A 72,089-nucleotide genomic window follows, 5' to 3' on the forward strand; every position below is an offset into this window, starting at 1 on the left:
TTAGTTACAACAGTTAATATTGACAAATTTGTAAGGGAGTGATATGAAACCTTAGGACTTAGAACCTGTCTTAACTACGAGGGGTTAGGAGACCTGCATGGCAGACACTTTAGCCCACAGCTAGTGCCTGTGGTGCTGTTACTCTGAAGCTTGTGTTGCTGACTAGTGTTTGCTGGGGACAAAAATCGACCATGGCGCTAATCCAGTCTGGCAGAAAGCAGCCATTTTAGGACCCCATCTTTCCAGACCCACGACTTTGTAGGGAATGCAGGCCTTAAAGTGGCAGCACAAAGTTATTTGAAAGGGCTCAGTGGAAGAATTTTACTTTTACCGGCAATTAGCCGCCATTGTGTTGTCATCAATAGCATCAGTGGCTGCAAACAAGAGAAATTCCAAGTAAGAGTGCAAGGAGGCCAAACCTACGAGCAGGTGTTTGGGAATGTGAGACAGCTGGCAGCTGAAGCATGGTCAAATAGTGCCTGTGGCCTGATTTTAATTTGGCGCATTACAAATGCTGAAAGCCAATGCTTTGGCAGTAGTTGCTTTAAAATAAGATGTGATCGTACTGTACACCAGCAGGTGACACCACACTTGCAACAGGGAGCATAGCTAGCTGTTCATTCAAGCTGACTGCACAGGCAAGCATGTCCCCCAATTAAGGAGGCAAGTTATACCCAACAGCCCCCTCACTCCCTTGTATGCCTTTTAAAGGATAAGGCTGCTGTACCTAATGGACTGCTAAAATGGAGCTCAAGGCTGCCCCCCACTTCTTAAACTCAATGAGCAACCCACATCAACTGCAGGTCTTAGAACACTCTGCCTTGTAAGGCACCAAGTATGTTATTAGCACATAAATCAACCATCCTCTCCTGAGCACTGTAATTACTGTGGGCCATAGCTCTCTGTTAAGCAATGGGACTGGCCTGTGCTCCATTTAAGAGGCTCTTGATGGGAGACTTTTGAGCACCCCTGTTATGGGAGATGGAGTAGCAGGGTTATAGGACAGTGAGACAGAGTCTGTCACACTCACAAACCCTTGCTCCATAAAGCATTTTCCATAAAACCTGGGCCATACATTGATCCCAGCTAGGAAAGGGTAGCCAGGTATGGTCCAACATCAGGAGTCCGCTATAGCGCATGGGCCCAGCTTTCAAACCTCCTGAAATCACCACAGGGCCAGGTGCACAGCACCACTGCCTGTGTCACAGAGTATGTCTACACACCATTCCAAGCCTGAGCTCCAGCCCAAGTGGCAACTTCAGAGCTCTGGCTATACAGCTATTTTCAGAGGGCTTGCACAAGCCCTACATCTCTCACCCTGACCTGGGAGGTTTGCACCAAGCTGCTGTGTGGACATAGCAACAGTCAGGGACCATCCAGCTCTGTAGCAGGAGCAAGGGAAGCTGTTTCAATTAAAGAGTGTGCAAGACTACTGAGCCCCTACCCCCTCTCACATCCGCTTAGTTACTCTGAATAACTATGCTTGTGTTTCAGCTTCAGCTGTCACTGCTGTCAGTGGGAAATCAGGCAGCCTATAGTGCTGACCAAAACAGACATAGTTTTTATGCTCATGTTGGTTTACAATCCTGAAAGGGATGAAGGGGAACACAAATGATGAAACTTCAGTTTCAGCAGGATTATTAAGGCAACCTTTGCTTCGGGGGGGGGGGGTGTCTCGGGCACAGGTATTTTTCCTATGTTTCACTATGAACACTCAAGGGGAAATACAAGAACATAAGTAGGCAGGATCACTCCCTTGTGGTTTCATGCACCAGAACGGGTAGCAGCTGTGTAAGGCATCACCTTGCACTAGTGTTTGTGAGATTAACAAACAGTATCACAGCCCCTAGGTGCCCCCCCCCCCCCCCTGATTTAGCACTACCTCACTATGCACCTTCGATAACAAGTGAGGCTTGAAGTGTTTTTAGATTGTGCCCACACTGTCAGACTTTTGCAGAACTGTGTGATCAGCAAAAAGATAGTTCATTCTTATCTTTGCATGAAAACATTAAATAGGCCAGGCACCAGCTCTGTTTTTGCTAATAGGACTTCACAACTCTCAAAGATGCTGTTTAGAGGCAGTACAGGTTTGTATAAAAATCTGAATGACTGAAAATAAATGGACGCTATGGCAGTTCTTCACCAAAAAGGAAGAGTTTTTAAAACAATGTGGCATTTCATGTTTATTAGTGACTGGGAGATGTGATCTGTCAAGAGGTTTTTTTTCCCCCAACTGGCAGCCCTGCACATAATTGGGGAAGCCTAGGTTACCGCTTGCTTATGTACTGCACGGGCAGCAGGCAAAACCGGATCAGCAATTGGGTGGCTGCACAGGCTGGCAAGGACTGCCACTCACTCTAATGCTAACATGGTGAGCCATAGGTAAAAACATAGGCCTTGAACATTATAACACCCGTATGCATTTTTAGCACTCAAAGGGAACAACCATACTGGTTAAAGTTACCTTTACATCGGAATAGCCATTTGTACTGAGTTTTGTTTCTGGAATGGACTCTGGTTCAAAGAAAACATTTTGTGAGGCACAACTATTACATCAAAAACACAGACGCTATTGCAGTGCATTGGCTCCGCTGGTAGAGTAGCTACCACGCCAAACCTGGATCAAAGGATTTGGAACCATTTTCTCTCTGGTGAAAGCACAGAAGTGGTTTCTTTATATAGTGACAGATTTATTGGCGCTGTTTTCCAAGATATTATAACATATCCAGCTTTAAATTATCATGGTTCCTCTTGGCTATTCATAACATGGGTAGAGTTTGCAATACCAGAGGAAGATGGGCTGTAGGGTAATTCCTCTGAGAAGCTGGATCCTATCGCAGTGTGAGACAATTTCCTTGTGGAAAAGGCAACCCCTCCTTTCCGATACACCTTGCCCTTGCTGTCTAGGTCCTACGCTCTGCTTGGAAAAGCCCACTCGTTTGCAATGACCAAGCTACACCTTGAAACAGGAAAAGGTAAACCACAGCACAAGCTGAAGAGGACTCTTTGCCAGTCCCACGGTAGCACTGCAGAATCCCACTGGGAGACACTTAAACCCTTCAGCAGTTTCCACTGTGCATTACACCTGATGCCAAAGACTGCCATTGCTACAAGGAGTCGGATTTTTTTTCCCCAAACAGTTCACATTTATTATTAACAATAAAAAAATCTTTTAAAGACTGTTTCTTATTACCAACAGTGAGGTAATATGTTTACAAAACATTTACAGAATTTGATATGCAATTCATGAATATGGACAAGAGGGCAGGGACGGGACATTGGTAATACAGGGGAGAAAAGCCAACAGAATGGTCAGTGTGTTGGCAGAAAGGAAGAACAGCAATATCAATGAAAAAGAGGAGACCGAGGGTATTAAAATTGATCAAGTCTATTTCAAACTGCATAAGTAAGTCCTATTTGCCATAGTACTTCACTAAGAGGAAACTTTATCTTGTTTTTCTGGTGTATTAGCCCCTCAGCTGTTTGTGCTGTCCTGTGGTTTGAGTTTTTAAAGATGCATTAGACTTTGAGGAAACCCCCAAGTGCCACTAACTAAAAAAAAACCCAAGAGATCTTCAGCCTTGAAAAGTGGCTATAACTCAAAAAGGTCTACAAAGCCAGACACCTCAGGGCAGATGTGGACTGTTGAATGAAGCAGTTTCTTTACAGCTGTCAGCAAAATCGCCATCTGAGAGAGAGAGAAAGAGAGAGAGAAAGAGGGGACCATCTTCAAGGTAGAGCCCTTGAAAAACAGGCACAAATGTGACCACATGAGTTAACGGTATAGTGCCTTCTCTGGCATTAGCTCCTCTGTGTCTGAGAACACTGGCTCCTGTGGATCAAGTATCCAACTACCTCTCTTCAGAGGAAATCTCAGTAAGCAGGATTATAGGTAGTTTATACAAAGGGTAGGAAAACCAGCACAGTCCATATACAGTACATACACTGGGTGTGGACCTGTTTAACATCTGGGCAGTTTTTTGCCCCAGCACTAGTTTGCCAATATTCTTGGCAGCCAGTGTGAGCCCCACCTCTGCCTTTGATTTTAAAGCAAACTTTACCAACTGCAAGTCGAAGGTGCCTGATTGGGTATCAAGTGCATGAGGGTGTGTTTTTCAGCAGAGTTAATCTGATTTATTAATACTGAGCTTTGTTCGTCTTTGTTAGCAACACTGCATGCCGGCATTGGCTTGCAAGTGTTGTGCTTCACATGCTGCACGTCAGTTTGTTTTTTCCACAAACCGGGATGTACAAATGCTGGGCATTTTAAAATGTTTACTCAGAATTTCTCAGGGCTCAGCTTTCTTCCAACAGGGCAGCTTGTTATCTTAAGTAAATCCCTAACATGCAATACTCCAGCAAATGTTTCCCCATGAGCAAAAACAAGGCTATTGCAGCCCTTCTAAGATCCTATCCAGCTTGCTATTAAGGGCTGTAGCAATACAGCAACTTATTCTAGCTGGATGGAGAATTTAGTTTTCTAGCAGGGGAAAGGCTTTCGACCAGTGGTCTAAATAAGCAACTTGTGCTGGGTTCCAAGCTGTAATCTCTTGTACTGCAGTGTAATGCCAGGTGGCACATCAAATATTAATGTTCTGAATGCTGTGTTTTTAGCTCACTTATCAAAAAAGTGTTTACTCAACATTTACATCTTCTGTGTGCCTTGGGAGATTCAGTAGTTAATTGCTTTGAGGTAAAGAACCTGAACTGACATCAGGTGAGTCCCCAAGCACGCAGGACAGCTGGGGACCTATGTAATAGAGTGGAAAAAGATAACCCAGACAAGAACTTCACCACTGGTGATTGCAACAATGAAAGCAGTTTACATTATTTACCACCAATCGAAGCTGGAAAGTTCTGCTTTTTCCTAGTGTACCTGAGGCCAGAATTTGAGGCAGAGCAAGTGCAGGAAAGGTTAACTGCTGTAGCCACACTGCCTCCTGACTGATTTAAGGAGCAAGCCTAATTCTGCTGTGAGGAACATGTTCATCTACACTCCTAGCATAAAGCAAATCCCAGTAAAATGAGTGCTTGTGGAGTGTAGCAGGTAAGTGGAGTGGGTAAAAGGTGACTCCAGAATGAAGTGAGAAATAAACCAAGGACCCAATCTGGACCAGCCTTTGGGTCATGGTGAGGGAGAGCCTGCTCTCCTCCCCACCATCAGTGCTTAAAAAGTAAGTTCAAGGAAAAGGGCTACATTTATTTTTAGCCCCTAAGAGTATGCCTACGCAGGGATAAAAAAACCTCAACTAGCTCAGATCAGTGGACGTGGGCTTGAGTCCCAGAGCTCAGGCTCTAGCCCAGATGTCTACACAGCAATTTTTCAGCCCTGGAGAGAGAGTCTGGACCAGCCGTGGGGTTTTTAATCGACGTAAAGATGTATCCTAAATGGTCAGAGAAATCCTAAAGAGTTGGGACCCCCCCAACAATGTGCTCATGCAAAAGGTATTAGTGTTAATGGCTTGCCCGTAACTCTGCTGTAATGACTTTCCATGTGCACAGGCCAATAGCCAGGAACTGCTTTCCTTCGTCTCTTGAACAGCAGTGCAAGTGAGTGGCAGTGGCAGGAGAGCTTGCAGCAGCTGGACGAAGCCAGGGTATTCCATGATGTGGCGAGAAGGCAAGAGCTTGTGTTTGCTTTCTAAAGCACTATGGAATATATTTTTGGTAGGATTGTTTTTGCTTTTTATCACCTAACGGGCCATTTTTTAAAAAATAATTCTTAATCAACACATCGATTACTCTTTTTCTTCCAAGAAAGCCCTTGTATTTTACAGTTAGGATTCGTGCAAGCATGCTTACAAAAATCTATGGCTGAGATAGGGGCTAGGGTTAAAGTTAAAGAGACTAGCTATCAGAACAGAAACACTACGTTTAAAATTCAAACAGCTACTTTATCTATAAAAGGGTTTTGTTTTTTGCAAATGCCACTTGAATATGCTGTATTGCAGTCAGCTGCCACAGATGAGGATCCAGCCATGTCATCCATTTGCTTTTCATTTGCTGTGGCACTACCTGGAAATCATGGAGCTGGAGTGGGACTGGCTGGAAGAGGTTGTGGCAGCGCTGAGCTGGGAGAATCCACTGTGGCTTGATTCAAGGCTGGTCATAGATCCTCTGCAATAAGACAGAAGTTTTAGGCTTCAGAAGAGGAGATTGAAGTTCTGCTATGCATCTTTGTTTAAGTGCAATTTACTACGCAACTTGACTATACCAGCTAAACCTAAAGAACCTTAGTGTCAGCATGCAGAGGCTCTCGTGTGTAACAAGAAAAAATACTATCTGTGGGCAGCACAATTGGTTATGGAGAAATCTGTTGCACTTGAAAGTGAGACTTAGAAGTAGTCTCAGCTAAGCATAGTACTGGCACATCCTTTAGTTTTAACTTGCATTAACTTTTAAGTAAGAACCCAGCAAGTCTGCTAAATCAAGTAGTGTTTTTGTGATATGGGTTAAATCCACATTAGCAACTAAGATGAGACCAATTCACTTTCTCTTGTGGTCAGTGGCGGCTCCAGGCACCAGCGCTCCAAGCGAGTGCCTGGCATGGCAAGCTGCGGGGGGGGGGGGGGGGGGGGGGGGGGGGCGGGGGGGGCAGCCCGCGTCTCCGCCGACCCTAGCACAGCAGGCGTGCAGACTGCAGCGGCTTGCCTGCGGGAGGTCCGCCGGTCCCACGGCTTCGGCGTACCTGCTGCCAAATCCGCGGGACCAGCAGACCTCCCACAGGCAAGCCGCTGAAGGCTGCCTGACTGCCATGCTTGGGGCGGCAAAAAAGCTAGAGCCGCCCCTGCTTGTGGTGTAAGCTAGTTATTTTTCTGAGCTACCGTCTATTTAGTCTCATCGGGCTTTATTTACAATACGTAGATTCTTTAAGTACAGTACAAGTCCACACAGTGCCCTTTCTATCCAAGGCAACTATAGCAAAGTATTTTGATTTTTTTTTTTTTTTTTTTAGTGGACTTGGCTTCTGGTATTTGTACTATAAAGCAAAAAGTAAGCTGGACACAAAAAGGAATGCTTGACATTGAGACCTTCATGAGACATACCTGAAATCTTCTGATCCTATCACTTCTGTATAGTACATCACTTTGCACTTATGAGAGGAGACCTGTAGAGATGCCAGTACATCATCCACACGAGGCAGACTGGTTGTGGCACAGGCAGGCATGCTGTGAAATTTCCATTGAAGAATATAGAAGCCAGGCCATCTGGTCACATGAGACCCCTGGAAGCAGCAACAATGGAAATAAACTTGTTAATACAAAGTCAAGTATTTGCATGTTGGAATGAAATTCATTGTTCAGACAGCAGGAGACTGCCGGCATGCACTTCAAGTGTTTTCAAATGGTGACATTCCAGCTCCTCTGCCCATTAATGTTACTGGCCAGCCAGACTTTACTGATACAGGGGGCTACCAAAAGTTACATTAGAAAATTACAAACAGACCTTCTCACTTCTCTGCTGCTGGGGTGTTCAAAATAAAACACAAGGAACTTAAAATCAAGACCTCAGTCCTCACAGGGTAAATTACTTGGGACCATCATGATCATGTAGCCTGACCTCCTGCACATCACAGGCCACAGAACCTCACCCACCTTCTTCTGCAATAGGCCCATAGCCTCTGGCTCAGTTTCTGAAGTCCTCAAATCTTGATTTAAAGACTTCAACTTACAGAGATTCTACCATTTACCCTAGTTCAAATCAGCACGTGACCCATGTTGTAGAAGGCGACGAAATCCTCCCCCCTCCAGGCTTTCTTCCAATCTGACCTGTCCTTCCTGACCCCAAATATGGTGATTTGTTAGACACTGAGCAGGTGGGCAAGACCTACAAGCCAGACAACTGGAAAAAAATTTTCTGTAGTGATTCAGAGCCCTCCCCCTTGCCGTCCCTGGCTGCTGGAGATACTTGCTGCCAGCAGTCACAGATGGGCCATATGCCATTGTTGGCAGTCTCATCATACCATCCCCTCCATAACTCACCAAGCTCAGTCTTGAACAAGTTAGGTTTTGCCCCAACTACTCCCCTTGGAAGGCTGTTCCACAACTTCTGTCCTCTGATGGTTAAAACTAAAACTTTTAGATGGCCAGTTTACATTCATTTGTTCTTGTGCCAACATTGACCCTTAACTTAAATAACTCCTATCCCTCTCTGATGTATTTACAGGACAGCAATTGTATCTCCCCTCATCCTTCGTTTGGTTAAGCTAAACAAACTAAACTCCTTAAGTCTCCTCTCAGAAGGTAGATTTTTCCATTCCTTGAATCATCCTAGTAGCCCTTCTCTGAACCTGTTCCAGTTTGAATTCATCCTTCTTAAACATGGGAAACCAGAACTGCATGCAGTATTCCAGACGAGGTCTCACCAGTGCCTTGTATAATGGTACTAACACTTCCCTATCTCTACTAGAAATACCTCGCCTGATGTATCCAAATATTGGCAGCTCAAAGTCATCCTGTGATCAACCAATATGCCCAGGTCTTCTCCTCCTGTCACATCCGGCTTACAGCAAAAAAAAATTTGTTGTTAGTCTCTAAGTGCATGACCCTACACTTTGTATTATTAAATGTCATCCCATTTCTATTACTCCAATTTTCAAAGTTTTCCAAATCATCTTTTATGATATTCTGGTCCTCTGTACTGGCATTATCTCCCACCTTTGTCTCATCTGCAAATTTTATTTTAGTGAGCAGCTGTCTCAAAGCAGTGAAGCTAACCACACCCCTGCAAGTGTCCCCATCTTACATGCAAAACTGAAGCGCAGAAGTAGTTACGGCCAATATTTTCCAAATTTGGACAGCTGAAGTTAGGCAATTTTAATAAGAAGCCTGATTTTCAGAAGAAATCAACATCCATAGCTTCCAGTGAAAAGCAGCTGTGGGTGCACCATACCTCTGAAATTCAGGCCACTTTGCTTAGGTACATAAATATAGCATTAGCAGCCTGAAGTTTGGAAGTTTTGGCTTAAGTGTCACAGCCCAGGGCAGTCAGGAACAGAACCCCTGAGTCTCAATTTCCAGGTCCCATCTCTAATCAGAGAATACCTCAACCCCCCGAATGCAGACACACACTGCTTGGCTAGCTTCATGTCAGAAAGCAACACCATCAAGGCTGCCAGACTATGAATGTGTCTTACTGGCTGCTTTTGGATTGCGTGTATTCCTTCAGTCTTGCTTGTCAGCTTGGCATATGGGATCAGCTACTAGGGATTAAACAATAGCTACCCTTCCCTTCCCTCCCTACAACCTCATCAGAAGGATGCAAACAGACATGCCAGGCAGACGGACAATGAGCCCCGCTGCTGATGGTCTGCATTGCTACACTAAGGTATCTCCTGGAAGAAACATCAAATTTAGAAAGATAAAGCCTTGCTCTGACAGCTGAATTAATGATCTTACCTGCACACTCTCCCCTTCCTTGCAGATAAGTGGGGACTCCACCATACTGTAATCACGCCCTAACTGCCAGACTTTATCTATGAGCTGTACGTTGTTCCCCCCAGGAGATGTAATGCTGTGGGTGCCCAGAGAGTCCTTTTTAGGAGGCTGTGGCACTCGTTTGGAGTGATAGATGTTAAAAACAATGTCGCCTTTGCACACATCAAAATCCCATGTGATCACAGATGAGGCATCCACAATCTGAATGAAAATCTAGGGAGAGGAGAAGAGTTAGATTAGACAATAGCAATATGCTCAGTAAATGCTGAAATTCTTACCAGGAAAGAAAAGCTACTGTAGGTGAGATCTCGATTTGTTTTGATTATTAAGAATGCTCTAGAATAGATACAAATTCACTCATTTATCATATTACCTCCTTTGAGATAGGAACTGTGAGAGCTTTCATGAGCAGATAGAGCCTTTTTCTGTCTTATCTCTTTGTGGCCTTTATTGAAAGCCTTACTATTTTTTTTTCTAAAGGTATATACTCATAAGCAGAGAAAAACAGATATCCATGCTCCTCCTACAGCAACAGGACTTTTGGGGAATGGGCTAAAAGGTACCACCTTCCGTAACAAAAATACTGATACCATCAGAGCTCTCACATTTGCACTTGGTTAGGCAAGTCAAAGTGACTTGCAAAAGCTACAAAATGGGTTTGTTTATGGCTTTCTTGTTTGTTTATGGTGTACAGAAGGCCCCAAAATCATCTCCCCTCCTCCCATCACATTCTGAAAGCCTTCAAAAAAAGAATATGCAGGATAACAAGTGAAATGTCACTGAAAGAGGAAGTGACTTATTCAGACTATTTCCACATTGTTTTGATTAACTAGTATTTAACACAAATGCCTGAACAAACTGCTACCGGGAAAACTCCTCTGTTGAAGATAGAACTACCCATCTCCCTTTTATCAGAGTCTAAGAGATTGCATTCCACATGTCTGGGTCTTCCAAGAAAGATCTCTAGCAAAACAGGAAAAATCAGACTCTTACTCCTGATATTTCTAAGGTTAAGAGAGACTTTAAAACCTTTCTGGCTCATTTATACATATTAAATCCACAAGAGAAGGCACAAATAGCTGTTTTCTATTTGCAGGTCACATATTAAAAATATTAGTTCAGTTAGTGAAACTCATTGTGAAACTCATTGTGAAACTCAGTGCCTGGTTCTTTAAAGGTCTTGAAAGGAAATGGAGTAACTTGTTCAGTTCTGAGTTTTTAAAATCTGTATTAATGAAGGGGGAAAAAGTCATCCCATTCATTAAGTGGATAGAGCCAGCAGCATTTTTATAAGCTAATAATGATGGTTCACAGGCTCTGGTCAGGGAATGCAATAGAGTAGCCAGTCAGCCTACCTCTTCCACAAAAGGGATGAGGAGTCTTAAAAAATACTAACACTTCTTCACAAGCTACCCAGATCCTGATTTTGGGTTGCATTACTCATGGCTTCAAGGAGAGATCAAAAGAAGCTTTTGAATTCCGAGTGTTTAGGGAGACCCAAATATCTGCTCTAAACCGTTCTAATCTGCTTTCATTTTATACGAGCAAAGAAAGACACAGGGTGCTAGCCCAAGATGAAAAGAGGAGGAGTGAGGACTGCAGCTGTACCTCGTGTGGAGCTCCCTTGAAGACACTTGCAGACTGATAGATAGTTTCAGTCCACAGTTTTATGTCTTCATTTTCCAACTCTTCTGCAGTCCGGTACAGAGACTTTGGAACTAGCCCACCCTCGGGAACGTCACACTGGAGATTTAAAACAAAGCCATGAAAGCAACAATATGAATCTTCTCCTCCCCCATGCGTTTCAGAATTTAAACATCCTTGCAAAACCACATTCTCACACTGGCACCCCCAGAAATAACTCCAATTCTGCAAGGCATTCCTGGAGAACACGGAGAGCTGAGTAATATATTAGCGTGACCCAACCTGAACTTGGTCATGCAAACCATCTTACAGTTATCAAAGATATTCTTCAATAAATTCACTACTAAAATTGGTCTATTTTTAATTCTTTGCTCATCTGTAAGGATCATCATATCAGAAACAGGTAAAGACCTTATATATGCAACAGTGTGATATCGAAACCAGCTGTGCAGTTCGTTTATTTATACTCTTAAAGCACTCAGATTTCATCCAGAACTAACCAGAACAAAGAGGAGAATATTGCATTGTTGTCTGCAACAGACAGGAAGCATTCAGCATTTTAAATTTATCAGGTTCATAAATGACTTCCATAATTCTAAATTACATAGAGCAGGCTCCCTTCAGTGAAAGCTACTGCTACTGCAAGTAGCAGCCAGTTGAAAGTAAACACTCTGGTCCAAAATGCCTAGTATGCAAGTACACTGGAATCCATGGTCTTTAAATGGATGACAAAAGCAGCTCAACAGCATTTCCATGAAAAGACAGAGGAGTAAGTTAATAACCATTTACAGGGATTTATAAAGTAAACCTAAAAGGAAATGCTTTTACACAACCGATTTAGTCAAATTCCACGTTATTGTGATGACTTTGATAGAAAAACGTTGGGGGAGAGAGCACCTATTAAACAGCGCAATCCACATAAAGACAAATTCACTGGTGTGATATATCAGATGATATATTAAGAAAATCAAACCACATTTTTAGGAGAGACATTAGAGCTATGAATTTAAGTGATTCCCATAATTAAAAAGGAAAAACACTGTTTTATGAAGTAAGCAAGGACCGAGAACTGTTTGTTCAAGGTTCAATGCCTGGCTAAACTGGTAAGCTGCTGAGTTGCTATGTACGTGCCTCAGTTTCTCCAGCTATAAAATGGGAATAAATGCTTTCCTACCATATAGAATACCACAAGGCTTTAAGGACTATACATTGCTCTAAGATCCCAGGGGAAGTTGTTAAATTGAAAGGGTCTTGCTATTCCAATGGTGATTTGAAGGAGGGACAGGCAAGACAAGGATAGCAGGACTGGATTCACATTTCATAAGGCAAATTATGATTTGGAGAGATCTGGAAGCACGAAATTTGGTCTCATCCTTATGCTCCCCACTTCCCTCATGGAGCTGTGGCTCATCATTCAGTTCTGGTTTTCAAATACAGCCTCCAGAGATCTGAATTGGGGGCAGGGGATTGTGGGGAACAGAGAGGACTACGACAAAATGGTGTTCAGGTACCATAACTGAGGAGTTTAACTCTTTATAGGTGATCTGAAATAATTTTCTTAAAAATATGAAGCTAGAAAACCTAAATCATTAATATGTAGACAAATATTTTAATTTTAAAAGACTTCAAAAACAAATTCAGGCCTCTAGTGGTCGGTTTCTCTAGCAACAGTAGAGAATGTCACATATGATGGAGAAACTACTGGATGTGAGGTTCTCTGGTCTGTGTTACGCAGGAGGTGAGACCTTGTGATAATGGTCCCCTCTGGCCTTAACATATATGGAGCTATGAACCTAAACAGGGTGTGAGGAATACATTCCTGCCCTGGGATAAGTAGTATGTGACAGTGCTACTGGACTGAACTTGAGTCTTGACATGTAATGGGGGAAGAGAGTTTTTAAAATGCATTTATTTATAGGTGCAGGGTATCCTGTTAATGATTAGCAATCAGTTTTACAGAAATATTCTGTTTCTCTTTTGCAAATGCTGCTACTAAAAAGAATCATTCCAACCTCAGAGTCATACAGAAGAACCAGCATGAAAATGCTTTATAGCAGAGCAAGACCACACTTGGCAATCTTTGTTTTGGAGGTTGGGGGCAGAGGGGTGAGGCTTAATGTAAGAAGGAAACAATAAATCAATTGTTACATTAATAGTTTAAAAATTCCTACCATGCACTCCCCACTAAGGAAATCTGGGATAATTTCTTTATCAATGTAATCCAGTAGCCCTCCAGGTCCTTGGTAGTCATTTCCTGCATAAATAAGAAATTTCTTTCTGGTGTTGTCATCAATGAATGGACTAACCTATAAACAAAGAAAAACAGAATTGGTTAGATTCCCAGGTCCTCAAGTAACTTCAAAATAATTATATTATGTTTTATCCTCTGTTATGTAAAGTACATACAGTAAATGAGTGAAGTTATTCATTTGGCTACACAAACACATTTTTCCTTTTAGAAATTTTTGTTCTAATTCCATAAATAAAGCATCTTATAAAAATGGAGTTTCCAGGAGGCAACATTTCCTGTTTATAGCACAGTGAAGATGAGTTTTCAAGAGAGCATGTACATTTAAAGTGCATACCAGTATCCTGAGGTAAGTGCGCAGATACTAGAAGTACAAACGTACCAGTGTCCAGAGGACTGGAAATACTCTGGGTGCTCTCAGGATAAGAAGGCGACCCAATGTTTCAGGATAATTGGCTTCAACCACTTCAATGATTCTTAGTAATGCTTTGACACCAGGTCTCCATAAATGTCGCATATTCAAGCCCTCCAAATCCACCAGACAGGTCCAAGAGCTGTTAATTTTACAGAGTTTTTTAAAGAAACCAATTAGAATCATATTTCATTATTCCATACCACAGAATTTGATGGTCTGAGATGTGAGCACTCCGCTTTGTTTCACAGATCTATAAGTTTTGGTGGTTTTGCAGTTGCCACACTCTTCCTTCATTACACAGCCATAGTACTCCCTCCCACCTCATCTCTACAGTTTGTATTGCCCTAGATGCAGGAAATTGTAAGATCTTTGGAGCAGAAATTTTTTCTTAAGTATAAAGTGCCATGCATACCTATGACACTATGTATAACGATCACTCTGCTTATTCTCTGATATAAGGCAGGCATGTCACCAAAGGATAGACAACCATTTCAATCACCAATTAAAGGTTCCTATTAGCAAACAGAAGACACCATCATAGTGCCTAATAAATCACTGCTTTGGGGGAGCAGGGGAAAGAGTACTGGTTCTGCACTGGACGTTTAATATTCAGCATGCATGTTTCCTACCACAAGTGCATGTTTTAAAAGTGCCACTGCATTTTAAGTCTGCATTTCAGAATTTAGGATTCAATTCAGGAAAACATTCCCCATACAGGACAGCATTAAAACACATGTCAAGTCAGTAGGATTTAAGCATGTGTTTCAGTGCCTTCCTAAATCAGGCCCACACCAAGGGGTATGAATTCAGAACTCATCCTTGTATACTTATAGCTATGTTGTACTGATTCTAGGCCATTGGAATGACTCCCAAAGACGACATATGAATCAAAATGTTTTGTTTTTTAAATAAGTGAGTGTTATGTATTTCATTGCTGCCTCATCTTTGACCTTTACCATGTAAGCACCCTTGGGCAGCACAAGGCCATAGCAGTACACAGGAGACCCAAGTCGTATACTTGGCTTCTCACTCCTCTAGTCAGCTGAGACTGGGAATCCTTTAGAGTGAGAAGATGAGAAATGAGAGTGCCATGCACTGGTAATCCTTTGGAGGTTAAAGGGTGGAATCAATCAACTCTGAAGGGAGTTTAATGCTTTATGACAGAAGTCATTCCAAACCCTGAATTCCTTTTGCGGCTGGTAAGAGATTTAGTGAGCAAATCCTATTCCAAACTGGAGCCTGGAAATAAAGCAACTTTGTAGCCAAACTTGTTGAACATCAACACTGCTCCATACAAAACCAGACCTCATGCTATTTCTGAAAAAGTAACAAAGATTCTCATGTTTCACCTTATAGGCCTGCCAAATACTTTTGTATTCTCTTCACATCGCCTCAGTCCTTCTTCATTTATAGAAAGAACCTACACAAAAGAGAGGGTTCTTTTAGAAAATGTTCTAAAACTGTTGGATTTGTGGAACTGGGGAGAAAATGCAACCTTCATAACCTGAGCCTTACAGCAACCCACACTAACCTCAGACCAGTGTACAAGAACATCTAGTGAAGACATGCAACAGTGGATTTAGGAGTAGCATTGAGTGCAATCACTTTTAGGAGAGCTCTAAGAAGAACATTACAAAACATACAAGCATCTCATTTAGTGCTTGGATACTATGGTGAAGAATTCGGTATAAAATCTTAGGGTCCACCTTTTCCCTCCGGGGCAAATGAATGTCAGAAAGGCATTAAATATATTTTGTGGAGTAGGACACTTCTCTTCAGTTGAGCAGTGCCAACAAATTCTTTTTTCTATGAAGACACTGTGCAGAATTTTCACTCTTGGGTCTCAGATTTTTGGCATAAGACAAAAGCTCCCATAGCTCCTTCCTAAACCCCCCACTTTTCTTCCCTTTGAACCTTTGTTTAATTCCTGAAGGAGCGGGAAGCAAAGGCTCCCTCAGAAAAATTACAATAATTACCAAAAAAGATGGAAAAAAACTTATGTCTTACAGTCAGACAATAAAGCTAAGTACATTGATATAGCACCGTCAGAAACAAAGTGTGCAATCACCAGAAGTAGGGGCTGGCTTGTGATCATGGTAATTACTGCTGCCATTATGCTTCTTTAGAGCTTGCCTGTTCTGTACTATTTTGAAAGCCGGGTACATCAGCAGTGAGAATCCCACAGTGATGCCTTCAAAGAAACTGAATTACAGGCAAGTAATTTTCCTTTAAAAATAAATATTGCATCTAAGACTATGGGCTGGGTTTATTTTATAAATTAAAAATAAATAGGCTACTCATACAATACCTAGGAATGTATTTCTCTCCCTGTGCACATGTAGAAGCTTAAGTTTCAAGCACTATGCAAACTATACAAGCAGCTGTGATAATGTCTCAGCCCAGAACTATAGTAACTGTCATACAACTGACTTTTTGCCATCAGTCCACAGTTTGAAAGAATACTAAAATGAACCATTCAGGGAGGTTCCAGCTTTCAAACTGAGAACACTTTGCTAAAGTGTACAGAAAAATATCTACTATGTGCTGATCGTTCTGGTGTGGCAGGAAACAAGTCATTTCTTAAGCACTTACATATCGAAGTAAGGCTTCTTCCCCAAGAGCTCGCACTAAGCCTTTGGTATCCATCTGTCCCAACCTCAACACATACAGAGGGCGCCCATCTGAAGAGCAAGAGATGGTAAATTAGTTTTAAAACTTGAACAGAAAACACGAAGTCTGTGTCTTTATTGTCAAAAGGTGCGTTTTTACAGTGAGATAGCTAACTCAGTTTTGCTACCCTGCTGTACAATTCTAGTGAAGAGAAGGCAGTGAAGTTTTACTTTAATATAGCCAGTTGAGGTCAAGCCCAGGTTGGGAAGTATAGTTTTGACCTACTAGCTAGATAGAAATAAGAACTATTGGTGAATTGTTTATACTAGGATTTTAAAGTGAAATGGCTAATTTGAATTAGCTACCTCACTACAAAACAACCCTTTTTTTGATAGTGAAGACAAAGCCTAAGTGATTTTGATTAACTAAGACATTTAATTGTACTTGACAAGATGTGGACAAAATCTGCCTCCAGTGTAGCCAAGGGAAGGATAGATTTTTGTCCAATATATCTTTCCTGATATCAGAGATCTCTGGTCAAGTCTGGAGCCTTAAATCATTCTCTCACAATGACACTACTCTGGGTTTCCCCCAACAAGCCTTTGGAAAGATTACTGCATTAGAGTGAACAATACTGCAGAATCAACTCTCTGGATCAATGCTTTATTTGGTAAAATAATGGCAGGTATCATTTTGGAGCCTTTTAACAAACAAACAGCTATCTCCCCCACATGTTATGTGGAGCTGGCACACAATCTCGGCAGTGCTGGTTAAGACTGATGAGGGCAAGTCTGTTTCAGAGACAAATTTCAAATGAGATCCTTACATTCAAGGACTTGCCTCTTGTTTGTTGAGATGACTAAGATGTCCTCCATGATAACAGACTGAACAAGTGCATGGGCTGATATTTTGGGGACCATAAGTGGTATTTTTGGCCCTTCACAGTATTCTAAATGGAATTCTTTATTAGGAATATGTGTTAATCTTCTTTATGGGATGGATTTTTAATTCTGTCCTAATCTACTGCAGTACACAAGCATAAATTGCCATCTCTGGCACTGCAACACACCATGACAGACAGCCTTGTTCCTGAGTGTTTTGATTCCAAAGCTGTCTGTTGTTTAAAGACTCTCCAAGAAAGAAAAGTCCCCCTTAAATCAGATCACACCCAAGTTTCACACATGCCTATTTCTCTGGAACGAACAAGTCAGCATGTCTCAGTAGCATGCACAGAAGCCCATTTTGCCAAAGGAACTTAATCTCAATGCTCAGTATCATTTCCTTCTAACATTTTAAAGAGAGACACATAGACCCGGAGTCACTCAATTGCTGAAGGAAGTCTCCCTTTTAAATAGGTCTATGATTTCTCCCCTTCCAGTGACTGAGACAGCCAACACAGTGTGACACACTTGGGAAGTACATGTTGCAAGAGTAGTTGGGGGGCAGGAGGGGAAAGAGACAATGGGAGAGGGACAAGCTTTGACTATATTGTTCCTTATGAAAGCTTTGACCAACTAGTGAGCTTCCTTTTTTGTAGTTTTATATTTTAATGGAAGCACCTATACATTGGCCCTATGTTAATTATCTTTTCAAAGGGCAGTTGTTTAAGTTTTTGGCAGTTTGATTTAGCTAACCTAGGTTCATCTAAGCACCAGAAGATACATGGCATCTTTATTTATGCAGGCTTTCCTGCAGGACATTATGGAGAGAGAAACTCTGTTGAACCATGCCCTTAAAGTTAATGTTAAATTCATTCTTCAGTTTAGATATTTATCACTTTGCTTAACAGATTCGGAATCAAGACCAAAAAAATAAGCTGAAGAACTAAAAACCCAAGCTGTTCAGTCTGCAGACACAGAAACAGTGTCTGAGTCTAAAAGATTCCACACACTTATGGAGTTACACTGTTCAGTGTTAAAATAAAATTGTCACTTAAAGCAGAGATCTTTTTGGAATGTATTATGCAGGTTTTACAGCACTATACAAGAAGCTGTTAAGTTTTATACAAGAACTACAAAATCCCCTAACTCATGACAATTTATTAACCTACCCCACCCATATGAGGCATGAGGCAAGGCTGTATAACTGGGAGTGTTTTGTTCTTAACACTGCAACTACATTGTATAAGTCACTAGGGTTGTTGTTTAACAATTCTTTGCTTGAGACTCTCTTATCAAAATAAGAACTCACATGCATAGGAGAGTCACACTGATTGTATGCGTGTTTAACAATTTAAGCTCAAGTAAAATGGATAGCTTTCATTCGTTACCATTAATAGATCTATCCTAGAGAGCCTGATTTATAGCTGCTGCTCTCTGACTTGCCCGTGATAAGAGTTATTAAAAATGGCTTGATCTGAAGAGCTCTGTGTAAGCTCAAAAGCCTGTCTCTTTCACCACCAGCAGTTGGCCCAATAAAAGGATTATCTCAGCCTCTCTAATATCTTGGGACCAACACAGCTATAACACTGCAACTAAAGAATCCACTTAGCTGAAGTTTGGAACACACTTTGTGTGTGCAAGAAGGAGGGGAACTGGTAAGGAGAGATTTAAAAGTAACGTATCCCCAGGCTTTAAACTGATTTCAAACTGAGAAACTCTCTGCAGAGTTTACACGTTGGCAAGAGAGCAAAGGGAATTCAAGGATAAGACCAAGAGTTCAAAACACAAGACTGAAGACCCTCTGTCTTACTCAGGAAAGTTGATATACTATAATCTAACAACCTTCAGACTTTTATCTGTTTCCTTCCTAGTTATTGGGGGGACCTTAGATGTATGCAAGAGGGAAATAGGAACCAAAGTCCCTCTCTCAAAAATGTAGGAACACATCCAATTTCCTTCCTAAAATCTGTACAACCCATAGGGTTGATGGACACCCATCCATGCACCCACCTCAGCTTTCCAGTGGTTAAGCCTACCTTCTCTCCCGCATGGCCACTATTAAATGGTAGCCAGCTATTACTAGCAGCCTCCTATACTATTTCATAGGCTTACAGTAGCAGGAAGGGCTAAAGGGAATAGCGCTGGGTAGCAGGTAAAGACAAATCAGAGCACAGAAGGCTAGCAGTCAGATTACTCCCTTTCCAAGATGAACAGCTGGTTGGAAACCCTCCCTCCAGGTACAGGTAGAGTGAGGGAGAGGGATTCTACAACTTTTTAACAAGACCAGTACACAGCAGGGGCAAATTGGGCGGTGTCTTTCAGCAGCTGGGCCAGAATCCTTAAGTTCTGTGGATGTGACTATAACCCATTACACAGAATAAATAAGAAGCCATTTTCCTCTTTATAAACCTGCTGTATTTTGTGTTTGTAACATCACAATTCCTATCACTGAAATGATGATGCCGAATACTGGCTACACCATAAGCAAGTGTCTCTGACAGCAGAAATAAGCTGATTAAAAAATATATGTAAATAAGCATAGCGTTTTAATCCCCAACCACAGGAAAGTAATTAATACTCAGCATTTTTATAGCCCCTTTTACCCAACTAAGAGTGCTGTAAAATATGATTAATAACTCTCACAAGCACTCTCGAGTAGATTTACCAATTTTACAAATGCCTCAGAAAAGCTAAGTGATTTGACCAAAATTACAGTCAGAGCTAGGAACAGGACCCAGGAGTCCTGTCAGTTTGTCTGCTCTCACTTGCAAACCACTAACTTAACTGCACTTAAGTACAATGTAATATGAAGGTACTACCCACACTTTCACACCACACATTTGGCAGGCGTTTAACAAAGTTATTTAATTCTGATTATAAAGTGCCCATCAGTATCTAGTAATATAAAATGTACCTTTGTCATGGTGATGCCAACCTCCTGCATAATAATCTTGAAGTACTTGTGGAGGGTTCCAGGTATCCAGAATATAGTCCACCTGGTGCTGTTTACGCCATGTTAGTGACTGGCAAAGAATCTCTCTGGCTTTGTCAATATTGAAGTCCCGGGCACGCAAGAATCGTAAAATATGTTCATCCTTTGGGATCTATTGAAAAATAAGGACTGATTAAAGTTTGAAATTTTGACATCTAAGACAGCCGATATATATAAACTTGAATGCAAATACACACAGATTGAATTGCACTACTAATTAAAGGAAGACAATTACAAACTTATCAGAACACCACTTTAAAAAAAAAATCCCTGAACAGGGACAGCAAAAGAGAGTAAGGAGAGAAAAGTGCCCCTTTGGTTAGCTCCACGGTTACAGAACTTGACTCTCCCACGGGGTAGATAAGTACACTGTTGCACAGTCACTGGGCCTTCTTCGTTTTTGAACAGATCACATGACTTATTTCTTGTTTCAAACTCTAAGTAGCAAAAAACTTCTGTTCAAGCATTTACTCTAGGCTCCTCCCAAACACTCTGGAATAATGGGCAACCTGCTTTTAAGGTTATAAAAACCCAAGATGATACACTTCCTTAATTCACCCCACGCAAATATCTGTGAGCTTTTAACATGTGAAAATTGGGACATTCTGTATGTGGAACACAATGCTATTGTATAATTTATGGTTAGATCCCTCTTGGTTATAAAACCCTTCTGCAACAGAATATGTTTCCACAGGAAATACAGAAGAGACTGGTTAAATTGTGTTTCATAACTTTTAAAATCTTATAGAATTTCAAGACTGCTCATGCTTTCCCCACCACATCTTAAAATAATTGGATTCAACAATCAGTCAGGGAAGTAGATCTGAGGATTAGACATAGTCACTCCACAATAACTACAGACATAAGAAATGGGGTCATTTTAATAGAAGGTAGACTTGTGAAACTGCTTGGCTGTCAGTCCCCTGGGCTGGATTATTCACATTCTGCTTAATTCAGTCAAGTCCATCTTGTATATTGTGCACTTCTCTGAAACACAGAAAGCTAAAACTGGTGACTAGTTTCTTACTTTGCCCTTATGTGTTTCCTGGAGCCATTGTCGAAGTCGGATGAGGCAGCTTTCCTGCAATGGTGTCAAGTCACCCAGGTACCGCTTGATGTAGTCTGCATCGAGTTTGTCTGAAATGGGATTTACACACTATTACAGCAGTTACTAATTGCTAGGTCAAACAACAACCGATCTTATGTGCAAGTACTTGAAGTGGAAGAACCCGTGTTCTTATTTCCAGTCAACGCTGCTCATATTTGTCAGCCTTAACTACATTCAGTTGAATGAAAATGACAATGTCTGAACTGTTGGGTCTAAGAAGAAAAGAAACTACCACTTTAGCTAATATTTTACAAGTGAGCTGCTTTTCCTCTACCAATTTTAATCCATTTGCAATGGAATGGGGTTGATTTTTGGTGAGCTCTCCACTTCCTTCCCTGGGAATCTTAACTATTGCTCTCCATCAATCCTTAGTGTGATTTTTTTTTTTTAAATGCTGGCCTTTACTCAATCACAGGATCAGCTACCAGCCCAGTTATCCAGGACCCAGACAGATGAATGTTAAATGGGAGGATGGGGGGGGGGGGGCTCCCAGAACTGGTCAGCACCAACATGAATACTAATGAACCAAAAACTAATGTGAGGGTCCTCAGCAGAGAAGGTGTCTACAAGCATTTCAAATAACCTGGCTAAAAATGCAAAGTCAAACAGGCCATACAAGAGATGCCAAATGTACCATCAGGTGTTCCTGCTGTGGGCTCTGATGGGCTGCTGGAGGTGTTGAGCACTTCCTTATTGTTCAGTCCCTCCTTTGTGGCAGTATCTGGTATGTTGATAGCAGGAGAAACTGGCCGTGCTAGGCGAGATGTGCTGTTCTCCAGCTTATACATAATTGGAGGAGTCCAACGAGGAACAAACATTATCCCTTCTTCCTCCATCTGCTTCAGGTAATACTCTATTATTTCCTTCCCCTTTGAAACAAAAATATGTGTTTTAGCCAATAAAATTTCCACTTAGATACAAACAGGACCTGTTTGGAAATGCAACAAAAGGCAGTCAAGCATCCCAAGAGACCCCCAGATTGCTTTCTACACACACTTCACAACACCCTGCTCTAAAAGCCATGTAATTTAGTTTTCTATGGACAACCAGCCTGTTAAGTGGCAGCAGCTACATTTCAGGGTTTAAATCAAACTAGAACCAGGCATCTACGTCATGACTGTATGTTCACCTTTTTAATATTGCTGGTGTACTGTTTCATGGCAATCTTTTCCACTGTGCTTTCAAAGCCAAAGAAAGACTTGATGTCCAGGCTTGCTGACTGTTCAAAACAGGTCCAATCTTCATTGTCAGGGTGAACCTAATGGTGGAGGACAGCAGAGACCACATACTTTGGTTACTCTTTGCATACTGTACATTTTCTCATACAAGTATTTGGATAGTCAAAATTCCATATTTAAGTTTGTTTTGTCCTGTAAATGGAATTTGAACCCTCTGGTCCCTTTGCAAAATGCAGATTGAAAAAGCTAAAGATTAGTCAACAAGAAAAGAAGCAACCTTCATATTGTCTCTACAAAAGCCATCATGGCACATTTTCCCTTTTAACAATAACTAAGAGGAAAAACACTGCGTTCCAAGTCAGAGGCACAAGATCTGTACATCCACAAGATTTGCAATGCTTCCCTCTTGGATTATTTACTACCAACAATACTGCAACACATTAGCGCCACTTACTACCTAGGTCAGGGGTTCTCAAACTGGGGGTCGGGACCCCTCAGGGGGTCGTGAGTTTATTACATGCTGTCATGCAGTTTATTACAAGCTGTCAGCCTCCACCCCAAACCTCGCTTTGCATCCAACATTTATAATAATGTTAAATATATTTAAAACTGTTTTTAATTTATTAAGGGGGCGGTCGCACTCAGAGGCTTGCTATTTGAAAGGGGTAACCAGTACAAAAGTTTGAGAACCACTGACCTAGCTAGATTTGATTATGATCTCTTCTGGATTTAAAAAAAAAAACAAAAAACAAAACCCTTTTCTGTAGTGCAAATGCTATCACCTCTATTCCGGTTATCAGCCTGAATGAGCCAGATTTTACAGACTGTACAGAATGTCTTCCCCCACAGCCTTCTCAAACTTCAAATACGTTCCTGATTTTCTCCTCATCTTATATCATAAGCAGCTGAGTGCACTGGTAACTGGTTTTAGTCCACACTGCCACCCAAGAAAAAAGCAGCAGTCTGGCGCCTCCACATCGGACAGAGAAGTGTGTATGGATTCTCCAGCTTTGGTTCTCAACTCAATGGCATAAAAACAAAGTCAGAACAAGTCTCATTTGAGAGAATTGTGTCATTGGCCCTTTTAGTTTTTTCTCCCATGACATACTGGAATTTACTTGTTGTGACCATTATTTATGTATTGGGTAATATCCCATGTCTGAAACCTATCAAGGTCATTTAGTCTAACCCTGGCTAGAGCAGGATTATTCCAGCACCTAATCCAGTTTAGTGCTTTGTCATGGTATAATTCCCCACCCTGAACCTTAGCGTCCAAAAGATGGGGTACCAGCATGAATTCCTTTAAGCTTAATTACCAGCTTAGAACCTGTAGCACGGCCACCAACTAGGAATTCCAGTGCCTGGTACACTCTGGTCCCCCCAAAACCTTGCCCGGGGACCCCCAAGACCCTCTAGATCTTAACACAAGGAAAGTAAACCCCTTTCCCCCACCGTTGCCTCTCCCAGGCCTCCCTGGGTTACCCTGGAAGATCACTGTGATTCAAACTCCTTGAATCTAAAAACAGAGAGGAAAATTCACCTTCCTCCCTCCCAGAGAGAGGAAATAATCCTAACAGAGAGAAATTCACCTCTTTCCCCCTTCCCTCCTTTCTCCCCACCCAGTCCCCTGGGGTCTCACCAGAATAAAAAAAAAACAAAAACAAAAACAATCAGGTTCTTAAACAAGAAAAGCTTTTAATTAAAGAGAGAAAAACAGTAAAAATTATCTTTGTAAATTTAAGATGGATTAGGTACAGGGTTTTTCAGCTATAGACACTGGGAATACCCTCCCAGCCTAAGTATATAAGTACAAATTAAAATCTTTTCAGCAAAATACAAATTTGAACTCCTTCCAGCCAAATGCACATTTGCAAATAAAGAAAACAAACATAAGCCTAATTCGCCGTATCTACCTAGTACTCACCATTTTGAATTGATAAGAGCCTGTATCGGAGAGATTGGAGAGAAACCTGGTTGCACGTCTGGTCACTCTCAGAACCCAGAGAGAACCACCACCAAAAACTAACAGCACACACAGAAACTTCCCTCCCTCCAGATTTGAAAGTATCCTGTCCCCTGATTGGTTCTCTGGTCAGGTGACAGCCAGGCTCACTGATCTTGTTAACTCTTTACAGGCAAAAGAGATATAAAGTACTTCTGTTCTATTAACTCCTACTATCTGTTTATGACATGCTTAATGTTTCACATCATGGGGCTTCCAACTCTTCCTTTGGAAGCTATTCCACAGTCTAATAGGTTTCATAATGAGTCGGTTATAAAAGTGTGTTCCTTCTCATATTCACAAGGTGAGAAAACTGATGTTAAATGGCTTGAACATCCTAGACAAGCATAAAGCATGCTAACATGAAGCAGAGAAGCATGCAGAAAGAATGTTTACTTATATAGCTAAATCAATAACTGAATTTTTTTTTAAAAAAAGACACAAGGTCTCTGATTTTTAAATTATAATTCTGATTTCACACTTAACCTATCTGTGTTACAAATACAGTACTACCTAAGACTATTATAAAAGAAAGATCAAAGAAAAAGAGCTTCTCTATTTGAGCTGGATTATGTTGTGCATTTTTTCTATAGAATGTTTCTCCTGTTTATATGGAACTTTCACATGGCAAGTGCAGACAGAAAAATTGCAGAGAGACCCAGGGGCAGATGCAGTACTTGAAACTACTTTTAACTAATATTTTGAAATCAACTAGATTTCAACATTTCCAGCATCTCTTTAAACATGTTCTGCAACCAGAAAGCACTCATTTACAGAAAGTGTTGCAATGTAAACGAGTGGCTGCATTTGCTAGTTTAGATTTTACCTCCAAGGTCCATTCCAAGCTTTATTCATACATTACAATTGTGCTTTATTTCATTTGTGTCTCATATCAGAGTAGGGGTATTTTACAACCTATAAAGGAACTGCGAGCATGGCAACAGCTAGCTCTCTGACTTCCTTCTTAAACAAATCTATCATTATGCTACAAGCGCTTTGCACCAAAAAGCGTGTCAGCATCTTATAAACAGAAACAGATATGATAGAAAAATCTAGATTAAAATTACAATCTTGAACACTTAAATTGTAGCGCACTTGACAATACAATTGTAGCACTGGCTAGCACTATGCAGAAAGTGACCAAGTGATGTGCAAGCTTCCCTTCAACAGTTCTGTCAGGGCATCATCAATCATGACATGCCACAACTCTGCTATTACAGACTTTGGCTTCTCACAAGCACAGAGAGAAATGTCTGTCTTTTATAATGTGGGAATATGTCCAATGGACAAAAAACAAATTTGCATCAGGGTTTTTACATGTGTTGATTACTTTTAACACTAACAGCAACACCCATGGCATACTAATAATTCTGATTTTTAGGAGGAGCCAGAAATAATCCAGCTTCTGGTTATGAGTGCTGAATGTCAATGCCAACCAAACCCAATCTGTACAACTGTTAGATTCTCTGTGTTACTCACTGTGTAACAGCAGTGCTCATTAATGATGACTCTGTTAGAAAAGGTTTCATTGTAGGCCTCTATGTGCAAAGTCCGATCTTGTCTGTTCAAGGAGTTCTTCTGGACAAAGTAAACATAATCTACTCCTGCAATCTGAGAAAGATTACCACAGATTTTGTTAAAGGTTTCCATTTTTGTGGGTTGGTATCAAGAAAATTAGGATAAAAGCCATTTTAAAATTGTTTAGTTACCTTTTTCAATAACCGGGGTGCATCTATATCCAGTTTACAGCGCCTTTCTATCACATGGATAGCTCCATCCTCACTCTTGAATTCATTCACAGTGTCACTAGCTACAAACATTGGGATTAGAGGACATGTAGGAAATCTTCTTTCATACGCCTACAAAGATGTATGGAGGAGAAAGAAAGAACAAAAGCTTAATCAAGAGTAATTCTCTGGACTATACAGATTCTGTCCCTCGTGGGCTTTTTCTTTTCTGACACCATTGTATTTACAAATGCCAGCAAGCCATCGTCTTGATCTTATCCATTTGGTAGAAACAGCAGGGGCCTTCCATCTCCACTTTTCTGAAATTACTACTAAGAAACAGATTGTTTTCAAGATAGCAAGTTTCATAGCAAACCAAGTATTAGAGGATTTCATGTATTGTCCTGTTTGAAATACATGGTAAATATTGACCTAATCCAGTGGTTAATTTAAACAGTACACAAGAAACACTCCCACCCCCACCCCCCTTTTTGAGGGAAGTGGGTGACAATGTGCATTGATCATCCTCCCTTTAACAATAACAGGAACATAAAATCTTAGAGAGACCCTTTTATCTCAAGAATACCTGAACACACATGATGTGCTGAAGAATTAAAAAACCCACTGTGTAATTCTTGGCATTTCACTGAGCCATCTGGAGGTTTTCCAATGCATTACCCAGAGGTGAAATAAAAAGGTCTCAAAACCCATTCCTTACACTAACAGCTTTCCCTGAGTGCAAAGACTGCCATATCTCTAATAATTTCAGTGTACCATTTATCAGTTTGTAATTATGTTTAAGAACATAGACATTAATGAAAATATTACCCTAAATCACTTCGGTGCTTTCGGAAATTTTATCCATAATACCTTCCATAATAGCATATAACTATTTACATACCAACAGTCCTGATTTAACTCAGAGATTTTGGTCACGTACTTCTGCTAATCTTATAAATTTGGGCGTATTATTTATCTTGTAAAATTAAGCCCTACAGATTAAGAAGGGTGCCCTTTAAAACAAGGAAACACTTGCACAGATATTTTCTATTTACATTTTTGTTGTTGATATGAAGCTTCTTGGATCACACTCCCTATGCAATATTTAATTGTTTGTAAAAGTATATTTATAGATAGAGATTTGGGAGGGAGGTAGGAAAACTATTTTCAGACTGTTGACTTTCATTTCCTGTTTGCTTTTGGAGTCAAAACTTGGCTGTCTTCAGAACTCTTTCCAAGACCCACCTATTTACCAATGCCCTCTTGCTCTAAAACCAGACACGACAAGGAAACACTAACACAAATAAAGAAAAACTAAAAGATGTTCCTAGGACCACAGAATCCACTATAGACAATTCTTTGCAGGTGCAGACTACCTTGTTTAGCCCTTAGGCACTATTTTAATAGGCTGAACTGCTCCAACACAGGGCTAAGAGGTAAGATGGGCAACAGCTGCAACAAAAAATAATTAATTAAAAAAGGGGAGAGGCAAGGGTTGAAAAGAAATCAGAAAAATTTAAAGAGTGAAAACTGGTAAAATGATTCAAAACACAAACACTTAGGGATTTGCTAAAGATACTTTTTAAAAAGAAATGAGTCGTGCGATAAAGATAGTGTTACCTTTTGGTTTTGATACCATAAAAATTATTTTAAAATACAACATGATTGTTCAGATTCATAAAAACTTTTTGTGATGTATGCACACACTGGTCTTTTTTTACACTATGTCTGTCTACACTCCAGTAGTTAAGCTTTTATTGTGGTGCCCAGGTGGTTTTTTAGTTCATAGACTAGAAATAGTCTAGAGGCTTAAAGAAATGCATATAAACAGAAGTGACAGAACATTAGAGTTATGACTCTAAAACAGCAGGCAGTACAGAAAAGTCACAGTTAAGGGGAAAATAGACCATGGATCCTTTCAACACCATGCCACAGTGGTTCTCAAATCTTGGAACACTTGTGACACTATCAGCACACAGCTGTGGCCCATGTGACAGCCTCAGGGCCATATAGGTAGTACATATATTGTGTGAATGCGGCCCACATAACACAGAGCTACACATGAGACTCACAATGGTAAATAGGTTGAGAACCACTGCCCTGGCATAATAAGTCCTTACCCTTACCTACCTAAGCCTGTTGCACCTTTGTACAGAAGAGCCTATACACTTTACAGTTAGCGGGATCTCACTAAACAATACATCTCAGTGTTCTTTGTAACTGATCATTAGTGTGACTCAATTATAAATGGGATTGAATGCTGCCCTATGCCAGGAAAAGCAAATAGCTTCCAAAAGAAGCAAGTTGATAAACATCTTTTTGTATTGCTCCCTTTACACTTTCACATTTTTGTTTAAGAAATCTATACTGAAAATGATTTCCTTCTTTCTCATCTCTTCAGTTTATTTTACATCTATTATGGCTCACCAATTATTTTTAAAGCACTTTTACTTCCAGGCCATAAAAGATTTTACTATCTCTGTTCATCTTGTTTTCTTCCAGCTACTCCTCTCTGAAGTCCTCTTTTCTGCATCATGTTGATTAATTTCTCACCTCATCCCTCAAGATGCAACTTTTCTTCCCTGTGTGTTCAACACCAGATAATTACAGTATTTTCTGCTTTGATGCTCCAAAGTGTTACTGAATGGCAAGTAAAGAGATTGGCTGATGAGTATTTGTTCTACTTCTACTGAGAATGAAGACTGAACTGACTTTGTTCAATATGGAAAGGAACAAAATAATCAGCTGCCTGGAGTTGGCAAACTGAGTGCTTAGAAGAACAGAACACTCACAGGCTTCAGACAGATTAACAGGAACAAAGGATACTTTCTTTTGTAAGGAATGTACAGACATACTACTGAGGATTGTGCTCAGTCATTTCTGTTTAGGCTTTTCAATCAGGCCATTTTCATTCCTTTAAATTACATACAATAGGTCATGTATTGCAGGAATACATTGGATAACAATACAGCCGTGTCTTAGGAACAAAGTTTTAATTACCAAACGGTACAAAATATTCAATATTATTCTGATTTAAAACCACAAAAGCAAGAGTTAAGGACTTGCATGTCATCTTTAGCTTGTCTCTTCTACACTGAAAGCCAGGCAGAACACCACCGCAGAGACAGAGACCTGCAAATCTTGTATCATCACAGATCAGTCTGAGACAAAAACCAATATAGGGACATTAGCATCTGATTGGGAGATGAACTGCAACCTGGAAAGCATCTAAATGGTATAAAACTACACTGAAAGCCAACCAAAAGGATCATCAAGAGATAGGTCAAGCTTTAAACAGGACACCAAGATTACGGAGCTTGGAAGCCACAAAGAAGGAAGGTACCATCAAAGGAGAAAATAAGTCAGAAGAGTTGTGTGATTAAATTAAAATCTTTTTATTAAAAATCTATTAGGTATAGTTTTTCCAATGTTTCATGGTGCTTTGAGACAGGTTTGTGTGCATATGCACACGCGTGCGTGTACACCCCTCACCCCCTTCATTATACTGCCTTTGATTTTTCTACCTGACTGGTATAACTTAACTATGCTATCTAATGCTGCATTTATTCTGATAAAGAACACACTTTTCTAATTAAATTTTAAGTTAGTTGTTGCACATTTTCTTGTCAGAATTTCACTCTACTGCATACTATATTTATCAGCAATTAGTCAGTTCCTTAAACTCAGTGTTTGCAGTAATAACATTGGGCCCATTAGAGAAGGTCTGTTGCAAGAACTAAACACTATTACTCAAGGATTAAATTTAGTCCACTGGAAGGGTTTGTCATATGAATGGTGGATCAGAATGATAAAGTTACTTATTTGTTACATACTCAATTGTCTTTATGTTCTGTATTCATACGAAATATTCTCACTGAGAGATCCCTCAAGACTTTGTAATCAATATGGGGACCAACACTAAAAGCTTTCTGGCTAAAAGACACAAACATACACCTACACCGCCTTCAAAAAAAGTTTATGGCTGGGATTTTGTTGCTCACTAATTCTGTACTTTACAATCTTCTTCTAGCCTCTGGAGAATATTTGTGTATTCTGACATATTAAGAGCTGGCATTGTGTTGTTGAAACAAACAATATGGTGAAGCAGCTTAAGCTTGAAATGTAATAGGCCTGTTATATAACCATTTAAACTTTCCTAAAGCATGTTAATGACAGGATACAAAATTGTGTGAAAGAATAATTTAGACTAAAACACTACAGTATTAAGCCTCCTCTTCCCCAAATGCTTCCCTTACTGATTCACTCTTAGAGTATGGTCAAAGGGACTACACGTACTTTACTTCCATCTTCGCTAGTATTTCAACTCTACTTAAAAATATACAAATGTTTCCTAAGCAAGACTAGTTTTAAACACATACCAGTAGTTTTCCAAATCCAGGGGAATGATTAAAAGTAAGAAATCTGAGGGCATCAGTGGCAAGTGATAAACTGGGAGACATTATCTTTTAAAAATACAAATTCTAACAAAACATCTCAAAATCTGTGGCTCCAACTCAAGAGGACCAGTGATGTGGTGCTTTTTTTGTTTTGAAAAGCTCTAAACCAGACCTGATATTAAATGAATGCTCTAAAAACTCGAGAGGCTGTGTCATTTGCTGAGTCCAAAGTGAAAATGGCCCAGCCACCAGAACACACAAATTAAATATGCTCCCAAGTTATACTGTTCTCATATCATTTTCCCAATCCCCTATCCTACAATCCATTTTATACAAACCCTTTCATCGGGGGGGTGTTCAAGTTTTTATATGCTTACAGGAAGTCTGTGACCAAGTCTGAGAATGTTCTTACACTGTGCTCATCACCATGGTACCTGAATGCTCTGAACTCTGCTGTAATATCTGTATGGAAGTGAAACTGGGAAATTGACTGTTTTCTTAGAAATAAAACACAACATATTCTATGTTCACTCTGAACCAAAAGGAACTTTTTTGGGCTCAGAAGGGGAGAGTGGCCTAAACTGCCAACTTAAGATGCACTTGCAACATATGACCACACCTGTGAGTGCACATACAAAACCATTCATCATGTCATGTCTTCTCACTCTCTGTGTCCATGCAATCTGTGAAGCATCTGAAGTGTTAGCATCTTCCCGGGACCTTGAGGGTTCACAACCCAGCAGGGCACTATGGTAGCCTGACAGATTGCATTCTATCAGCCTGATCCTGCTTGCTCCCGTCTTTCTCCTTTCCACCCCTCAAATGCTAACCATAAGGCTAACAGACGAAGCTGAGAAAAATATTACTGTCCTGTGGCGGACAGGACATTTCAGGCTCTCAGCATCCACGTCATCAGTAAATACCTAAAGAAACACGCTCTCTTTTTTCAGATTAACCTGCACAAAACAGCAAATTCCTTATCTTCCTTCACATGTTCGTACTCACTTATTCTTTTCTCTAGTGGTGACAAAATAGCAATATTTGAAACCAGCAGCCACACTTATGACACCATGCTTCTTCACATATTAAAATACTGAAAGACTATATAATTTCTGTATTAATAACCAGCTCTTTGTTGGGAGGATGCTTTTCTATTTAGTTTATGACCTTTTGGAAGGAGGTTAAACTGAAAAGCTAAAAAACCAAAATAACCCCCACACTTACACCGGTATAAACTAAGATGTGAATTTAAACCAATATAGTTATACCAGTGTAAACTATACCAGTGTAATCTGCTGTGTGGAAACTTTTCCTGGTATAACTTCCCCACACAGAAAAGCCCTTTATCGCTCCTGCCCCATACCTTGCCAAAAAGGAAAAAATAACCCCATGCTTATTTTAAATTCAGTGTTGCTTTACCTGTTGGGTTTGTACTGCTGATATGGAGTTAAAGTTCTGCTGAATTTGGCAAAGTTTCCCATAGATTTCCAAAGGCCTTAATTATATCTGATAAAGTAACCCTATGAACATTCAACCAGAATAGACAATACTTATTTGCTGTAAAAGCAGGATATCTGGCTCTGTAACAAGGTAAGTAATTTGCTGCTTGAATTGCAGCCATCTTAGAGACTCATTAGGGGAGCACTCTGTCCCTGAGAGCTGAAAAATGTAACCACGTCTGGAAGCAGTGAAAGCATCCCCTAGTAACAATAAGGAATAGCCTAGTGTACATGTTACAACAGGTTCAATGCTTTCTACAGATCATGCGAATAATATTACATTAATAGCTTTAACTTGGTCGGGAGTGATGATATTCTTACAAACTTATCACCCAGTTTCCATAGTGTTTCCTCACTACCGCTGTGTACAAAGTAGGGGGCAGAAAGGGATACTGGAGGGGGGGGGGGAGGGAAGGCAGTGGGAGAGCAGGAGGGAATGCCAAACAGGTTGCAGATTCACCCTCCCACCCCACCCCACACACCATAAAGCTCTCTAAATCCAGTTTAATATTAACTTTTGGATTATCATTCCATTTAATATTTTCATATACACCTCTACCCCGATATAACAGTCCTCAGGAGACCAAAAAAAAACAACACCTCACCATGTTATAGGTGAGACCGTGTTATATCGAACTTGCTTTGCCTCCCCCACCCCATGCCTTGTTCCCTGACCACCCCCTCCAGAGACTCCCATCTCTAATCTCCCCCAGGACCCCACCTCCTACCAATTCCCTGTCCCCTGACTGCTCCGACCCCATCCACCACCACTCCGCCCCCTTACAGGCACTCACTGGCAGCGGTGGGAAGCGGAGCAGGCTGGCCCCAGTCCGCTGCACTCCGCCAGCTCCCAGCCACAGCGCTGCGCTTCCCGCAGTCAGTGAGTGCAGGGAGGTTGGGGAAAAGGATGCCCTCCCACACTCACCTGTGGCAGGAAGCGGAGGAACACGGCCCCGGCCGTGTCGCTGGGGCGCAGCTGGGGAAAGGTCCTGCCCTCACCTGCCTGGCAGGAAGTGGAGCGCCATGGCTGGGAGCTGGCAGAGTGGAGTTGGCTGGGGCTGGCTTGCTCCGCTTCCCGCCGCCAGTGAGTGTGGGGAGGTTGGGGAAAGGACACCTCCAAGCTGCTCCCAGCTCCCTGCTAATCCCCCAGGCCACTCTGCGACTGCGGGGTCCCCAAAAGTGCCCTTCCACAGCTCCTGCCCCCCAGACCCTGGGGGCGGGGGAAGCCCCTGACTGCCCTCAAGACCCTCTGCCCCTTATCGAACCCCTCGGCCCCAGCCTGGCCCGGCACCCTTAACATGCTGCTCAGAGCAGCATGTCAGAGCTTTACCACGTTGTATGCGAACCCACATTATATCGGGTCACGTTATATTGCAGTAGGGGTGTACATGCAAACAAACAGCAAAGCAATATTGTAGGACATCTAAACAAACAGGAAAATCAAAATAACCTTTTAGAATAGAAACTGTACCTTCATTGGTACACTGAACAAACTCAGCTTACCTTATTAAAGAAGGCATCAATAAAAACTCTTTTGGTATTTTATTTATAGATATTTCAATGGCAATCATTGAACTAACTGAACATTGTGATATCTGGATACATCTCAGAATACCACATATCCATTTAATTCCTTCCAAGCCTTCCATCAATGTGAAAGGATTGGTTTAAATGTTGAGTTCCAGAATTCATGGCAATAAATAGCTGGCTCATCTGTGCAGCCAACTAATGGCATAATACCAATCACCTCTTTAAAATAGAGCCTGCGAGGACAGTACCACTACTGACACAGGATTATAATTGGGATACAATTCCTTTAGGTTCCAGTTAAAGTTCTGCTTACATAATGTATTTTGACAGGTTTCAGAGTAGCAGCTGTGTTAATCTGTATCTGCAAAAAAAACAGGAGTACTTGTGGCATCTGAGAGACTAACAAATTTATTTGAGCATAAGCTTTCGTAGGCTACAGCCCACTTCATCGGATGTATTTTACCATTCTTCAGTTCACACAATAACTGCAGGTTTCACTTGCACTTAACATTGCTGTGAAGCACTCTTTTTCTATAAGAAAGATTATTGAATTCATTTAGAGTACTGGCATTTCTGTTCCTTTCTCTGGTTCAGAATTATAGCAGTTTCCAGGGTTACAGAGCAGATTACATTTTGTTCTAAATATGTCACAAAAACAGATCAAATGCAGAGAGTTAGGCATTTTAAATAACAGCTCTACTCATAGTTATACAACCTAATTCTTTTAAGCTAGCTTTCAACCCTTAAGGTGTAATGCAGTCGAATACCATATTTTATTATGTAACCACAAAGTACCATCTGGAATATGAAAATACACCTCTACCTTGATATAACGCGACCCAACAGAACACGAATTCGGATATAATGTGGTAAAGCAGTGCTCGGGGGGGGGGGGGGCACACTCCGGTGGATCAAAGCAAGTTTGATATAACAAAGTAAGATTTTTTGGCTCCCGAGGACAGCGTTATATCGAGGTAGAGGTGTACATAAAAATAAGATGGTCAAAAAAAGTAAAAATCAAGATTAAGCTGATATAGCAGTGTCTACACTTCTCTGTGCCCTTTATTGTTTTTTTAAAGCATCCTAAGAACACAATCTCTACACCAGATTAGACCACGTGTCCAACAAATGAAGTATGTAACCTCCAGGAGTGGAAAATTCTAGATGAAGTCTAAAAACTCCATATTGTATTTAACAGTTGTGCAATATTGTGCGGGGGAAGAAAGGGGGAAAGAGTATCACCTCATCACAAAAAAAAAAAAAAAAAAAAAAGAGAGAGAACCAGTACAACAGGTTCACTCTCTCAGAAGTGACAAGCTCTCTTAAGCTTTAGCATAACGATGAAACTATAATTTCTTTTGTAAATTTAATTAAAATTATTTACATTCCTATGGGATTTCCATCCACCTCCACTGAAATTAAGCACCCTTGTCACTCACCATCATGAAGGCAACAGGAAACCTATATAAACTTTCAATGAAATGGTTTTTCATGAGTTCAACAGAAATGTTTCCAAAACAAGACTTTTAAAAAGACACTACTATACATTAATAAAGTCCTAGCCTGAATGCTGAGGAGTCAGATAGTGGTGAAGTTATAGGAAACTATTTTTAAAAGTTTGAGAGATACTCACATGTTCAGATTTTAGGTCATATTTTGGAGAGAAGGGAAGTGAAATGGCATCTTATATCTCTAATAACTTTATAGGCTTTGGACCGTATACTACTTTGATCCACAAGCAGAACCCCCCCTCTGAAAGCAGCAGGGGTTCCCCCAATCCAGACACACAGCATATGACCATGTGATAAGAGCCATGATATTAAGCCAAAATATTATGCCTCAAATATGGTGTCTTACAAGAGAAAAACGCCACTTCTATTTATGCCCCCACTTCAAAAGTTTAGTTTAAATGTGCGTGAGGTGAGTTTGAGCCAATCCAGGTGTCAACAGTTTAGTTGCCACTCTTGGCAGACAAGCCAAGGACTGAAAGGGTATCAAATGAAGTATTATCTCAACAAACTACATTTATGGAGCACCTTTCAACTTTCTACCCAAGAAAATTGACTGGCATAGCTATAGCTGAATTATACACCAGCATAACTATAGCAGTGTAAATTCCCACATGTGGATATGATTCCAGAATAAAAACTACTTTTATTTCAAAATAGAGTGTCCAGATGGGGAAGTTATGCCAATATAGTTATAGTGGTATAATTATTCTGATGTAGTATGCTGCTCAATTTCCCTATATTTAAAAAAGCCCTTAAACACATAGCGGTCACTTTATTTACTGTTGAAGATGCAACTATCTTTGTGGTGAAAAAAACAGCAGCTTTTTGACAGTTTATAGCAACAATATATAATAGTCTTAGATGGGAAGCGAATACCACCTTATCCAATTTTACATTAGGGTGAATACAAGTAGGCAAAAAACAATTACATGATATGGAATTTGACCAGAATATCAGGGTTAGCATCCCATCTCTAATAGAGAGAAAAGGGATCTTTAACAATAACAGGCATGTCTCAATATTACTTCAGTTGAAAGACAGTGGTTTCTCCAAAACAGATGAGACATTTGTGGTTAAGTAAATCTGAACAGCTGCTGCCTATATAATACCCCTCTACCTCGATATATAACGTTGTCCTCGGGAGACAAAAAAAAAAATAAAAAAAAAATCTTACCACGTTATAGGTGAAACCGCGTTATACTGAACTTGCTTTAATCCACCGGAGTGTGCGGCCCCACCCCCCTGCAGCACCGCTTTACCACGTTATATCCGAATTCACGTTATATCGGGTCATATTATATCAGGGTAGCGGTGTACTTGCTTGGTGGATAGGAGTCTTCAGCCTCCAAGTCCATGAATGTTCCATCTTTACTGAATATTGACTTTCAGACCAAAAAAAGGCAGTCAGTCACTGTAGGGATCTTAGGAACACACCTGAATGCTTCAAACATACTCAAAGTGCAAATATGGAAATGTGGTTCAAACAATGTCTGTACAATACTATCCACCAGACAGAAGACTTGACCTGCCACCTTCACAAACTGTTAGATCCACATAAATTGCAATATTGTGACCCCTGTGTTGTACTTAGGTACTCAGTTCTTGTGTTCCTGGGTTCAGAGTACATCAAGCATGTGTGCATATGCGCTGGGGACAGGAGTCAGACTGAGCTGGTATAACATAACACCTCTCAAATTGCTCTCTTGTTCATCAGAGTCTCAGCTTTCATTTAAGAGAAAGAAACGTCTCTAGCTGTTACATTTGTAAAACAAAAAAAAAAAAAAAGTGAGCTGACTGTAAGGGCATGGCTACACTTGCAGATGTAGAGCACTTTGAATTAAACCAGCCTTCGGACAGCGCAGCAGGGAAAGCGCTGCAGTCTGTTCACACTGACATCTGCAAGCGCACAGGCATGGCCACATTCACAGCACTTGCAGCGACTCATTATGGTCAGCTATCCCACAGAGCACCTCTTCCCATTCTGGCGCTGTGGCTTGTGGGAAGAGGGCAGAAGGTGCGGGGCATTCTGGGTCCCGTCCCAACGCCCCGTGATGTATCGGTTTGCATTCCAGCAATCCCTGTGCTTCCGTCTACATTTGGCAGCATCTTTCAACTTTTTTTGTGCTGCTCATTCTGTTTTCCCTTTCGGTCTGTGGGAATGGAGCCCGAACTGCTGAGGAATATGCTGACAAGTCTCGCTAGCACATCACATTTGGCAGTCGAGTTACTCCTTACAATCCAAACTGACAGTGAGGATTCCGACAATGATATCAACTCGAGTAAAGCATACGACACCAGATTGCTTGTGGCATTCACGGACATGCTCACCACTGTGGAACGCTGCTTTTGGGCTTGGGAAACAAGCACTGAGTGGTGGGATCACATCATCATGCAAGTCTGGGATGACGAGCAGTGGCTGTGGAACTTTTGGATGAGAAAAGCCACTTTCATTGGGACTGTGTGATGAGCTCGCCCCCATCCTGTGGCACAAGGACAAGAGATCGAGAGGTGCCCTGACGGTGGAGAAGCAGGTGGCTATTGCAATCTGGAAGCTGGCAACTCCAGACAGCTACCGGTTGGTCGCTAACCAGTTTGGAGTGGGAAAGTCGACCACTGGAATCATGTTGATGAAAATTTGCAGGGCCATTAATCACATCCTGCTCAGAAGAAGGGTAACATGCACGACATTGTGGCGAGCTTTGCACAAATGGGTTTCCTTAACTACGGAGGGGCAATAGATGGGATGCATATTCCAATTCTGGCACCAGTCCACCTAGCTTCCCAGTATGTTAATCGGAAGGGGTATTTCTCTATGGTTCTCCAGGCACTTGTGGATCACCGTGGTTGTTTCATTGACATTAACACAGGCTGGCCTGGAAAAATGCATGATGCGCACATCTTTTGGAACACTGGCCTCTTCAGGAAGCTGCAAACCGGGACTTTTTTCCCAGACCAGAGGATCACTGTAGAGGAAGTCGAAATGCCCATTGTGATCCTTGGAGACCCCGCTTACCTGTTAATGCCATGGCTCATGAAATCCTATACAGGGAGCCTTGACAGCAGCAAGGAGTGGTTCAACAACAGGCTGAGCCAGTGCAGAATGACTGGAGTGTGCTTTTAGCCATTTAAAGGGCCGTTGGCTTTCTCTGCACAGGAAGCTAGACCTGGCTGATGACAGCATCCCCGCAGTTATATCTGCATGCTGTACCCTTCATAACATTTGTGAAGGGAAAGGTGAACAATTCACCCAGGCATGGGCCTTGGAGGTTCAGCACCTGGTGGCTGAATTTGAACGGTCAGAGAGCAGGGCTATTAGAGGGGACCAGCACGGGGCTGCAAGGATTAGGGATGCCTTGAGGGAGCAATTTGAGCAACTGAGACTAAAAGCCACCAGTAATGTCTGGTGCCCTGCACTGGAGTGAAGTGCAGTGGTTCCAATGTTAGTAGGAATCTGTGTTTGCTACGCTGACTTGCAGTGCCTGTTGCTTTTCTGGGCAAAGATAGCTTTTACTTTTTGCAACAATAAAGAATGTTTTCAAAGCCAAAAAACCCACTTACTGGAAAAAAAAATTCATTTATTGAAAAGAAACAACTGCTTGGGAAACAGAAAGGGCAAGGGGTTGGGTTGGGGAACGGTACAATCACAGATTTGCGTATGTCCTGTTATCATACTCAGCCTTCCTGTCTGGAGTGCTGTGCAATGACTGATGCACTTCAGGATGGCTATACTGCATGGTGATGGGGGTTGAGTGCAGTGGGTAAGCGTCATACTTTTCAAGGCTGGGTGGCGAAGCTACAGGTGTTGGAGGCAGTTGGTGGTGATAAGAACCCGGATGTTGGGGAAAGTGGGCTAGAGGAGACATGGGGGCACAAGGGAAAAAGTTTTGGGACAAGGGCTGGGGGCGGGCACACTAGCGCTTCACCTGCATGGCTATGAGCACCTGGATCGAGTCCACTCCATGATGCTTATCAGCTGATCCATGCTTTGCTGTCAGAGCCTCATGCTTTTGTGTCTGCAATCCACATTCTGATGGCAGACCCTCCTTTCACTCCCCCTCCACTCCTGCGCTTTTAGATTCTCGTTAAATGACTGCTGCATTACTTCATGCAGTATGTCTTCCTTGCTTCTAAGTGGCCTCTTCCTGAGTCTTTCCAGTCTCTCGGCTGGTGATAACACGGACAGCTGAGATCTCAAGGTTGCATCTGTAAAGCCAAAATGCAACACTTAACAGAGGCAGCATTGTTCACACCAGACAGAGCAATGATTGCACCGGACTTAAGGAGGGCAAGCACAGTTTACACAACAGCATAATTTGCCTGTCCCGAAGAGAGTGCACATAACCCATGGCAGCCCCAAAATGGTGAGTAAGCACAGGGTCAAGGGGGACTGATTGTTTCATGGATGTACTGTCCTCTGGGTTTCTGTGCCTTGGAGAGAGCCAACAGCTGCAGGGGGCCCCTATATTGAACACTGTCCCCACATTTTCCACAAGAGTTTGTCTTGGAAGATAGTCCACTGCTGAGGGTGACCTGGAAAGCAAGGGAAGGTCTTCTACTACAATGCGGCTTCCGCCCTGGCCCATACACAGCTTGCCTGTGTGCAGCAATGGTCCCTCTACCCTTCACGGCTCAGTGGCGTGGACATGTTAGCCTGACTGGAACAAAGACCACGGTGGCTTTCCCAAGAAACCTGTGCAAGCGCATTGCCCAAGTTCTGGCTGAGACTTTTGAAGAGATCACTGAGGCCAATTATCGCAATGTGAGAGAGCACATCAATGCCCTATTCTGCATCTAGGCATGCATGCAGCCCTAACCGTCCTCGCCAAAAGAGCCCGCACCAAATAACTTCCTTCCCAAAATAAAAGCCGCTTACCGGGAACTTCCTCTGGTGTTTATCCTTCCCCAAGCACCAACCGCCACGACTGGCTACCTTGCTCCTGGCTTGAGAGCAGCTCTTGGGTGCATGCATCTAGGGATTCAGGGGTGTTTTCCTCTGCCTCAGCACCCTTGCTCCTGCTTTTCTCCTCCTCCTGCCTTGTTGAACTGGGCTCTGAAGTGTCCATGGTGGTACTTGGAGTGGAGGTGGGGTTGCCCCCAAGTATTGTGTCCAGCTCTTTGTAGAAACAGCAGGTCGTGGGGGAAGCACCAGAGCGGCAGTTTGCCTCACGGGCTTTGAGGTAGGCATCCCACAGCTCCTTCACTTTAACCCTACACTGCAGTGAGTCCTGGTCATGGCCTCTTTCCATCATGTCCCTTGATATCTGCCCGAAGGTATTGTAATTCTTATGCCTGGAATGCAGCTGGGACTGGACAGCTTTCTCCCCCTAAGCACTGATGAGGTCCAGCACCTCGCCATTACTCCATACTGGGGATTGCCTGGCACGTGGAGGCATGGCCACCTGGAAAGATTCGCTGAGAGCACTCCACGCCTGGCTGAGCAAACAGGAAGGGGATTTTCAAAGTTCCCAGAGAATTTAAAGGGCGGGTCTGACGGTTGGTCACCTGAGGGCAGGGCAGTAGAGTTCAAACTGATGACCAGAGTGGCTAGAACAGGCATTGTGGGACACTTCTGGAGGCCAATCAGAGCACATTAACAGACCAGGGCATCCACATTGGCACTGTAGTACTCCAACAGGGGCGCATCAAACGTTATTCCACTTGCCAAGGTGGAGTACCAGGAATGCTCTAGCTATGGTGCAGTGGCGGCTCCAGGCACCAGCGTTCCAAGTGTGTGCCTGGAGCAGCAAGCTGCAGGGGGCGCCCTGCTGGTCCCTGCAACAGCGGTAGTCAGACAGCCTTCAGCAGCTTGCCTGCGGGAGGCCCGCCAGTCCCACGGATTCGGTGGCGGGTACACTGAAGCCGTGAGACTGGTGGACCTGCTGCAGGCAAGCTGCCAAAGGCTGCCGCGTGCTTGGGGCAGCAAAAAAGCTAGAGTTGCCCCTGCCGTGGAGTCAGAGTTCTCTACGTGCCTTGCCAGTGTGGACGTGTTGTGAGTTAGAGGGCAGTGGGCTCCTTTAATACGCTCTAACTCGCAAGCGTGGCTATGCCCTAAGTGATGCAAACAGGTCTACTAAGAGAGCCTGCAGAGAGCTGGAGCAGTATCTTTGGGAGTCTTGAAAAGCTGCGTTCATTTCAGTGAAGTGTTAACGCAGATGCCTTAGCAACAATAATTTAAATGCCAACCTCATTAGCAATTTTATTCCTCATGTATGAAAAAGAGGGAGGATCACAGATTTGTAGTTTATTGTGAGTGACATCTCATTTTGGTGCCACAATATTCAGGAGAGTGACACTGTTCTTCATCCTCCTCCCCAAAATCAAGAAGCCTGAGGAACCTGTGTGAGCCCATGGGCATAATCAAGTTCCATCAAGCAGGAGCCAAGTGGAGCTCAGTGAGTACATACAGTTATATTTTGAACATCTACATAATTTTTTCAGAGTGGCATCTCATTCTGAAGACTCATATAGGCAGAGCGTAATTTGTAGGCACAAGTTTGGTGAGTATACCATCCTTTCTTCCCCACAAATTCAGCCTCCAGTTGGAGATTAAATGTAGGGGTACTGAGAGATAACTGCCACAGGATGTTGTGTTAGATGTGCAATAAGTTAACAATTCTTCCTTCAGGGCTGGTAGGGAAAGCCTAATATCTCACCAAATGGGATTGGTTAGAATGGAAGGAATGGCCCCATATGCTAATTAGAAACTAAACTGGAAAAATCTGACAAAGAAGGGCACTCTTCAAAATAGAGGCCTCAGAGATGGTCTTTGCAGCTACAGTGCAACTATTATTCCACAGAGGCATAATTCATGTCCATGGTTTTACCAATATTAGACAGATATGGTTTTGTTCATTTATCTTTTGTGTTTAAAAGAGCCTGAATCTGGACTGTAGTGAATTAGAGGACAAGCTCTACTAGTTCCTTGGGGCAGGAAACTTGACTTCTGACCTTAAGGGTGGAGGATGTAATTGCTTTAGCACAAAGTTAAAAAAGAAGTTTCAAAGTCTAATCCCCAAAAAGATGTTGCAAGACAGCTGGCGTAGGACAGTAAAGGTATCGGAAGGTTTGGAGAGTGGGACACTTCGGGGTGACATAACTACGAAAAATAAATTTGAGCAGTTCTGGGGCCCTTTCAAGTTATCTGTAGTTTTGTAAGTAATGCATAAATTTTTATGCAATATAGCAATGTGTACCCTCCCCACTGTGATTTTAAACTGTAACTGTTGAATTAAAGGCTTGAAATCCATTAAGTTATTTTACTTGTCTATTTTTTTTAGTTTAAACAAAAATAATGTTGTGCATCGAATTTCTTAGCAAGATTAATGTCAGCACACTGTGGCACTGCCATCATAAAATAATAATTTGTTTACAAGGTTAGTTTTGATATTTATCTCATTCTTTTCATTAAATTGAGCTATGAGCAACATGAGTTGAGTGTTCTGTGACTTGAATCTCTATAGTCATGAAAGATTATCTTACAACTCAGCCATTATCCTACTGAGTGTCTGTTGGGGATGTATTTTTGGAAGAATCAAATACTCTGATGATCTACTGCTGCTAACTTAAGATTTTAAGTCCTTCTAAATTTGGATTTTTTAGCAAATCTGTTTGATCTGCTATGATCAGAGGCACACTTTTGGAAAGGAAGATTCTTAAAATACTTTATCTGTCCCATGTCTATTTTAAAATATATTAACTTTTGTATTACTTACTGGGACCGTACGTTAAAAGTTTAATCATTTGTTAATTTGCTTTTGTCTACTTATTAAGACAGCTACAGAGTAGGTCTCAGTTGTTCCTTTTTAGGTAAATATTAAAACCATTTAACATGGTTTGGCTCAGAGAGGTTAAGAGACTTACATTAGGCATCAGAATCAGTGGCAGAGTTGAAAACAGATCTCCTGCTCCATCTACAGTCCCTTCCCCCAGAAGAGGGCCAATGAGAGAAGAGTACAAAGTAGTAAAATGAACTGCACTCACCTTAGGTCTGAATTTAGCCCAGAGGCACATAGGCTTCTGGGTGCTATTGTCATACAAATAATTTTACATTATAAATAGTATAGTCAACCCACAGAATATATTGCCAAAGGAGATATTCAAGACAAACAGTATACTAGATTTTAAAGAGGACTAGCAAACTGACCATTAGCCCCTTTGACTGCTGCCAGAAGCTCCAGGTAGAATGCTGCTTCTTCAGCTGAATATACAAGTTAAATCCTGCTAGCCCGCTGGTTTCAATGGAATGTCAAGAGAATGCAGCACAACAGATATTGGAGGGCCAGCAAAGAAGTTAACATGCAGCTATGTAAGCTAAGATAGTGTCACAAAGGGATTCAAATCTCATGTTGCAGCAGAATGCCCATGAGAATCTAGGAAGGAATCCTAACCCATCCTTCTCCAAATATGTATTGCACTACACAAATGACTAGGCATATTATGGGATATTTATCAGGTTCCAGCTGCTGCCAAAGGCATGCCAGTAGAGTAATGATCTGATCGTGTGTAGCAACTATTATGTCCCCAAAATCTGTCACCTTCCCCATGTACAAACAGGAAATATGCCTAGCACAAAGCTTAATTGATTCAAAAGTGAAACTGTCAACATTCCTTCAACCCTTGTTGTTGTTTTTTTAAAAAAGTGAATAAAACCATAAAGATTACATAAATAAAGTTTTTTCCACACCATGCCCACCCACACTGTGGAAGTACAGATAGAGAAAGATGGGACCAATTTAGTCACACTGCAAGAACAAACAAGTTCAAAAGAAACAGTTCACATTAAATTCTGTTCCACAAGCCAATGAATTACACAGTAAAAACAGATTTCGTAAGTTAAAAAGTAATACAATTTATAAAATGGTTGACAAAATGTCCTCTGAGAAGGATACTGGCTACTGTATTCCTGAACTGGACCCAGCGCTGATGGCATTCACATTTTCCACTGAATGAAGAAAAATAAAGCACTTGGAAAAGAAAGTGCTCACGTCAGGAAACTAATCATTCCACTCCTATTGTGGCCCAAACAAATGTAAACACTGCACTGCCGTTCCCACAGTTCTGAAAGATCTGAGGCGCCATTAACACACAAGCACTTTTTTTTTATCTTACAGAATTAACAATTATTTTTACTATAACAGGAATATGATATTACAGCAGCAGCAGCAGGCAGTTCTGCAAATTACAAGCCACAGTCAAACCGAGAGGCCACTATGTTAAGGCAGGTTAGCAACTTATGTTTTCAAGCTGTTACATAACTTGATCATACGTTCTGAGACAAAACAAAACATCCCTGGGTTAAGATGGAGTTAATTACTGCTATATATTCTAAAAACTTAAGAGTAACATACACATTACAGGGATGTTGTAATCAACCAAAACCCAGGCATTAGAATGCCAAGAAATTCCAAGTTAAGGCTGCTTAAAAGAAATTTGAATCTGTTAAGGTACTGAAATGCACATTTAAGGCACCAAAACAGTCTTAATTCTAATCCAGAGTGACATCGTCCACTAACAATGCAATTATGATTAAGGTATCTTTAGTGTCTGCAGAACTGAATTTTAAAGATAGTTTTCTTATTCTCCCTCCTTCCCTCCACTTGTCACTACAGGACAGAGTTAGGGTTGTTTAGGTGTCAAAATCTCTGTAATGTTTTACACTCTTAAGTTAAGAAAATATATACTCTCAAAACTTAAACTCCAATTTATGGAAGCTTTTGCCTTGAATTCTCCTGAATTTTCTAGAATTGAAAATTCGTACATGAATACTAAACAAGAAACCCAACGAGAATGCTACCATGGGATATTTCTACTAATCTGAAGCTATGTGGTAACAACCTTAAAATTAAAAAACTTTAAGAGCAGATTCACTTTTGCATCAAAGTAGCACAGAGCACCCAGAACATACCAACCAAGCTGGGTTTACAGCTGCTTTGCCTCACTAAAAATACAAGCAGCCACATGTATTGATGAATCTGGTCCTTAATTTGCATTTGATTTACAGCATTTTGTTCAACATCTTTAACAATGATCTGGATGACGGGATTAATTGCACCCTCAGCAAGTTTGCAGATGACATAAAACTGGGGAGAGCCAGATATGCTGGAGGGTAGGGATAGGGTCCTGAGTGACCTAGACAAATTGGAGGATTGGGCAAAAAGAAATCTGATGAGGTTCAGTAAGGACAAGTGCAGAGTTCTGCACTTAGGAAGGAAGAATCCCATGCACTGCAACAAGCTGGGGACTGACTGGCTAAGCAGCATTTCTGCAGAAAAGGACCTGAGGATTACAGTGGATGAAATGGATATGAGTCAGCAGTGTGCCCTCGTTGCCAAGAAGGCCAACAGCATATTGGGCTGTATTAATAGGAGCACTGCCAGCAGATCAAGTGAAGGGATTATTCCCCTCTATTCGACACTGGTGAGGCCACACCTGGAATATTGCATCCAGTTTTGGTCCCCCCACTACAGACGGGATGTGGACAAATTGGAGAGAGGCAATGAAAATGATTAGGGGGCTGGGGCACATGACTTACAAGGAGAGGCTGAGGGAACGGGTTTAGAGAAGAGTGAGGATAGATTTGATAGCAACCTTCAACTACCTGAAGGGGGGTTCCCAAAGAGGATGGAGCTCAGCTGTTCTCAGTGGTGGCAGATGACAGAACAAGAAGCAATGATCTCAAGTTGCAGTGCGGGAGGTCTAGGTTGGATATTAGGAAACACTTTCACTAGGAGGGTGAAGCAGCACTGGAATGGTTAACCTAGGGAGGTGGTGGAATCTCCATCCTTAGAGGTTTTTAAGGCCCAGCTTGACAAAGCTTTGGCTGGGATGATTTAGTTGGTGTTGGTCTTGCTTTAAGCAGGGGATTGGACTAGATGACCTCCTGAGGTCTCTTCCAACCCTAATATTCTATGATTACAGTGTGGAGGACGGTGTGGAGATCAGTGTTTTGTGAAAACAGGGATGGAGGGAGCCCAGTCTCAGTCTCAATGTCTCTGCACTCCAAGGGCTCCCTTAAAGTCTTGCTTATGTTCCCCGTTGTGCTACCTCAGTGTGCAGTAGAGCAAAGGCAATGTTAAGAACTTCAAACATTGGTGGCCCCAAACTAGTTTGGGGCCACTGAATTAGGTAAGTTCATGGAGGACGTGTCAATCAATGGCTACAGCCAAGATGGTCAGAGACACATTCCCATCCTCTGAGAGTCACTAAACATCCAAATGCTAGAAGTGAGACTTGACAACAGGGGATGGCTTACTTGAAACTGACCATATCTGTTCATTCCCTCTGAAGCATCTGGCACTGGCCACTGTTAGAGACAGGATACTGGGCTACATAGACCATGGTTCTGACTCATTATGGCTGTTCTTATGTTCTTAGAAGAAACTAATACATAAATTTATTTGTAAATTCTCAGAAAATTCATTCTATATTCAAGACATCAATGCTGTAAATTTGGGAAGAATCGGCTTTATTTTTCCCCACACATAAAGCAGATGTGGAATTCCAGCTTTAAGGACAAAACAGAACTCAGCACTAACTATGGAGCTGCAACCAGCGCTTCCTTAATACAGTATTCAGAAAGTAAAGCTGAATTTGGATTTTGGGCCCTTCATTAAAAGTTCTTAGAGTTCCCTTCCAGCACCATAATTTCTCATTCCTCTTTCCCCTTTTCCATTACACTCTCTTCCCTTCTCCATAATCTTATATGAAGCTGGGAAGAAATGTCAAATTGTCTTCTAAGAATCCCGAAGAGCTTTATTAACATTCATTTCTTAAGCCCCGAAACACCCTTATCAGAAAGTATTTATATACATTTTACTGATAAGTAGGAAGTTAAGTAACTTTTGAGACAAACTTTGGGCAATTGAGTGGTATAGCTAGGAATAGAATCCAGTCTCTCCTCCCACTTAAAACATAGATAACATTATCTCAATTTCTTAAGACGCCTATACAGCTAAATAAATTCTAGTAATTTTCTTTTTTTTAATTTTAAACTATGTCGAATAGAGGGCTGAAATACTTCTCCCCATTCCATACACCAAATCTCAGCTCAACTATTCTGTCCTCTACAGGCTCCCATCTCCAACCGATATCAATGAAGTTTCTATGGAAATGGGAAGAGCAGAATTATCAGAGTGCCATGCAGAACAGACAAGATAAATATCACCTTTAGGTTGTATCCTACTATTTCTAAGCAATCACAAACAAGAATTTGCCAATATAGCTTTAGATAGATGCTCATGGATCTCCCTACACAAACTCCAACTGTGCACTCAGCATATTTAACAAGACATCCCAACCTTTTCCCATGAAACTTGAATGCACGTAACACTTCTAAACTGCCATCCTCAGATTAAACAACAATTGCCAAACTGCCCAGTTTATACTTTTCTAGACCACAATTACCAGATACCCTTTCGCAGGTGGAGGTCTGGAGTGCTGGGTAGGTAATCCATTGTCAAAAGCAAATCATTAAGTTTTCCCCATGAGCTTAATTCTGAATTTTTGAGCTTCTAGACACCTGCCATTTGGCTGATCAATGGATCCTGCAACCACACTTCTGACATGTTCATAATCTAAACACCTTCAGAGGACAAATATTTAGAGAGTATTTTCAGATTAAAGCAATAGCATTGAGTTTCAATGCATTTTTTCTCTTTTGCTGGTACTTCCTCCAAGTTTGGCAGGATGTTTTAGGTTTCAAAGTGCGAAAGGCTTTTTTCAAAAATACGAAAAAAACAAACCCACTCAGAATTGGGTAGAAGCAGCTGATGAACAAAGAAACTGCAGCTGTCAGCTACAATACAGTCATGTGTTTCCCCACAAAAACTGAACGCTATGGAAATAATCATGCCACGAACATGCAAACTGCAGGAAGTTAATTTTTCCCTGTGCTTAACTTAATTCATATTTTTGTAATTGCTGTTCATTCTAAACAAGTTACTAAAAAAATGCTAGTAAATTTGTTTTTAGAATGTATTTTGTCCTTTGTGAAGCAAGATACCATTAACAATGACACAAAACAACATAAGCTAAACTGGAAAAAGGCATTTTTACTCTAGAATGGGATTGTCCACTTGGAGTTATAACAGTATAATTCTACTAGCAAATTTCCCTGTGTAGTCAAGCCCATATTTTTAAATAAAAAATTACAAGAGATGGGGGTTGGGATTAAAAATAATTGGAAAAAAAATCACAAGATTATAAACTGTTTTGAATAAAAGATAAGATACATACTAAGATTCTCCTCATTGTACAAAGTTCCTGCACAGCAAGAAAAATATAATTTACTGGGGGGGAGAGGGGAAGGACTTACATTCCATTAATTTCCAATTTCATAAATGTGTTTTTTTTAAAAAAACCAAAGGACCCATATTGTATGGATTTTAAACCGACTGTTACAAATTACACCCAAGGTTACTATGACAGACTGAATAAGAGAGAAATAACCCATTCTCCAAATTCCATCTACTCTGTGCACTTGAAGTAACTTTATGTATGGCCATTTTCACAGTTTCCCTTTCATTATCAGTTAACCAGTGTCCATTGTTTCAATGGATCTTCCACACAGCAACAGGGAAAAGGAACATTAAAAAAAATTAGGAAGGCAACAAAAATTGGCACAGGATTTTGGAGCAGGTGTAGTATCCAAAGTTACTTTTCTTTATAAAATGAGTTTAAAGTAATTAGATTTCAAGTTGACTGATATTCCTTTATAATGAAAGGGATGATTTACTGACAAATCAGAAACAATTAAGAAAACTCAATACAATTCCAGATCTAGGGATTATATTTTAGTTTACCAGTCTAAAAGACTAGACAGAGTAGATATGGAGAACTTTAACAGTGAAGCGTATTTATGCTTCATGAAATTCTATCCTCTTTTGTAATTCACTCATTTTAAACTCAGAACTTTAGGGGTCAAAAGTCTTCACAGATCTGTTAAAAATAAATTAAGAAAAGCAGGCAAGTCATCTTGTCAGAAAATTCAAATGCACACATATTTACTAAAATGTTGCAAATGAACGTTGCTCCATTACTTTGTTTAGTTTCACGTGCAATGAGTTTTAAGGTACTTTGACTACTGCACTAAAATGGAGGAATTACAAAAATTTATTTATTTTTTGCTACAGCTACAATTTTTCATCAGTTAGAAAGGATTTCATCTTTAAAGAAGCACAAAATGAACTTTGATTTCTGTTTTAAGAGAAACTAAAAAATATTTTAACAGTTAATGGGAACAGTAATTTAATTCTTTAAGCTGAGTGACTGTGGAAGTAGTTTATGGACAGATTTTTCTGAAGTGGTCAGCATTGAGCACTGTCCAATGTTCTCAGTGGGAACTGATGGATACCAAGCACTTATGAAAATCTGTCCAGTCCATCTAGATGCCTAAATAGAAGCACAGTTTTTTGAAAGTCCATCTCCACTTGAAGGTGCTTAGCACTTTTGAAAAATCTAGCCCCTAATCCTCAATCCAGTTTTCTTTAAATCACAAATTCTTAAAAAATATATACTTACAACCAATATGAACACAGTATTGTATAGGTCTGATGCACACTATGTGCAGCCACCAAATTAAGACATAAATTTCATTTCTAAAATAAAATTTGTAACTGTGGATGGAACATATTTATAGACAGTGTAAGTGCAACACACTTTCATAATATTTCTAAATACTCAACATCTTTGGTGCTGAAACCTCTAATATGGATTTCATTAAAACATGGTATACACCTCCTTACCCACAAACTCATCTCTTGGAAGACTTGTTGGATATCAAAATGCAACCCTAAGAGCACCCCAATGCCTGAGGGCAAGAGGGTCCCCAGTATCTAGCAGTGACCCTCAGTTGGCTTGACCAGCTTAGAGTACCACCCTAACTCACTGTTGTCATATTTTTCAGCTCAAGTGGTCATTTCTTAACCTCGTGTGCCAAGAGTAGTATGATATATGAGGGACCCATCATTCTAATGTTGGCATTTTGAAGACTAAGCCGTGTGCGCAACAATGTGCATAACTTACATAAGAAAGTTTAACTCTTGAACTTAAAGAGCTCTACAAATACAATACCTTTTAGAACTGGCCAGCCATGCTGACAGAACAACTGTGGAGGGAAAAACTACTTTGAACAAAAGACTCATTTTTAAAGTTAGGTTTTAGTCTTTGAAGCATATTTTTATGTTTGTTTGTAACCATTTCTATCCCAATTCCTTCTATTCAATATCTTGTTTTTCCACACAACCATCTCAGTGTAGTGTTTCAAACTGAAAAGTAAAATCCTCAAAGCATCAGGCTGGTGTTGTGTACACGTCTTTAAAGGACGAGTGAACTTGACAAGGTTTTGTGAGTGCTACAGTGAGGGGCTAAGCACTGCAGAGGAGACAGTTCTGAATAGGCAGGCAGCTGGTCTTACCCTGCAAGGAGTAACCAGGCTGATGCAAACCAGGGTGAGGTCAGTGTGCTGTAAGTGGGCTGTTGGTGTGTCAGGGCTCTGAGCCAAAGCTGCACAACACAGAAGCATCCAGGATTACAAGGCAGGAGGTGACACCCTTTACTGGTCTTGGTAAACCCCAAAAGTATCACAAAGCAGCTTCTTTTACAATGTTTAAATTTATTTTGGAACTTAAACTCAAAGGAACTCTAACTCATGTCAGCCAGCCAGCATCACAGCTTATATTTTTCAGCTCAAGTGGTCATTTCTTAACCTCGTGTGCCAAGAGTAGTATGATATATGAGGGACCCATCATTCTAATGTTGGCATTTTGAAGACTAAGCTGTGTGCGCAACAATGTGCATAACTTACATAAGAAAGTTTAACTCTTGAACTTAAAGAGCTCTACAAATGAGCAGCAGCATTCTCAAAGGGTTTTGGAAGCATATTCTTCTGGCTTCTTCTTCCATCTATTTAACCTTGGTAACGCAAGAAAATGTTGAGTAAACAGTACTTTTCGCCATTTAAGCTATTTTTAGCGTTACGTAAACTGGGACATGAAAAGGAGGAGACTAACAAGGTGGTGGTGGGAAAGGGGTGGGGAGAGAGAAAAGACAGTTTGGTTTGATGAATAACCATACTGCTTTCTATTCGTGTTACTTTTCAAGAAGTTGATGTTAAATGTTCTAGTTTAACCCAAAGTTATTGTGCTAAAAGCAGAAATCTTTGGGTGAAATTCTATGGCTTGTTTTATGAAGGTCAGAACAGATCATAATGGTTATTTCTAATCTTTAAGCTATAATTTTCAGGAGTTAGCAAGGAGAAAACTTTAAAATAAAGTGACTGTAAATCTTTAAAATGATATTCTTTTAGAGCATGGTAGTGCATTTAAAGGCTAATGCAATGCATTACAATGCAAATGCAGCCAACAGAACCAGGAAATAAGAAGCTATTGGGGGGAGGGATAGCTCAGTGGTTTGAGCATTAGTCTGGATAAACCCAGGGTTGTGAGCTCAATCCTTGAGGGGGCCATTTAGGGAACTGGGGTAAAAATCTGGAGATTAGTCTTGCTTTGAGCAGGGGGTTGGACTAGATGACCTCCTGAGGTCCCTTCCAACCCTTATATTCTATGAAGAGGAGTGGGGAGGAATCAAAGATTCACCAGGGAAGCTAATTCTATTCCAATGGCTGGAGTAGTTTAGGTGGAATTTTGATGCAGTCACCCTCTATGGCCAGTCAGGACTGAGAGGATCCACAAGGTGCCTGACTTCCCCACAGCTTTAAAACTCCACCATTTCTCTTCAGAGAGCACCTGCAAGAAGAGGGGGCTGGATTTTCTCCAGGCTGAATCTATTGCTATCCCCAGATATACATCAGGGTTTCAAATGATGCTTTTTGGAATTTCCATAGAGAAGGTACGTGGGAGGGAGATATATCCCGAATACTTTTCCAATTAGAGAAATCATTCATTCCTTTTACCATGATACAATATTTGCAACCCAGTAGTTCTGGTGAGAGTTTGCCTTATCAATCCTGGGTCACTTTTCTTTCTTTGAATATGATTGTTTCAGGCCCCTCAGTAGAAGCAGCAAAATTTGCTATGGTGTATCAGAATAACGTAAAGGGGACCACGATTCTACTGTCACAGTATATAGGTATTTCTCATCACTTTCCATTATTTATAATCTAAGTTGGGGAGAATAGGAAGCGTGCAGTTTAAATGGTTCATCATGCAAAGGACATTCATTCAGTTGGCTTTAGTGGAAAAGGAAAGTTCTAAGGGGTGTCTCCATCCTAAAGCTGATATTAGGACTTGATTTAACTAGTTCCAACTAGGAGGAGAGCTGTAGGCCTTTATTGTATAGATATGTTTAGAGTCTTGGAGTGGCACTACAACTAAGACACCTTTCTACAGTCCAGTCAGGGATACAGGTACCAGTTAGCACCTCTTTCAGTCCCATCCTCCAGTCCCAACCATTCAATATGAACAGAACTTAGCTCAGTTTCATAGATGCCTTGCAAGAAAAGTCTGAGGGCTTTCAATATTCTCAAACAGCTTTCAGATATTGATGGTAAGACAGCCCTTACAATAAAGATCAAAGTTTCCATTATTTCCTCATTAAAACAATCTGCCACAGCAATAAATAGTATGCTGCCACACTGAAAAAGCTGTTCTGTTCTAGACACCGTTAATTACTTTATAGTTTTGAGGGTGTTTCTTAGTCTCTTGTGGTCAATGTCTCATGTTCTATTCACAGGGATTTAATTTTTTTTCCAAGAAGTCTCAAAAGTCTGCAAGCCTAAAAACCATATTTTTATACAGAGGTACAAAAACTGTTTCCTGAAGGGGTGCAATTTAGACTTGGCATTTACCATTATTTTGTCTGGAATGAGGAACAGTCTTGCTGCTGCATTTAAAAGAAGTTTTGTTTTGAAACAGTTGTTGAAAGTTGGATGATGAGCATGTGCAGTATGATATGTTCATTTCAGCATGAAGTGGAATATGCTGAACATTCTCACTAGCATTATTTGATCATTCAAATAACCATTGATGGTGAACGCCAAAGATTTTACCTCTGTGACAGAAACCAAGAAAATCTACAAAGAGTTTGGCTCTAACTTACAAAGAGCACTACTCACCATTTCCTGCAACAACAACCCACCTTACCTACTGACTTTACCAATTTTCCAGTGATGTTAACACATTTAAAGCCAATGATATAATAAAAAGGTACTGCAGGTGTACAAATATATTCTTAAAATGAATATATTGCAAGCAGAGTTCTTGTGATAATAACTGCCCTACGAATGAAGTTCATGTTTGAAACAAATTAAGTATACAATCACTAGTCTATATTTGAAGTCATGCAAAGCACTGTGTTCAACTCACTATTTTATATTATATGCATTCCTTGTCTATTAGTTCAGTTAGTTCTGTTTCTTTAGCTATTGTTATTTCAACTTTTTATATTATGGGATTTTCCTTCTCAAGAAAACAAAAGCTAAGATCCTGTGGCATCTAAGAGGATTTTTTTTGTTTTTAAAAAATACCAGCATGCCTCAGATACAAATGTCTCCACAAAACACAAAATAGTTTGAAAGCACAAAGCTAATTTTAACCTGGCATTTTTAATAATGTAAGCAAGGTATGATGAGAGGAACACATTTTTGCTAGTTGTTTTGACTTAAAGAGTTCCTGACAGATATGTTGGAGGGAAACAAAAATATTCCCTCAACACAATAGAAACGTGTACTTTGCAATTTGAGTTAAGGAGTTGTTACAAGAGAATTTTGGCTGAAAAATCATCTTGTATATACAACTCTAAAACAGGAACAAGCGTACTTAGTTACAAAAACACATGCAGTATTAAATATATAACTTCCGACTTTTAACAGAATATTAGAAAACGTGATGAATAGCTGTGGTATTGCTTGTAAATAGCATTACAAGGTGCTGAGCATACACTGGTACCAATCAAAATGAATCAATATATATACATGCAAAAATGAGGTCTTCAGTGGATTAAGATATGAGATAATATGCATTTTATTTAGATTTTCTTTAAACTATTCTTTTTAGGACCAAAAGAGGGAAGAAGCTGACGTGACTGCTCCTTACATCCTTTTTCTATTTCATGAGAACCTGAACAACTGTGGTTTTGACTAAGTGTATACAGAAATATCAGAGATCTACTTCTGTTATTTTTAAAGTGGGAACCTCGGTCAGGGTCACTCTTCAGTGCTGGCAGTTTTCAATTGTAAAAAAGTACACATTGATTAGTGACCATACACCTCAGGGGCTTTGTTTGGTGTTGTGATAAATGAAGGGGGGGGGGGGGGAACCTGAGGGGAAGCTCCTTTTATATGGACACCCGAGCATGCGGCGGTTCAGAGCCCTAAAAGTTCTAGCCTTCCCACTGGATCTTTTGGCCAGGTACCCATTCACTTCCTTTTACCTGTGCATAGTAGTAAAACCTTTTAACCCTTTGCAGGTAGAGCAATTAAACAAACTACTAAATTTTTTTTATAGCTACTGGCTGTTCATAAAAGGGAGCTAACCCCCCCCCCCCTTTCATTTATCACAGATGTTTTTGTTCATCTCTCTGGCCTTCCTTTATACTCATATTCCCAACCCTTCCCAATTAATTCAAAATGGAACTGCTAAGAGAATTCTTCTTGCCTACTGCTCTGGCCACATCACCCTCATCCACTGTAACTAATTTAAGCTTTTCATCCTCAGTTTCAGTGCTCTTCACAGCTCTGCCTCTAGTATCTGCTTGTCCCTATTGTGTTTCTTTGCCCCTCCAAAGATGCCAGCCTCAACAGTCCTTTCATCAGCTTCTCATACAAACACCTTTGTGCCTTCTTCCACATGCAACAGCCTAACTGACCAACATCTGCTCCTTCATACCCACCTCTGCTGCAAACTCTAAAATAAAATTTACCAAAAATTATGGCTAGGCTTTGGGGAAGAAGGTTGGGCATTTCCCTCTCCTTTCTACCACTTATATTTTGCTTGTCTTCTTAGACTATAAGTTCTTCAAGGCAAGTACTCTGTATTCTGTACAGGGCCTAGCAAAAGAAGCCCCGACCGCACTTCCGCAATACAAGTAATAATATTCAAATAAGAAAATTACAGTTTAAGAATTGATACTTACAGCCATAATTAACTCAAAGGGGTGTTTATACACTCGCACAGGGGACTGATATTTCTGCACCATGGTTTCGGATTAATAAGAACTATTCAGACCTGAAAAACAAATTTTTAAAATGTCATTGTCACATGTGGGAGGCCAGTTTTACTGTTGAATGTTGTTAGTTTACAGGAGAGATTCCTTGCCCCATCTCCTCTTTTACTGTATAGTACCTCAATCACGAAGACTGCAGTGGCAATGGAGTATTTAACACCAGCTGAAACTTTTCTGCTAAGCATATAGCTGAAGTAAATTATACTGATATGCCACCATAAAAATTCTTTGCTTGCAATTAAGTTTTGTTTTTGTTTTTTTTTTAAACACACACATGTTCTGTGATAGAAGTGCTACAGAAGTTCACAGGTTTGGGTTTGTTATTAAGAGTGTAATATGCAAATTCACTTCCCACCCTACTACAGGGTCTGAGCAACTATATATATTTAGACAGCATCTATATTTTAAGTGCTCCCAAAATGTTAAAAAAAAAAAGAGGCAGCAAATTGGTATGTTCTCATTCTACCTTTTTAGCAACATGCTGTTGGGACATTTCAAAACCACTCATTCACAACTGAGCATTACAAGTCTCATGACTATTGGCACATACTGTTAGATGCAAAAAGCTCTATCTAGATTAGTCACATAGTCCCCTCCCATTGTACAAAACCCAGAAACTCACAATTTGTAGTGTATTATTGTAATTCCCCCAACCTGACTCTCAGATTGCTGAAGGGACAATTTAAAACAATTATGATACAAGGCCCTGCATTCCATTTTCCAATAACATATAATATCCCAAAAAGTTTAAAAGATACATTATTTCAAAGGAAAAAGTATTATGTGTAAATAGGATTACAGTATCCTTCACTATTTTCAAGCATGAAAGGAATATAAGGTGTTTCTTTGCCTCTCCAAAGATGCTTGTTAATGAGGTGAGAAGGAACTATGTCTTAAGTAAACTGTGGATATGTTACTACACACATACAGACAAATTCACTGCTGGCATAAGCAGAGGCAAGTATGTCCACTTACACCAGAAATGAATATGGTCCATCAAGTTCTTTCTTGAATGCATATTAATGAAAAATACTGGCATCAGTACTTTTGGATGAAAATATTGGCTGCCATCCAGATTGAAGACATACATGCAATGTTAACTTCTTTGAACAAACAGCCATCTTTCTCATTAATACTAATATGCTCTTACAGTGTCTATATTACTTCCACAAACTCATCAATTTCAGATGAACAGCACAGTGGACAGAAGTCTCACTTAACAGAAACGTGAAGCAACAGATGCTAAAAAATAATGAGACTGAGAAAATCTGGCAAAAGATTTCTATTCAAGTGATGAATTCATTCATCTACATTTGCCCTTTGGATTTATTTTAAAATAAAATATCAGAAAGTGCAGTAATAAAGTGTTCAATTTTTAACTCACTTAAAGATTACAAATGCATTTTCAGTGTAGACCTTCAGTACTGTTTTCCATTACAGATTGGAAATTGCTACAATATATGCTTGCTTGGTTAGTTGAATTGACTCAGTATACAGATTTAAAGGAAAAGGCAACAATTATGAAGCAATGGAGACTAGACATAAAAGAGAGGTCTTCCAGACATCAGCTAGGATAGTTCTTAGTCTGCTTTTAGACAAATGAACGTGGCAGTCTCACGTACATAACAGCTCTCAAAGTAATACCTTCTTAAGTCTATGGAAAACAGTTTCTATGGTTATAGCAAGGTTTAACTAAACAATTCAAATGTATAACTCATAGCCTCTCCACTAAAGCAGCCTCAAAATACCAACGGAACTTTAACAGCCTCTTCCAAGAGTTTTTAAGTTATATGGCAAACTAACAAATATTTGGTAAGATTCTAAAGGCGAGGAATACTGGGGAGAAAAAAACACTCATCTGAAACAAGACACCTTAAAGCTATTTGACAAATGATTGAAAGCTACAAAACCTAGATAACTGTAAAGAAAATGGACAGATGGGGAAGACTACTTTTCCTCAAGAGAGACATTTAAGACAAATGTATCTCAGGTCGAAAGCATCTTTCTGGGCTTTATCAAAGCACCTTACTAGAACAAAATGTAGGTACAAATCAACAGAGATGTAAAATCTTCAAAATACAGTTGCTTTCCCAACAAACTACAAGACTCTCAAGACTAAGTTTTAGAGAAAGCTTGGAAAGATTTTCAAAGTAATAGTTTATATCTAACATTTTAGTGCTTCTGTCTACAGTGAAGAAACTCTCTGATCCCTAAAGTGAAGACAAGTATCATCATTAAATTGGGGAAGTGTCTACAGTCCCTGAGCAGAGGGAGAAAGATATGCTTTCTCCAGATATGGATCTATTCCCTCCACCCCCTTCCAAAAGTTGTGGGGAGATAGAAAACTTGGGAGAGCTGGAGCTAGATAGAGAACACTGGAGGAAAAAAAGTTGCTTCTTTATAATGCCCAATAGTGGAGGGGGGAGAAGCGAGAGAGCACCCAAAGCAGGGCATGAGAGGTAAAAAGAGAAGTACACGAACAAGTAGCAGAAGTAATCAGAGAAGACAGAGAGGGTGTGTGTGTGGGGAAAGATTGCACCCTTTGTTTCCTTCCCTTACAGACAGGTGGTGTAAGCACAAGAGAGTACCGTGAAAGCATTAGCAGACAGCAGGGAACAGGGAAGCAGAGGGGGGCTCGGGACAAGGAAGAAAACCGGGGGAAGCAGCAAATAGATTCTAAGGGAAAGTTATGAGCAGGAGGGGAGAGAAGGGGAGGGGGAAGAGCAGGAAGTCCACAGGGTGAAAGGGAGAAGGTTAAACACTACAAGGACCCAAGCAGGGGGAAGCAGTGTGAAGGGGGTAAAGAAGTAAAAAATTGGGCGGCAAGGAGGGAGGCCACCAGGAAAGGGGGCGGCTTTGGGAAAGTAAAAGGGGGTGAGCAGGGTCTGGGAAGCTGGAGGCGGCAGGGGGCACAAGTATAGCGTTACAGGGGCAGAGGTAGGGGTACAGGGTGGGGGTACCAGGGCAGGGTGGAGAGGGGCAGAGGTAGGGGCACAGGATGCAGATGGGCAGGGGTACCAGGGGAGAGGGTGGGGGCACCGGCGCTGGGGGTAAAGGGACAGAGGTAGGGGCACAGGAAGGAGAGAGTGAGGGTACCCGGGCAGGGTAGGGGAGCAGGTACAGGATGCAGGGAGAAAGGGGGCAGCGGGAGGGATGCGGGGGGTCCGCCGCCGGCCGGTTCCAGGGAGGACTCAGCGGCCGCCCGCTGTTACTAGTGACGGAGAAAGGTCGGAGCGGGGTGGACGCGTGGGGACAAGGGGAGGGGTCGGAGGGGGACACGGAGGGCGCAGGCGAAGGGATGAGGAGGAAGAGGCGGGGACAGGGGGGAGGGCGCGCGGCAGGGAAGCGGCTTTGGGGTGCCACCTACTCACCTCCTGTCACAAAGAGCGGCTGGGTTCTGGCCTCATGTCGCCTCCGAGCTCCGCCGCCGGCCGGTTCCAGGGAGGACTCAGCGGCCGCCCGCTGTTACTAGTGACGGAGAAAGGAGGGGCCTGGCCACCTGCCAACGCGTGCGCATGCGCGGCATGAGGACGCGCACAGAGCACACTCTCTTCAGTATCGCGCGTGCGCATCCTAGGCCCGTCTAGGCACAGCACGGGACTGTGTGGCGTTGCACTTTTGCGCGTGCGCGGTTGAGGAGCCAGGCGAAGTGACGATCTGGCCGGCTGTCAGATCGTGCGCATGCGCTGATATGATTGTGGGGGCACGTCTCTCACTCTTGCTCTCAAGGCCGGAGGGTGGGGGTATGTAGCACTGAGCTGTGCTACTAGACGGGAGGGGCGCTCCAGTCGTTCAGCCCCAGCCTGCCCCTGTGGAGTCCCTCCTCATAATTAGCTAGCATGTAAACACATTAGGAATAATAGCAATACAAGGGAGAGGCCCACCCCCAGCACAGACAAACTGCAGCAGGCACCTGCACTGAGACTGGGAGACCTACATACTGCAGCTCCGCAAGGGCTCCAGATGGAGCAGCAGGCTGGGGATCCTCCTAGGACAGTGGCTCTGAACTTTTCCAGACTACTGTGCCCCTTTCAGGAGTCTGATTGGTCTTGCGTACCCCCAAGTTTCACCTAGAGTTGCCAACTGTCTAATCGCACAAACACAAACATCCTTGCCCTACCCCACCCCTTGCCCAATGCCCGCCCCCCACTTACTTCTGCCCTGCTCCCTCTGTTGGTGGCTCTCTCCCACCCTCACTTTCACCGTGCTGGGGCAGCGGGTCGGGGTGCAAGTTCTGGACTGGGGCTGAGGTGTTCGTAGTGTAGGAGGGGCTCCAGGCTGAGTCTGGGGCAGAGGATTGGGGTGTGGGAGGGGGTTCAGGATGCAGGTTCTGGGAGGGAGTTTGGGTGCAGGAGGGGACTCAGGCCTGGGGCAGGGGGTTGGGGTGCAGGTGGGGGTTCAGGGTGTGAGATCTGTGAGAGAGTTTGGGTGCAGAAGGGGGCTCAGCTGGGGCAGAGGGTTTGGGTGCAAGAGGGGGTTCAGGCTCTGGGAGGGAGTTTGGGTGCTGGAGGGGGCAGGGGTGAGGGTGCAGGAGGAGGTTCAGGGTGCAGGCTCTAGCCAAGTGGCTTCCGGAAGTGGCAGCATAACTGAGGTCAGGTGGCTCTGCGCACTGCCCCAGCCCCTGCCTGCAAACACCATCCCTGCTTCCTTGCAGGACTCAGGCCTAAGACATTATTTCAACTGAAAAATAAATGTATTAGTGTTAAACCCTGACTCTTAAACCACCTAGCCTTCACCTCCTGGTATCGCCACTCATAATAAAATGAATCTGAAATAAAACTCTCCTCTGACTTTCGATTTCCTGATGTTATCAACATAAAATTCTATGAAGACTGATTTGCCACGAATAGTAAATTGATTACAGTATGGATGCTCTCCCATTTACAGAGGGCATACATTATTCACCCCTCCCCTCAATAATTCCAATAGCACTCATCTTTCCCTGGCTTTGATTAGCTGTTCGATCTTTATTCAGCCAGCAATTACTGAGGCTGGGATGCTCTGCAGATGTGGATGGCTGGGAGAGAGCTGTCTTACTACACGTTTATAATGATAAACATATAATCTGTAACATGCCCAGAGCAAGAAATACAATTTGGTTTTCTGTACTGGTTTTTCCACTCAAGGTATCCTAAAGTGCTTTGCAATGATAACTTAGAAATTAGGGGCCAGATTCTGTGCATGCCCCCTGGAATTCTGTTATGGGATGGTTACGTGACCTCCATGCTGCTCAAGGATCTTAATTGCCTCACTTTGGACATAAGAGACTTTTTGACTAGCTTCCTCATATTTTTGAAATCCCTCTTTCTGAAGTGCCACAGTAATATATTTGGTACAATTCCTTCCCCGAGGACATTGAACTTAATTATATTTTGATCACGATTAATTAGGGATTCAATTATAGTTATTTTTTTAAACAACCTGTGTGGTACTTAGGACTAAGTCAGTAATAGCCTCTCCTGTGATGTTCTTTCATATTAGCTGTTACAAGAAGCAGTTATTTAAGGTGTTGAAATATTGCTTCTCTAAACCTTTTCCCATTGTAGCATTTGACCAGTTTTATGTGCACATGGGTGAAGTCACCCAGCAATACTATATTATTAGACATAGTTGGCTTTTTGATTGTCCTCAGCATTGTGTGCCCAATAGGGTTACCAACCCTCCAGGATTGGCCTGGAGTCTCCAAGAATTAAAGAATAATCTTTAATTAAAGATTATGTCATGTGATGAAATCTCCAGGAATACATCCAACCCAAATTGGCAACCCTTGCACCCAATATCCTTTTCCTGATATGAAGACCAGTAAAATAACCCTATTAGTATATATGTTTTTTGCACTTGGAATTTGCCTCCACCCAGATTCCATTGTATGGTACTCTTTACTCAGAAATTTTATCTCATTAGATTCTGTGTAATCTAAGTTCTATTGCAATTCCCCCAATTCCAGAATACAAGCAGTAAATCTTAATTAAAGTGGCTTTAAAAAAAAAGAAGGAACTAGGTTGTCTTTGGTGAAAGGGGAAGAAATTATTAATGTATTCTTTAAGTGCTGACATTGTGTTTGGCGATGTACAAATAAAAAAATATCAACAGTCCCTACACTGAAGACTACATTTTAAACTACAGTTTAGCAAGACAGGCACAAAGTAAGGACTCACTATGTTTTAAAAAAAATATTACTTTTACTATGATTTATAGTGATTGTTGACTCACTGCTTATGGGCATCACAGAAGTGAGTCTTTAGAAAGGATGTGAATTAAGAAATGGCAGACTGAAGTGTCTTATGAAAGGTTGTGAAGAAAGGTCTTTTTCATGCATAAGAAAAGGAGCAGGAGGATTGAAGCCTAGAGGATACGGAATGAAAGTACAACACAACGAATGTTTTTATCAGTTAAGGGATATGGCTTACTAGGCACAGAGGGAAGTTAAACCCTGCATGGGTTATATAAGGTCACTCCCCATCACGTGAATGTGTTTCTCAGACTACATTCTCCAGTGTTATGTGTTCTGATTATACAACAGTTATTTACTCTGTTTCAGGCAATATTCTCAGAGGAGTCAATGGGAATTGTTGACATAGGATACATTATTAATAAATAATAGTTACCCTAAAGTGAAATTGACCAGGACCAGTGTGCTGTGATTTTCTGGGCACATAAAACAGCTTGTGTCCAAATTCATCTTTCATATAATTCCACAAAAGTTCATGGAGTTTCACCAGGGATGGACCTGGTCCTTGCCTTTCATTACAAATCACAAAGTCAGGGTAAGAATTCAATTATACTTTGCTAAACACTGAAAAGCAACTTGTGTCTTTGCTGCTGTTGTGTTAAAAGAACAAGAAAGAAGGAAGTTGTGACTTGTGAGTAGTACTCAGGAGGACAGATCACAGACAGATGCACGTTCTGATTGCTAAACCCTAAATAAATTAAAATGCTACAAACCAAAGCATCAGATTTTGATCTCAGATATGCTGGTGTAAATCAAAAGTAACTGCAGGTAAGTCGATGGAATAAGTGATTTGCACTAATGTAACTGAGAACAGAATCCAGTTCTCAAGCCCCTCAAATCATAAAAAGGCCCCAGTCCTGCACTCCTTTCTCAGGTAAAATGAGCATGATGACTGACAAATAATTAATAAGGCATGGTCTGTGTCCAAGTGAACTAGCATTCTGGTTCAGATGTGACAAAACAATTTAGACATAAAGGGTATACCTGCATTGCAATGGAGAGGTGTGATTGCAGCATGAGTGGGCATAGCTGAGCTAGCTTGCTAAAAATGGAGTGTAGCCACAGTATGGGTGGTGGCACAGGCTAGCTGCTGGTTTACAGTCTCACCCAGGACCCTGGGTATGGACTCAGGCAACAAGCCCATGCTGCTGCCACTACACTGCTCCTTTTAGCAAGCTGGCTCAACGCTTACTTGAGTATGCCTACTTGTGCTGCAATCATCTCTCCTGACTGCAGTGTAGACATATCCTACAAGTGCATGGTGTGATGGGATGATCTGGAAGAGGTGTATGAATTTTTAAAGACATAATGGAATAAGTGAGTTTTGGGGGAGGATTTGAAAGAGAGAGAGTGCTAACATAGCACTTTTCATGTGGAGATCTTAAAGTATTGTACAAAGGTAGGGAAGGTATTTATTATCTCCATTTTACAGAGGAGGAAATTGAGGCCCATAAAATGTTACACTTAAGGTCACACAATGAATCTGTGGCAGAGCCAAGACGAGAACTCAGCTCATTTGAGATTTAGGCTGGTCACTGATCCATTGAATCACACTGTTAACTAGTAGCTCATTGAACACTTCAACTACTGTAACATTTATCCAGCACTCACATGACTGAGAACTGGGCTAATGGCAGTCTTACAGAAACTTGCACCCTGGAGCCTTAGGTCTCGGTGTCCTGAGTCACTAACAGTTAGGAATATGCTTTTTACTTTTGCTCTCAAATGACTTATAGGAAAATTGATTGAGAAGCTGGGAGCTGGCCAGTAGACTTAGCTGCCAGCACTCTGCTTCCACTGACCTACATCACAGCATAGATGCCAATAGCATGCTGAGATTTACGCGGACCAGTATTGGCATATAGGACCAAGTTTTGATTCATGAAATTTATGAATCAGGATGAGCACGTGATCACAGTGAGTGTAACAAATCTATTCCATGCCTCTTATATGGAATTTAAAGTCAGCACCCATAACACACAGGGCTAATGCAGCAGGAGGGGATCTGCTGGCATCGTAAATAATGAAAACAGGATGAGAAGGGGGTTAGCGCATATTTTGGTTAAGCATCAGATCTGACATTCATTGCCTCATCCATCTGCGTTAACACTCAGGAGGCTGATAGCACAGACTTCATGGAGAAATTAACATTAGCAGCATCTGTGACTCAATCAATATGATTTCATCCCACAATTATCCGTGTGAGACACTGGTGCAAGCATGATTTGCAGTGTGAAGGGAAAGAATCACAGAGTTTGTGATGCAAAAGGAGGATGATTTTTTGCTTATATAGGGATTTTAATATTGGTGGAGGATGCCACACTGGCAGTAATTTGAAAAAACACAGCAGTGAGTCTCAGAGCCATGATCAACTGATTTGCTGTGTTTCAGAGCCTAGGCTCCAGCTAGAGCAGGAACATCAACACTGCTATTTTAGGGCTGCAGCACAAGTAGGGTGACCAGATGTCCCGATTTTATAGGGACAGTCCTGATTTTTGGGTCTTTTTCTTATATAGGCTCCTATTACCCCCTACTCTCTGTCCCGATTTTTCACATTTCCTGTCTGGTCACCCTTAGCACAAGCCTGAGTCATCTGTCCCAGGATCGGACACTAGCTGCTACAGGGTTTCCTTTTGCATTGTAGCTGTACCCTCAGAATCTGACTCTGATCTCTCTCATATCACTATGACTCAGGAGTTGCCCCATTCAAATCAATGCAATTACACCAGCACCAAGCTGTTGTAACTGAGAAGAGAATCAGGCTCTGATTTTTCCCAAAAGCAGGTAGGGCCAGATTTTCAAGGATATTTAGGTGCCTAAAGAGGCAGGAAGGTGCCTAGTGGGATTTCCCATAAATAGGGTAGGTGCCTACGTCCTATTGATTTGAATGGGACATAGGTACTTAACTTTCTTAGGTGCTTTTGGACATACCTGCACCAACAGAGACATAAATGCCTTTGAAAATCTAGCCAGTACTTCGTTGGAAGAGACTTCATAAATTTCCCCTCAGTGATCCACCAATGTGTGTCTGTATTGAACTGAAGGGACACTCTCTAGGGGAGAGAAAGTAGTTCACTTTCTGTGCACTTTAGTTCTTAGCATCTATACTGAGACTGCCAAAAAAGGTGCCAGTTAGTGCCAGGCTTGGTAGTGGGTTAATGATGTGAAAGTGCTATCCCTGGAAACTGCTCTCAGCTATCCACGTCAGTTCACATACATGAATGAACAGCATTTAGATGACAAAAACTGACCTGGGGTAACAACCGGTTACCTAGAGGTGAAACACCAATTACTAGTTACTGGGCCATCCAGTCTTCGGTTCCGATAGTGACTCAGGGGCTGCCTTTGTCTAATAAACTAGCAAATGACACTTGTCAGTCATTTGAAAAACATGTTTCTTGATTAAGTGGTTCAGAAAATGCAAAGCTTAATTAAAATCCTTTCAAAATAAATCCAAAAGGCTGTTTGATGTCCCTCTTAGTAACTGGGTTTGTGGGTATGGAAAAGAAGAAATTAGAGGGATTGCACGAAGGCATAAGGGCCAATGCTGGGGGAGCACATTGCTGGATTAGGACCTTAGGGCCCAATCCAAACACCCACTGAAGTCAGTAGAAAGACTCCCATGGACTTCAACTGGCATTAAATCAGGCTCTGATGTTGTAAGCTATTCAGGGTGTAGATATCATCTCTATTTGCCTGTAAAGTGTCATACATTTTTATAATAGCATAGACATAGTAATAAACAACAATCTCTTCTCATTAATAAAATAAATAATGTGTGACATTAAAAATTACCAGTAAAATTCAGCTATTTGACAGTGAGCTTCTTTGCATGTAGGTCCCAGTCCACCTCCCCCTAAGTCAATGGGGGGCTTTTCATTGACTTCCAAAGAGCTGGATTGAGCCTGTAGAGGTTATCTACTCTTGTGTGGGCACAGTTATACTGCGGTAAAGGTTCTTATAGCTGCATAGCTTATTCCCATACAAGAAGGGAAATATATATATGGAGATATACCAATCTCATAGAGCTGGAAGGTCATTAAGTCCAGCCCCCTGCCTTCACTAGCAGGACCAAATACTGATTTTTACCCCAGATCCCTAAATGGCCCCCTCAAGGATTAAATTCTCAATCCTGGGTTTAGCAAGCCAATGCTCAAACCACTGAGCTATCCCTCCCCCCTTACTGGTAGATAGCACCTTTATACTGGTATAATTGCATCCACATTAGGCGTTGCCTCTGTATAACTACTTTAAAAAAAAAGTCATACTCTGAACCAAAATAGTTATGCTGGTAAATATAGTTAGAGGAATGCTGTGTGTAGACTAGGCCTTTGTTAGCCACTTTTTTCCAACAATGCTCCTAGTTTGTGATCAATAGAACTGTTCACATTAATTCTAGTCTTGTACCCAAGGCAATCCCATTTTTTGATATACACACTCAGTCTGCTTTAATTTGTCTTCATTAGGTAAAGGAAACCTGATTGTGCTCCCCAGGAGTGCCTTCATTTTAGAGACTAAACGAAGAAAGCAAGACACATTAAGAATGTAACACACTTGCAGAAGCAGCAGCCTGAATAGAAAGCACAATTTGGGGCAGATGTTCATCCCATTTAATTTTTTCCATTGCAGACTCAATGAGTTTAGGGGCTACACAGAGGGCACTGGAAACCGTATTTCTCTCTTCACCCACAGATCTGATACAGCATGGGAAGCAGCTCTGCAATTTGTCCACACCCAACACAGCAATAACATTCCTCAACTTTGACTTGGAGATCATGGGCCAAATTTTCTGCTTGTGTAACTCCTTTAATTACCCCACCTCATAATAAAAACTACCATTGCAATTTGGCCTCCTTATTGGTTAAGGATTGAATGCATCTTCTCATCTCTAGAGAAATGAAGCCAAGTAAGTGTTGACATAACTCCATTGAAGTTACACTCACAGAAAACAGTGTGACAAGAGAGAATATATTAGCAGCTATGGTCCTTGGTCTCTCTACTATGGCTGTCAACAAAGGGTCCAATTTGCAATGAAGGTTTTTATTATGTTCACATCTATAAGCTAGGAACTTCAATGTAACCAAAGGCTCTTAAGCAAAGTAAGCAGTCATGGGATAAGAGGGATGGTCCTCTCATTGATCAGTAACTGGTTAAGAAAGATAGGAAACAAATGGTAGGAATAAATGGCCAGTTTTTACAACATAGAGAAGTAAATGGCAGTGTCCCCCAAGGATCTGTACTGGGGACCAGCACTGTTCCACATTTCATAAATGATCTGGAAAAGGAGGTGAAAGTAAAGTGGCAAAGTTTGCAGACAATACTAAATTACTCAAGCTTGTTAAGTCCAAAGCTGACCGTGAAGAGTTACAAAGGCTCTCACAAAACTGGATGGCTGGACAAGATAGCTCAGTGGTTTGCTCATTGGCCTACTAAACCCAGGATTGTGAGCTCAATTCTTGGGCAGGGCCATTTAGGGAACCAGGGTAAAAATCTGTCTGGGGATTGGTCCTGCTTTGAGCAGAGGGGTGGACTAGATGACCTCCTGAGGTCCCTTCCAACCCTGATATTCTATGATGGACTAGTAAATTAAATTCAATATTGATAAATGTAAAATAATACACATTGGAAAACTTAATCCCAACTACACATAAAAAATGATGGGTTTGGAAATAGCTGTTCCCATTCAAGTCCATGTGGGTAGTTCTCTGAAAACATCTACTTGGTGTGCAGTGGCAGTCAACAAAGCTAACAGAAGGCTAGGAAGCATCAAGAAAGGGATAGAGAAGACAGAAAATATCATAATGCCACTATATAAATCCATGGTACACCCACATGTTGAATACTACATATGGTTCTGGTTGCTCTTGTCACACTTTCTGCAATGGCTCGTGGCTGAAAGTATCAACCTCAGGGCAGACACCCCAAACTGGTTGTAAGTTCCATAATTACATTTCACCAACCCAGTAACAAATGTGAACTCCTGGATTACTGTAACAGTCTTACCATGGAGTCACAGACAGTCCCCTTGGGCAACCCAGTGTATCTTGCCACCCAGACAAGTTGGACTATGTGATATATGGTGACTTACACCAAAAATCAAAATATTCAGGAGTCCAGTGGCACCTTAAAACTAACAAAAGTATTTGGGCATAAGCTTTCATGGGCAAAAAACCACTTCTTCAGATGCATGGAGTGAAAACTACAGATACAGGCATATATATATAATGGCACATGAAGAGAAGGGAGTTACCTTGCAAGTGGAGAACCAGTGTTGACAAGGCCAATTCAGTCAGGGTGAATGTGGTCCACTCCCAATAACTGATGAGGTGTCAATACAAAGAGAGGGAAAATTGCTTTTGTAGTGAGCCAGCTACTCCCAGTCCCTATTCAAGCCCAAATTAATGGTGTTAAGTTTGTAAATGAATTGTAGTTCTGCAGTTTCTCTTTGAAGTCTGTTTTTGAAGTTTTTTTGTTGCAGGATGGTACTTTTAAATCTGTGTTGAATGCCCAGGGAGATTGAAGTGTTCTCCTACTGGCTTTTGTATGTTACCGTTCCTGATGTCCGATTTGTGTCCATTTATTCTATTACATAGAGACTGTCCGATTTGGCCAATGTACATGGCAGAGGGGCACTGCTGGCACATGATGGCATATATCATGTTAGTAGATGTGCAGGTGAATGAGCCCCTGATGGTGTGGCTGATCTGGTTGGGTCCTATGATGGTGTCGCTAGAGTAGATATGGGGACAGAGTAGGCAACGGGGTTTGCTACAGGGATTGGTTCCTGGGTAAGTGTTTCTGTGGTGTGGTGTGTAGTTGCTGGTGAGTATTTGCTGCAGGTTAGGGGGCTGTCTGTAAGTGAGGACTGGCCTGCCTCCCAAGGTCTGTGAGAGTGAGGGATCGTTTTCCAGGATAGGCTGTAGATCATTGATGATGTGCTGGAGAGGTTTCAGCTGGGGGCTCTGTGTGATGGCCAGTGGTCTGTTATTTTCCTTGTTGGGCCTGTCCTGTGGTAGGTACCACCGGCCTCCTCATTTTTGTTTTCTGATACTTGAAAATATTCAGGTTACTTCTAATCACAAGGGACCAGCCACTTACCCCAGATCAATTGCACCTTAGACCAAACAAAACAATGCTTTTGGCCAATCCTGTAATAAACTAACTAAATTTTTATTAGGAAAAAGGAATAATAGCATCATTTACAGGTTAAAGCAAGCATTTCTAACACAAATGAGTGTCAGGCTGTAACTCAAAAGGGGACAGAGATGTAGAAATCTGTCAATTCAAAATGCTTTCCAGAGCTAATCCATGCCAAGCAGCATGGTGATCTCTTTGCTTATGTTTAGGAATCGTTGCCCCCTCAAAGTCCACACAGCATGAAAGAGACCCAGTTTCTCCTTGTCAAGGATTTTTATCCCCTCCACTCCAGAGTCCAAACTGATGAGATGAGTTCATGTGTAGGTCTCTCCTTCCTGGAGAGAGCTAGGAATGCAATCAGCAGGGCTTCTGTCCTTTGATGCTTCATAATATCTCATCTGCCACCAATGGGCTATCTTGTATGCAGGATGAACACTTTACTTTAAAAAGCAACAAAGAGTCCTGTGGCACCTTATAGATTAACAGATGTACTGGAGCATGAGCTTCTGTGAGTGAATACCCACTTTGTTAGACACGCCACGAAAGCTTATGCTCCAATACGTCTGTTAGTCTATAAGGTGCCACAGGACTCTTTGTTGCTTTTTACAGAGATCCAGACTAATACCCTCTGATACTTTACCTTAATTAATGCTTCTTTTCCTGTTTGTTGAGTTACCCAATTACAGAGGTTTACAATGCAAATACTCAATGTAACTTTATACCATGGGCTATAGAGGTTATAAGTGAGATCAATACATGCAGCCTCCTACAAGCGTTATAAAAAAAGTCCTAAACACATTCTTGTCAATGTAACATCTAATATCTATATAGATGATACTAAACACATAGGTAAGCAAGACAGGTTTTCAGCTATGCATTTGTAAATGTTCAGTGAGGCATGGGGCCTTGCCATGAGCTGGCACCTGGTCCACCAATGTCACAGTCCCATCTCGAAAAAGGTATATTAGAACTGGGAAAGGTACAGAAAGAAGCAACAAAAATGACTAGAGGTATGGAACAGCTTCCATATAATGAGCGATGAAAAAGACTGGCATTGTTCAGCTTAGAAAAGAGATGACTAAGGGGCCATATGATAGAGGTCTATAAAATGATGAATGTTGGGGAGAAAGTGAATAAGGAAGTGTTATTTCCCCCTTCACAAAACACAAGAACTAGGGGATAGCCAATGAAATTAATAAGCAGCAGGTTTAAAATGATCAAAAGGAAATATTTCTTCACACAACATGCAGTCAATCTATGGAACTTGTTGCCTGGGGACGTTGAGAAGGCCAAGATTATAAGTGGGTTCAAAAAAGATTTAGATGCTCTAGGTGTCCCTAAACCTCTGACTGCCAGAAGCTGGGACTTGACAACAGGGGATGGATCATGGATTGTTGGCCCTGTTCTGTTCATTCCCTCTTAAGAATTTGCCACTGGCCACTGTCAGAAACAGGATACTGGGCTAGATGGACCATGGCCATTCTTAGAACTTCTTAGGCAGACACAGAAATCCATGATGGGCTTGTGCTGGTAATCTAAGACCTGGATCCAGATCCAAACCATCCAATATCTGTGGTTGTTTGGACATACCAGAACCATGATACACCTGACTTGACTCATGCATATGAGTGTGTTTGTGTAAAAGTCCCACCTGACTTGACTCTGTGTGTGTGTGTTTTAAACAATGGACAATCTTCTGCTCTGAGAATGGTAAAACATTCTTAGAAGTGCCTTAAAAACTGGCTAAGTATGATAGAGGGAGTCTTGGTTTTTACAAGCCCCCCATCTAAAGATTTCACTTACACTGTTTTAATATAAACCCTTCCCTGTTAATGAATTGCTAAATCATACCCCCTGATTTTGCAAGACACAAATTTAGGTTAGCTAACTACAAAAAGTTGGTGCAGTGTACCATGCAAACCATATCATGGATATGATCAGATTTATAAGGACAAAAGATGCCCAAGGGCCTTTTTACATTTCATTTGAAAAGGCTAAAAATAACTACCCAAATCACATTCCTTTTATTCTTGCAGGAGGCATAACCATCTCCTCAGCCAGTTCCGATTTATCGGCACTTTTACATGCAAAATAGGGTGACAGAGGTTCTGAGGGCCAGTAATTAGTCTCCATGTCCAGCAGCTGCAAACGAAACAGCTGTAGGTGTTATTCTTCAAGGTTATTAATCGACTCCATGAAAAAAAAAAACAGAAAAGGCTGAGAGCTGGTGAACTGCAGCCTATAGTCACATGACAAGGACTTGCGTGGAGGAGATAAAATAAAAGAGAGCAGAGTATCCTAAATCCGATTAGTTATAGCAATTTCTCCAAAGCTAAATATAGAAAAAATCCTCCCCCATCTTTAGCTCTGTTGGCAGAGATTAGACGGCCTAAGGAAAGAGATACACACTATACTAAAGAGATCACATTTTTGAAGAAAATTGCTGCTTTAATTATATTTAGGTATGTTACACTTAGAGAGACATTTTCAGCCAGGTTACAGCATGACCGGCTCTTTGGGGCTGACGGGGCACAAATGGGTGCACCTGCAGTGAATTCTGAGTGCACATAGTAGTAGTTAGATTGGACTAGGGTGAGCAGATGTCCCGATTTTAACATCGGTCAGGATGTGAATTGTCCCGATATTTTGCCCTCCGGCGCACAGGCGGAGGGGGCTCACGCCCCCCTGCCCCAACTCCATCCTGGCCCTGCCCCACCTCTGCCCCTCCCTCCCCCACTGGATCCCTCCCCAAATCCCTGCCCTGGCCCTGCCTCTTCCCCAAGCACGCCACATTCCTCCTCCTCACCCCTCCTTCCCAGGCTTGCGCTAATCAGCTCTATGGTGGCGCAAGCGTTGGAGGGAGGGGGAAGTAGCAGGAGGCGGCAGCCAGCTCAGGGGAGGCGGAGGCAGAGCGAAGATGAGCTGGTGGGGGGGGCAGGGTGTAGAGCTGCCGGTGGGTGCTCAGCCCACACCAATTTTTCCCATGCTCCGGCGGCTCTTGTTTTGTTGTTGTTGTTGTTGCTCCACTAGAACTCCACCCTCCTCATCCCGATATTTCATGTCTCTCATCTGGTCATCCTAGATTGGACTAACTACTTGTTTTGAGTCAGGTCACAGAGAGAAGAATGGGATCCCAGAGCCTGCACAAGAGCTAGGGCCAGGCAGGCTAGAATTCCAGAGCCTATATACCCATCACAGGAAGATAAGATCCCACAGTCTACACAGCAGCCAGGCCACAGACAGGGGAACAGAATCCCTGAGCCAGCAAAGTTACAGGTAGAAGGGAGAGGGACCATTTGTCTTCTTTTAAAGAGAATTTAATGCATTGTCCCACTTCTAGAACCAAGATATAAATAAGCCAAA

General features: G+C 41.5%; 1 protein-coding gene across 2 annotated transcripts; it reads right to left on the bottom strand.

Moving 5' to 3' along the window:
- Positions 1 to 3,122: 3,122 nt before the first annotated feature.
- SEC14L1 (SEC14 like lipid binding 1) lies at positions 3,123 to 58,821 on the bottom strand. Of its 2 annotated transcripts, XM_032792801.2 has the most exons (17): positions 58,729 to 58,821; positions 55,268 to 55,359; positions 26,225 to 26,374; positions 25,995 to 26,126; positions 22,465 to 22,593; positions 21,970 to 22,204; positions 21,255 to 21,364; positions 20,150 to 20,339; positions 16,337 to 16,425; positions 15,094 to 15,164; positions 13,712 to 13,883; positions 13,253 to 13,387; positions 11,046 to 11,180; positions 9,399 to 9,650; positions 7,047 to 7,225; positions 6,016 to 6,117; positions 3,123 to 3,688 (listed from the first exon to the last, which is right to left on the bottom strand). In XM_032792801.2, exons 2-17 carry the CDS (start codon positions 55,328 to 55,330, stop codon positions 3,673 to 3,675), a joined length of 2,160 nt encoding a protein of 719 aa, XP_032648692.1. In that variant the 5' UTR covers positions 55,331 to 55,359; positions 58,729 to 58,821; the 3' UTR covers positions 3,123 to 3,672. The 2 variants fall into 2 exon arrangements, with proteins under 2 accessions (XP_032648692.1, XP_074927874.1); XM_075071773.1 differs by lacking the exon at positions 55,268 to 55,359.
- Positions 58,822 to 72,089: the final 13,268 nt, after the last annotated feature.

Source organism: Chelonoidis abingdonii, chromosome 13 (assembly GCF_003597395.2).
Source record: "Chelonoidis abingdonii isolate Lonesome George chromosome 13, CheloAbing_2.0, whole genome shotgun sequence".
In the NCBI taxonomy this organism is placed as follows: domain Eukaryota; kingdom Metazoa; phylum Chordata; order Testudines; family Testudinidae; genus Chelonoidis; species Chelonoidis abingdonii.

Coding starts and splice junctions, on each gene's coding strand:
- SEC14L1 (XM_032792801.2), bottom strand. CDS start 55,330: ATGGTGCAGAAATATCAGTCCCCTGTGCGAGTGTATAAACACCCCTTT. Junction 22,205..22,464: donor ACACCAGCAATATTAAAAAG/GTGAACATACAG, acceptor TTTGTTTCAAAG/GGGAAGGAAATAATAGAGTA. Junction 13,388..13,711: donor TTCCAGTCCTCTGGACACTG/GTACGTTTGTAC, acceptor CTTTGTTTATAG/GTTAGTCCATTCATTGATGA.